The 72089-nt window shown below is 47.2% G+C and overlaps 1 protein-coding gene across 1 annotated transcript; it reads left to right on the top strand.

The window, feature by feature from the left end:
• Nucleotides 1-34687: 34687 nt before the first annotated feature.
• On the top strand, nucleotides 34688-35053 carry LOC109762825 (uncharacterized). The gene has a single exon (XM_020321701.1). The coding sequence runs from the start codon at nucleotides 34688-34690 to the stop codon at nucleotides 35051-35053; it is 366 nt and encodes a 121-aa protein (XP_020177290.1).
• The last annotated feature ends 37036 nt before the right edge of the window (nucleotides 35054-72089 follow it).

The following is a 72089-nucleotide window of genomic DNA, read 5'->3' as shown; positions in this document are numbered from 1 at the left end:
CAACCTACGCGCCTCCTTGCTCCGGTTCCAACGCGCCCAGCCACGCGAGCTCTCATCGCCGGAGATGGCCAGACGAGGAGCGCCGCCGCGTCCTGATTAGCACCGGCGGCTAAACGCCGGCTAGGTGACGTGGCAGATTAGGTTAGCCACTAACCCCGTGGTTAGTTTAACCAAGTGACACTGACACCGGGCCCCATGACGGGTCAAAGCTGAGTCAACGCGGGGTTAACCGGAGTTCAACACTGTCTCAATGACATGCGGGTCCCACCGTCAGGTTTGACCGTGGTTGACTGCTGACGTCGCTATGACACACTACTGACGTCATAAATACATTTGCTGGGATTTTCTTATTTAGTAATAAATCTGATAATTCCAGAAAATGTTTAAAACTTCAAAAACCCATAGAAATTCAACCGTAGCTCCAAATCAAATAATTTATATATGAAAAATTATCAGAAAAATCCAATCTATCCATTTATGCTACTTTGATGCATGAAAAACCAACTTATACCTGCTGTATAAGTGAAAACATTCAAATGGCATTTTAAATGCTCAAACTAGAGTTTGCATTTGAACCTTTGGTTCAAATGGACTCCCTTGCACTTGTTGCTAGCTGCATTAGCTCAAAACACATTCATATTGCCATGTCATAGCATGCATCATATTGTGCATTGCATTGATCGTGTTTCTTCTTTATTTGCCGGTATTGTCCCCTCTCGGTAGACGTTGCTTCGACGATGCGATCGATGACACCGATGAAGAACTATACTATCTTCAGAAGTGCTGGGCAAGCAAAACCCCCTTGTTCATTCCGATACAATCCCACTCTCTCGCTCCTGCTCTCTTTTTACTGCATTAGGACATCAACGCTTCAACTGTTACTTGCTGCGGTAGCTGAACCCCTTTATCCTCTGCATGACCTGTCATTGCCACAGTAAATAGATGAAACCCACTAGCATGAGTAGGAGTTGTTTGAGCCCTGATGTGCCTACTCATTCTGGCTTGTTTGTCATGCCTGCTATTGCTTAGAGTTGTGTCAGGTCTGATTCATCGGGGATGAACTGGAAAGTGGTGAACATGTCCTATTGTGTGAGAGCTAAGTGTGTGAACACGATTTGGTAAAGGTAGCGGTGAGAGGCCATGTAGGAGTACATGGTGGGTTGTCTCATTGAAACCGTCCTCAGGAACTGAGTTCTGTGTTTGTGATCCATGAACAGTTACTACCACACATTGGGCTCCGGGCGCTCCAAGCTCTCTCGACTTATTAACCGCCTCGATCTCTGTCCAGGAGTTGCAACTAGTTTCTGGTGTTTGTAGGTAGTGTTAGTAGTCTACCAAGTGGCACCCGGTACAGGTGGGCTTGGGACAGACTAGGCACACGTGGCCTGGTGTACCGAGTGGCACCCGGATGGTGGGCTCGAGAACCCTGCACACATCGTTTGGGGCCGTGAGCGACACCCCGGCCGGATCTCCTTGCGGATGGAACCCGAATAGGCGATAAACCTGGACGAGAGACTTGTGTGGTTAGTCAGGGCGTGGCCGACTCCCTCGCCAGGCTTCCGCTTGAAGGTTGCCGAGGTACACGACATGTACATGGTGGTAAGTGGCGAGAGCGTGTGTGACGAAGTACACCCCTGCAGGGTTAATATGATCTATTCGAATAGCCGTGTCCGCGGTAAAGGACTTCTGGGTTGCCTATAACAGTTCATAGACAAGTGAAAGTGGATACTCTAAAATGCGCAAGATAAGCGTGAGTGCTATGGATGGCGTTCTCGTAGGGAGACGGGAGCGGATCCATAGTGGTGTATTGATATGGTGAATATGTGGACTCGTGTGCGCCACCTCAAAAGAGTTGCTTGCAGTCGTAGTTAGGATAGCCACCGAGTCAAAGCTGGCTTGCTGCAGTTAAACTCCACCACCCCCCTTTGTTGATACCGATGCATATGTAGCTAGTTCTGATGTAAGTCTTGCTGGGTACATTTGTACTCATGTTTGCCTATTTTATGTTTTGCAGAGAGACGTTAGTCTCGCTAGTAGTTCCGTGTGGACTTTGACGTTTAGCTTGTTACCTCAGCTACGATCTTGTGCCCTCGGCAGGATCTGGTAGATAGTCAGGCTTCTCAGCCTTTTTCATTTGTAGATGTCTGTACTCAGACATGTTAAGCTTCCGCATGTGTTTTGACTTGTATGCTCTGAATGTTGGGTCATGAGACCCATGTTTGTAATATCTGGCTCTTCGGAGCCTAATGAATAAATACTCTGAGTCGTAGAGTCTTGTTGTGAAGCCATGTTGTATTTGCACATATCGAGCATATTGTGTGTATGATTGAAATGCTTGGTATGTGTGGGATCCGACAATCTAGTTGTCTATCCTTAGCAGCCTCTCTTATGGGGAAATGTAGTCTAGTGCCTCCTTGAGCCATAGTAGTCCGCTACAGCCCGGTTCACCGGAGTCCTGCTAGCCCAGCACTACTGCTCTGGACACTTGACTGGCCGGCATGTGTTTCATATCGTTCCTGTGTCTGTCCCTTCGGGGAAATGTCACGCGGTGACATCCGGAGTCCTGTTAGCCTAGTGCTACAACCCGGATTCGCATGCTGCTGACCGACATGTTCGATGTTGATTCATGTATGCCTGTCCCCATACGTTAGTGCCGCTTTGGGTTCACGACTAGCCATGTCGGCCCGGGTTCTCTGTCATATGGATGCTAGCGATATTGTCATATACGTGAGCCAAAAGGCGCAAACGGTCCCTGGCCATGGTAAGGCGACACCCGTGGGAGTACCGTGCGTGTGGCCGCAAAGTGATATGAGGTGTTACAGGCTAGATCGGTGTGACTCGGAATCGGGGTCCCGACATACGAGGCCGAAAGCAGACCTAGCCCCCTTAATACAAGCGCGAGCTTACGGTCCAATGCGGTGCGCGCCACTCAGTCGCTGACGTCAAAAAGAGCTTCGGCTGATACCACGACGTCGAGTGCCCATAACTGTTCCCGCGTAGTTGGTTAGTGTGTCTAGACCAAATGGCCAGACTCAGATCAAATACCAAGATCTCGTTAAGCGTGTTAAGTACCCGCGAACGCCGACCAGGACCAGGCCCACCTCTCTCCTTGGTGGTCTCAACCTGCCCTGTCGGTCCGCCATAAAGTAACAGTCGGGGGCCGTCAGGAACCCAGGCCCACCTCTACCGGGATGGAGCCACCTGTCCTTTCAGCCCCCTCATCAGAATCACTTGCGGGTACTCAACGAGCCGACCCGACTTTAGTCACCACATGTGTCATGTATATAATGTATATAGTATATACCCGTGATCACCTCCCGAAGTGATCACGGCCCAGTAGTATAGCATGGCAGACGGACAAGAGTGTAGGGCCACTGCTGGAACACTAGCATCCTATACTAAGCAGTAGGATAGCAGGTAAGGGTAACAACTGTAGCAACAATGACAGGCTATGCATCAGGATAGGATTAACGGAAAGCAGTAACATGCTACACTACTCTAATGCAAGCAGTATAGAGAAGAATAGGAGATATCTGGTTATCAAGGGGGGGCTTGCCTGGTTGCTCAGGCATGAAGGAGGGATCGTCAACACCGTAGTCGAACTGGGGGTCGCCGTCAGTCTCGGGGTCTACCGGAAAGAAGTAACGGAGGGGGAACACAATAAATAACAGAGCAATCAAAGCATCACAAAGCGTAGCATAGCAATACGCGGTGCAAGAGGTAACCTAACGCAATAGTAGGTGATACCCGCGAAGTGGGGAAAGTATTCCCGGTGTTTTTCGTTTTCGGACAAATGAACCGGAGGGGGAAAGTTGCGTGTTTGCTATGCTAGGGATGTGTGGCAGACGAACGGACTGCGTATTTGGATTCGTCTCGTTGTTCTGAGCAACTTTCATGTAGAAAGTATTTTCATCTGAGCTACGGTTTATTTTATATGATTTTCTAAAGTTTTAAATCATTTTAGAATTTATTTAATTAATTTAATTCAACATTATCCAGAATAGTGCACGCTGACGTCATCATGACGTCAGCATGATGTCACCAGTCAACAGAGGTGTTGGCTGGTCAAACTGACATGTGGGTCCAGTGGGACCCACCTGTCATTCTCTGTTTAGATTAATTAGGAATTAGCTAAACTAATTACTGTTTTAATTAAACTAACTAGTTAATTAGATTAATTAAACATGATTAATTAACTTAATTAATTAATTAATAATTAATTTTATTAATTAATTTTTATTTTTATTTATTAATTATTTATTCTTTTTTTAATTGACGTTCTGGGGCGTGGGCCCCCCATGTCATTGGCACAGGGGCCATAGCGTGTGCGGGCGCTGGGTGTGGGCGTGGTGCCCGTGCCCGAGGCCGAACAGGGCTGGACCCGGACGCAGCCCGCGGCGTGGGCACCGGCAGCCAGAACGCCGGCCAGTGGCGGGGCGAGTCGCGGTGGATGGGGCGAGGCCAGGGACGGCGATGGGGCGGCGGTGCCTGAGCTAGTGGCAGAGGCGGGCGACGGCGGGCGAGCCACGGCAAGCAGTGGCGAGGCGCGGGCGTGGCTGGATGCAAAGGCACGCGGAGGCGGGCGTGGTAGGCGTGGCGGGGCGCGGTCAAGGCGCGAGTGCGGGCGGAGGCCGTGGACGTCGCGGCGGAGCGCGACCGGGCGCGGGGAGGGGACGTCGTGCGCGGGCGGCAGGCGCGCTTGGAACGGCGTGGGCGCGCGCGGGACGATGCCGCGGCCGTGAGCGCGTGCGCGAGACAGAAGGAGGAGAGGAGGAGGCTGAGGCTCACAGGGGCCGTAGGGAAAGGGCAATGGAGCGCGGGGAGGAAGCCGGGGACGTCGCGACGCAGGGGAGGACGACGGCGAGGTCCTGGTAGGGGTGGCGCTCCGGCGTCGGCGATGTGGTCCAGCGGCGTCAGAGGCAGGGCGGCGTGGTCGAGTTAGCGCTCCGGGCGGCGGTGGACGGCGAAGGGCGTCGGGGGCGGAGCCGGGTTCGATCCCCCCTTCCCGATCCAGATCGGGCTCGAGAGGTGGGGGCAGACGAGGGAGAGTGGGGGGATCGTGGGGGGGGGGGTGGTTGGGCTAGGGTTACGGGTGAGGGGGTTATGGGTTAGTAGGCAGGGGGTGGGCCGGCCTGGGGTTGACCAGGTGGCCCAGTGGCCAGCTGGGCCGAGGCCCAGCGGGGGGGGGGGGGTCTTTTCCTTTCTTTCTTTTTTTGTTTCCTTTTCTTCTTTTTATTTTTATTTTTCTGTTCTGTTTTATTTTAGATACACATTGTTTTTAGCTTAGAAAAAAAATGATAACAACTCCTAAATTGATGTTTGAGAACCACCCACTGCCATAAATGTTTTACCCCGAAATAAATTAGTTTAGAATTTTATTAATCGAAAAATGTATTTACTTAATTGTTTTGCTGCAGTTCTAATCACTTTAGAGTAATTAATTATTTTATAAAAATGTTGTTTCTCCACCAATACTATCGATGATTTAATTGTCACAACAAGAACATTTTAGTTTTGAGAATTTGAAAACTTTAATTTATTGACTTGACTTTGAATTTGAAATTTGATTCGGTTTTGAACTAACACAAGATTTGCAACAGTAATCGAAGTGACGTGGCATCATTAATGTGGGATTACTGTAGCTTAATTACCCGGGCGTCACAGTGGAGAAGCTGCAACTATCGATGACACCACATCCACGACCGTACTCACTGAGGAGGTACCACGACAAGCTCGACATTACGCACCAAACTACCGTACTGTTTTCAGTTGGCAAATTTTCATGTGTGGTTCTGTGTGACATAATTCCGGTACCGATGATTTCTTGTCATATGCTGCTGGGAGAGCCATGGTACAAGAAAAATAATACTACATACGACTATCTCGCGAACACGTTCACTGTTGTACATGAAAGAAAATATGTTCTCATGGCTATGGAGAAGAAGTTGTTCAAGACTTGGAGGAAAGAACGAATGCGAAAGATGAAGGAGCAAGAAGAAGCGGAAAAGGAAAAGGAAGACGAAGTCGGTGAAATTTTGTGGCGCCCGAACAATCAATAGATGAAGATGTTGTTAAAGAAATTGATTCGAAACCGAGGACGGTTTCGCTTGAAGGGAGGGAGGATGATATGACCACGACGATAACATACACTATTGATCCAGTAGTCATTCAAGCGGTCAATGATGTTTCCATTATAGTAGATGTTATTATTACATGCATGCATACTATGGCATTGATAGAGATGCACTCACGTATGGAAGATGACAGGAGGAAGTTGGACATGCATGCATTACCCAGGGGGATGTGCATCTGCGTGCATGCAATGAAATACTCATACACTAGCACGTTTGGTCAATTTACATTTTGGCCAGAGATAAAAAGGAGCACGTGTATCTGCGGAAGAGGAGTCCTGGTCGCTGCTAACAACCAGGAAGGAGTTTTGGTTGAGTACTAGTTCGGTTGGGTTCGACCACCCGAATTAGATCATCGGAAGAAAATATTAGGAGACTATATTTTCTATTTCTGTTACATGAGGCCACCAATGCATTTTCTACATGTTTTTCTGGTGGAGACCATTATCATTAAAGACGCTTGGTTGGGGGCCACCTACAGAATTCACCCAAAGGCATATCCACCAACGAAAAAGAGTCCTACTGTTTTTGTTATTTCCTTACATTAAATTAAGCCGCCTGTTATGTTTGGGAAGGTCTAGATTGTTTTCCTTTTGAATCAAGAGATGAGATAAGTAGTGGTGCGGCCAGCCTGTTGGTCACGCCAAATATAGGACTTGGCTATAAATAAAGTCAGGAGGCATCATTGTAAAAAGGTTAGGTTATGTTAAGATGAATTAGAAACTGTTATGTGTTTCGGCCGTCGGCCATTATTGAGTTTAGAGAAACCTTGTATAAAATCTCTGTTGGCGTGTGAGTTCCTGCGACGCGACACGTGGGAGATTACAAGCTGAGCCTATACGGTTCGTCCATGTTATTCCTTCGGATCGAGGAGTTGGCGTGTTGTTTCCGTGGGATTTGCAAACATCTTCGTAAACCCGCGACTTGTTCTTGCTGCGATGGAGATTTGTGCCGTGAAAGATCGGGCCAACAATGGATCGACCCTTGTCTCAAGGTTCGCTTCACATCATTGATCCATCAAGTTTTCTTCACATGTATTAATGTATGTGCATGATGGTCGAAATGCTTTCCTTTATTGATACAAGTGCATCATTTTACTTTATCCCGGTTGTATCTGATTGTTGTTTATTCTATTTTGCAAGCACCACCTCAAGATCATCCATTGGAAGGATGACAAGGTCAAACATGAGGACAACCGTTGGTATGCAACTTGCTCCTTGTGGTTATACTGTCAGTTTTATAAAATATGTGTCTTAATATGCTAAGTGAAATGTATTGCTGCAATCTGGATAAGCTGGCTTAATTGTGCCTATGTGCTGTTAGTCTTCCTTACCCAAATAACTAGGATTAAATGATAATAAAATCTCATCACATATTGGCTGTCTGTCCATGCATTCCAACCATTCACCTAATAGTTATGTTTCCTTTATCATGCAAAGAAGAGCCTCTCACTGAGTACGAGAACGTTAGGGCTAGAAATATGATGAGGAACAATCGGATGTTCTAGTCCCTTGGCATCGATGCAATAGCGTCAATGATTAGGAAAATGAATGATGTACAAGAAGGTAGAACTGATGAGGTCCAAGAAGGTAGTGGAGTTATCAATAATGACCCAGAGTACAATCCTAAGAAGGATGAAGTTATTGATGGAGAGGAAGTGGATGATGTTGTAGTGCAGAAGACTGTTATGGTGCAAACTCTGTCTTGCTTGGAGGGTTGGGGTTCTTGTATGCTCTGTGTTTCCTTGTGCTCACATATTTCTCTTGCGATCTAATGCTTTTTTCCATCCTGTTTATACGGGGCACTAAAGGAATCTAGGGCGAAGAGGCCTGGTGTTAAGAAGACTGTCAACAAGAAGAAGAAGAGCTCAGAAACATCTGCTGCAATACCTCCAGGAAGGGTGATGGCCCCACTTCCAGGACAAACGAAGAGGATCCTGGAACCTGATGAACCTGCCCCTGATAGAGTCACAAGGCAGAAAGCAAAGATGGCGGCCGCGACAGAGCATCAAGAAAGTCTGCTGTGCATGGACTCGGAGACCTTGGTGCAAATGGGTGATGAGTTGCCGCCCATGGATAGAGAAACCACTCTCCGCATGGATGAAAGTGGCACTGTCTGCCTAGATGAAGGAGGAACTATCCACACAGACCTCAGCCCTGTTGCACCTTATGTTAACAGGAATGATGTCATCAGTGAAGAAGAACAGCAGCTTGTGCTTCAATTAGGCAAGTTGACCTTTGCAATGCTCTCTTTTACTAGTGCATTTTCCAAATGGAATGATCATGTATGCTTACCTGTTTAGCAGAACCATTACTGCATTTGTCGATTTCTCTTCTAATTTTTGATTTCAATTTCATTTCCAGCTGCAATGACTACCAAGACTAGACTTAGAAAGGGCAAAGGGCTAGAGAGAATCACCAAGTCGCTTGGTAGCAAGGTGCCTATCCAAGTTGCCGGAGGGATGAAGCGTCCAGAGAAGCCCCTGCAGGCAGCAAAGCTTGCTTCTGAGTGTGGACTCGTTGCAAGAAGCCATCTGCCGGTTCTTCCTCACTTCAAGCAATACAAAAAAATGCTAGTCTATTGGAGAACTAAATTGGGAAAGTTGTTGTAAGCTACTTGATTCGTAGTTAATTTGCTATCTATATTCTGGTACACCTATGCATGATCAATAAATAATATTGTTCCTACCTTGTTTGCTGTCTTGGTAGGCAAATTTAGAGATGAACACGGACTCGAAGACCATCAAGACTATGTGCAAAGATATTTTGCAGAAAAATTCAAAGAACATACATCATCAGATCAAGAAGAAGTATTTTGATACCGTAGCCACAAACAAAGTCAACATCAAGTCTCTGGTGCTAGATCTGACGGACGGTGAATGGCAAGCTCTGGTGGAGATGTGGTCTACCCCAAGACACAAGGTTTGTCTCTGCTTTATTTGCTGCTTTATGTTCTGCACATGATATGCTAGTGCTAGATCATGCTGACAGTATGCTTTTTTGTAGGAAATCTGTGTGTCGAACAAGATGAATCGAGAAAAAGTCGTGTACCAACAGAGAACTGGTTCCAGGCACTACACAACACACATTTTTGCCACTGTGAGAACTTTTCTCTGGAGACCTTACCGTTTGATCCTCGTTGAATAAAATTTCTGATTCTTGCTGAAGAACATTTTGATTTTTGTTGAAAAACATTTCAGAAAGAAGAGCGGAAGGGTGAGGAGCTGTCTGCGATTGACTTGTTCAAGGCCACCCACAACAGCAAGTAGCACGGGTTTTCGGAGCCAGTCAAGACAGCTATAGTAAGTCACTCCATGCTTTGTCCAGCCAGTTGAAACTTTTGTCTAGAAACCTCAGCCATGTTTGATTCACATCCATCAAGAACACACACTATGTTCCATGCTTTGATGTTGTTTGCTAGAGCCTAAGATAGTTCAACAAATATATCAGAATTTGTTGTAGCTATTTGTTGCATTTTTTATGATATGATAAAAATTGATCTGAATGTTAGTCTGATGATCGGCTCATTCGGGAAGCCAACTTATATAGAACCACCATTCAAGGCTTAATGAAGCGAACATATTGTTCCAATTTCATGTCTCCAGATCACATAAGTGTGTACACTTGCTATAACGAATATTTTATTGATAATATCTACGTCCAGATTAAAATAATGATGTCAGGTTACTAGTCATCATCTTCCTCTGTTTGAGTTTGAGTAAAATATCTATGTATAGATTTTGTGTGCTAGTTTGGTTACTTCAAATAATCCATTTCGTGTGCTGGTTTGGTTTCTCTTGCTTGGTTTGGTTTGCAAAATGTGAAATATATCTGCCACTAATGTCTATCATTTTCCTCCATATGCTAGCTTGAGATGGAAAAAATGAAGGACGCGCCGGTACCAGAAGGTGAAGAGCCAAAGTCTGCTGCTGAAACTGTTGACGAAGTGCTCAAGACCGAAGTCAAGCAAAGCACATTCCTCATGAATGTTGTGCTCCAACCATCTAGGAACAACTCTGGCAAAGCAACTGCTTCTGTGGCTGCTCATGTTCGTGATCTTGAGCAGAAGCTGGAGAGGTCGGAGCTTCAAGGTGATGTGATGCAAGAAGAATTGGCAGCAATTAAGATGAAGGCGGAAGAAGCTGAAGCTGCATGCAACAAGGAACTTGAGTTGCTGCGCAAGAAGTCTCAAGAGCAGGATGAGAAGTTAGCCACCTTGATGGCTCTCTTTGGAGCTAAAGCATCGTAGAAGCTCTATGCGATGGCTCATTTTGGTTTCTCTTGCTCTCTTTGAACCTGTGAAGTTGAACTTGTCGTAGAACCTGTCGCAGAACTGTGAAGTTATGCATTTTAGTGAAACTGTGAAGTTCTGCATTTTGTGAAGCTGTGCAGTTTGTGAACCTGTGAAGTTATGCATTTTGTGAAGCTGTGCACCTGTGAATTTATGCATTTTGTGAAGTTGTGAATTATTTGAGTTTTGTTTGGACCATTCTGTGAAGCTGGGCACCTGGTTCACATGATATTTATTGAATTGGGCTCTAAACTTAGTTGGACTGCAAAAAGGCCGAGGCCCAAACAAGAATTAGAATAAAAGGCTTGGGCCTAGAAAAAGAGTTGACTGTAAAAAAATAGTTTGTAAAAGGCTGCATCCCAGAAAATAAAAGGCCAAGGCCCGAACTAGAACTAGACTAAAAAGGTTGTGGTCCAAAACAAGAGTGGACAATAAAAAAATTGATCAGAAAAAGGCTCCATCCCAGAAAATAAAAGGCCAAATTATTGGGCCAGGCCCATGCACATAAGAGAATTATTGGGCTTGGCGCATGTAGACGGCCAAAATAGACCGGGCTGATTCTATTTTACGACCTTTTCATTTGGTCGTAATTCTGCCACATCAGCTTGCCACGGTGGATCTGACATGGTTTGGGCGGATTGCTGGTGACAAAAATAATTGGTCGTTGAATCTATGACCTCTTTTTGGTCGTAAATGTCTTCGACCATTCCAGAAGAAAGGTCGTTCATTTCAGTTTAAGACGGTCAGCTTTTGACCATCTGTTTTTGGTCACAAGAAGGTCACAAATGGAAAGCAATGAGCATTCAGTGACCAATAGTGATGGTCGCAACTTGACGTATTTCTTATAGTGGAAACGAGGTGAAATGGATATCCCTATCCGCACAAAAAGATAAAAAGAAAACAGTTACTGGCCAATTACAAGATACAAAACATACGCAAAACCAAAAGAAGCATGTTCATTATGTTCATGGCGATCACACAAGGATAGTAGAAATTTTGAAAAGGCAGCATTGCTTCATGTTACCGGAAGCATTACGATCAACAATGACATTCGTCAAATATGGCATTACTTTAATGGTGGCATTGCTTGTTTACCAGATATAGTAGATCAATAGAAGCTAAAGAGTTGGTTTAAGGGCATGGGATAGTGGGGACACCAGGACACTCAGCAGCGTAAAGAAGCAACTTACTTATCATACTTGGAAAAATAGCAGGAGTACCATTTGTAACATAGTTTAATTGCATCATATTACTGGAGGCATTAGATTAACAATAACATTGGTTAGACATGTCCTTACGGTAACAGTGTGATTGCTTGATTTTCCATGTGCCCTTACATTAACAACAGGAAAAGGTTGGCATAAGGACATGCGAAAGTGGACACATCAACACAATGTACCTACAAGGAGGCATAAAGTGGTGATGTCGAGTTCGTTCATACTCTGTGAGGGCAGCAAATCTAATCCTGGAGACCTTTTACTATGTGAGGGCAGCAAATCTAATCCTGGAGACCTTTTACTATGTGAGGGCAGCAAATCTAATCCTGGACATACTCTGTTGACTTGTCCACCAGCCGCCACTTTCTATCCCTTTTTCAACCAATAATAGATTTGTTCCTTATCCAATTTGTACTGCCTTTTCCCTTTATTTCCCTTTTCAACCGAGAGACCGGTTGGGTATCCAGTCTCTACTACTTCCCCCCTGTTATTTCCTCTTTGAATCAAGTCCAGACTCTAGCTTGAACTTTGTACTGTACTACACTACTCCTACTTACTAGTACTACTAGTAGTATTGTTCACTTGTTCTCCTTGGCCCTCCATTCATTGAGCAACCCACAGGTGAATACACATACAGTACTAGTACTATTTATATAGAACAAACAAGCTCGAACTATTTTGGCTTTGAGATATCGATGGTACAGTTTGACCACATTGCATCAATGGACTTAGTACTTTGAAGTAACCTATATGTATAAAACACATGCACGGTTTACATTCCGAATCGCTATCTAGAGCTTGAACTTTATTTGTTTACATGTACCACCTATTTGTTTTGGTTTTCTGCTTCATGGCGCAATTCATCGATACAAAATTATACTAGGAGTATTTAAAAGTTGAGGGCGGGGCTTTTCCCGGGCACTACGTGCGTCAGTTTTCGCATAGCCGGTTTGACAGAGAGGCGAGGAGGGTGAGGGACTAGCGGATTCAACTTACTGCTGGAAAGGCAGGGCTGTGTGACTTGATGGTTCATTACTACTGGAAAGATGGGGTCTTGTGATATGACTGTTGATCGTAGTCATTATTACTGCGGCGCTATGACTGGGGTGCTGACCCCCTTTCGTTCCCCACTCTAATCTTATGTATCGCACGTCGACCCGGGTGCTGGCTCTCCCACATGTCGGCGACATAAGAAAGAGCAAACACTGCTGCAGGTTGCTGCTAATGCGACACTACGATCAGAGACCCTTCGACGAAACTGTGTGCGATGCCATAATCGCAAACGGTGGTGTAAAAAACTGTCAGAAATGGTGCAAAACGTTTGCGATGGAGGATGCATCAAACACGGTTCAGATTTTAGTTGCGTGTGCGATGCAGGGCATACGGTTCAGCTCAATTCACTGTTTGCGATGAGGAGGAACAAAAGAAATGGGCAGCCAGATGAAGGTGTGTGTGATGTACAGCATACGGTTGACTCGGATGAACTGTTTGTGATTATGCAACATAAAAGAAACGGTCAGCCAGATCAAAGGTGTGTGTGATATACGGCATGTGGTTCACTCGGATGAACTGTTTGCGTTGAGACATGAGAACAGAAACAATTCAAATGAACAAGATGTGTGTGATACGAGGCAAAAGGTTTGTAATCAGAAGCGTGTGCGAAGACCGATAACAACACAGGCGATTACTGCTAACAAGCCGTGTGTGTTGTGAGCTAAACGATTGCTGGTATACAATTGTGAGTGATTGATGAAAACATCAACGACGGGTTCAATTGTTTAGTCCATGTGCGATGTGATTTCCTTTGTCCGCACAACATCTACGCTCTTTCTATAGAGCATCAACATATATACTTAAAAAGACAGCATTGCATAACCAAATTAAGCATACAACAAGTGACTACACACATAACATTTCCACACACCAAAGTAAGCAATAACATGCATACTAAAGTAGGAGAAACGAGGATCTAATCATCTACTTATTGTTAAGACGACGCTTGCCATTGCTCTACTTCTGGCTGGATCCCTGGCCATTTTGGGGAAGGAGGCACTTCCTCATGTCAATGATCCGCCTGTACATGTCGTAGCTCGTGTACGCCTCCTTGGCCGCGTACACAACATGAGCTTTGTTGACTTTCTCCATCCAGGCTGAGTGCCAGGCACGCTTGTCCTTGTTGCACGAATCCTTCATGTCTCTGTAGTAGGGGTCGATGATGGCCTCGGCGAGGTGAACTAGCGAGTCCTTCTCATGCTCCTTGCTGCCCCGGATCTTGTATTTTCCCTGGATGTCGACAAGATTCTGGCAGGCGATGCCCGAATTCTCGAGGGCCTTTACATCATTCGTGATGTCCACCATAGCGAACATGTAGTGGGGACTGTTGACAAACCTGGCAAAACGCTCGCAAGGTCTTGTGGCCAGGAAGTAGTGGTAGACGAGGACGTGGTGGCGCACATACATCTGGGCGACGACGACCTTGGGACGAGACCCGGCATGAGCGTGGGTGTACTCGAGGTCGAACTCGACCACCTTGTACTTCTCCGCGGCAAGCAACGACTCCATGATGTGGATGGAGTGCTCCACCCAGACCAGGTCCTTGGTGTACACCACCGAGAGGTCCATGAACCTTCTGTGGGTATCCACCACAGCATGCATGGTGAACTGCTGCTCGTCGTCGGCAGCCGCTCAGAGCGCCATTGGAGTCGCGCAGGATACCCTCTAAGAATTTCTCGTGGTGGGTGTTCTTCTTGCAATGGTGGGGCGCGATCGAAAGGTTGAAGAGACACAAGGGTTAAATGGCCGCTGTAATAAATGGGGGCTGGCCGGCCTGTAATCATCACGTCTTGTCACGACGTCCATAGCGGAGGATTCCAGTGCACGCTTGACAACACCACACCGCACGTGTGGGCTCGAAGAGGTGCCAAATGTATCGTCAGTGAGCCTGTTCCCGCGCTACCGCGCTGTTTACCGCGCAAGCTTCCCGCCCGGCTAGTTTGGCCACGCGTCGGCTAGAAGAGTGACAAATCGTGGACGTTTATTGGCAAAAAGCTTTGTAAAAACAAAGTGTGTGGAATGACTTCGATCATAAGTTTACCCGTGGGTGATGAGGTCAAAGTTACACAGAAGGGTGATGATGGACACTCGAGTGTGATAATTAATTCTGCGCTCTACAGTGCACACGGTGGAAGAAACCAACTGTGTGCAATAATGTCGAAGATCGCAGTCCAGTTAGCTATATAGATCGTGTGCTGTGAGATCGACAAGGTAAACTAATTCGATAATGGTTAATAAAATCTAAGACCATTGCATATTAAGGTCAAAATAGTGCTAGCAATATACGAGTCTCGTATGATGCCATTTCAATGACTATGCCACAAAAGCTCGAAATGTTACACGTTCAAATTATATGGCTCAAATTCAAAGATTACAAGGTTCAAACTGATATTAGAAATGAAATTCAGCTCATCAGCTGCAAACGCTCGCCCTGATCCGCTGAACATGGATATCAGAGAGGTTCAAACTAATATCACCGCTTCTAAGTCTGGTTTCGAAACCTCACAATTTTTGCAAAGGGGCCAGCCACTGAGTAGTCATGTATGGGGTTGACACGATGACTTCCGGTTACTCTGTCATCTGAAGTTCCAAAATGAAATTCAGCATTTTTGAGCCTACTCCATTCCGCCGCAGGCGCCGGCGCTGATCAACAAACCATTCATTTTTGCGAACTAAATGTAGGGCAAACCTGATTTCCTTCAGCACCCTTGCTCTGAGAACAAAGAACCTAGCGAATATAATCTCTGGTAAGGTCCCTCGGTAGGAGTTCAAAGTAATTTCTGAGAGATGCATATCTAGCCATTCGACATGATTGTTATATTGTATCACATTATCCACCACTGGGCCAAATCATATCTGCAAAAGAAGAAAACATGTTAGTGCCTACATGCAGTTTTGAACATTACTACAGGCCTATTTGGTTTGCAGGATTTGTAAAATGCACTAACATGCCGTCTTTGATCTGACATGATTAACATGGGCATTTGATTACATTCTAGAAAAATATAGCCTTCTTCACAATAGGTTGGGTGGATGAAAAGTTCCCTAAGAAAACTAGTACATATGAATCCAAAGGAGAAATGCTTATGGATTGTAACCATATGGATCAAGCAACCAATATGGGGGGGACATGTATGTACTGAAATCCTCCAAAAGAACCTTCAAAAATCATAGTACATTGTCATTGTAAACTTGGAAAAAGGTGTCACAAATTGAACTCCCTTATGGTTAACATTTAACAGGAAAGGAACATCACCTCGATATATAGCTTCTCCAGGCAGGGAAAGAATATCAGGAAATTGACAACTTGTTTCAGGTTGGGGCCGATACATTCTATTGCCAAGACCTTCACTGTGCGCAGTTTCGGGGTCAAGCTTGTGGGAATCATTTTCTAGATGATAGAGGAACAAACATCTTCAAAATTAGAAATAATGTTAATTTGTAGAAGGAGTGGTTGAAGGCGGCTGTTGTACCTGAACGGGTGTGGATCCAATAAGAAGTTCAGAGTATTTGTGAGACGAGTAGCCCAGAAATGACATTGATTCTTGTTGGACCTTCTTGATCAACTACAAGTAATCTCTCAAGTGCAGGTGTGTCCTCAATGACCATATCGTGGTACACATCTTGTGATGTCTTCCTGCCGCACCAGCAACACACATAAACAGTCCGGAGAGTCATGGAGGTGATGTGGAAGGTACTCAACCCATTGATCGCCTGAAGACGAAGGTACTCGAGTGCAGTACAGCCATGGAGCAGGCGCTCCATGTCACCGTTTGAGAGGCAGACGGTGATGAGCTCGAGGTGCTTTAGTCGTGGTATAATAAGAGCGGGCGCGTCATTAAGGGGGATGGCAGTTCTGAACTTGGCGACGCGCAGCGTGGGCACAAGGCGGAGTGTGGACATTGGCAGCGACCGCATATGCCCATCATCAAAAGTGAGCTCCTCGAGATGATCTAGGGCGGGGGATCTGAACCAGTCATCAAGCTTGGCTCGGTCCTTGCCATTGGAACGAAACTTGCCCATTCTAAGGCCTTTGGTTGGGCCAAGGTGACTGCCGAGGATCTTGGAGAATGCATCCAAGCTTTTGCGATAGCCATGGCAGAGCTCGTGGGTGTCGATGAGGTCGAGAGGCCGAGAAAGGATGGTTGTCCGCGCCCCATATTTGATTGGGAGGAGGGAGATGATGACTCTCAACATATCATCAGGAAGGCTGCTCATGAAGTCTAGGCCTGCTGGAGTCGCTTGCGGTTCTCACTCGCCCCGCCTCCGCTTGTTGGCAGCCCCGTTCTCCACCTCCGGATTCTCCTTGTCAGCGGCGCTTTCTGATAGAAATGGGAGTACAGGGAATATTTAGTTAAAACAGGGCAATAGAAAAGTGTATTGGTAACTACAAGTTATTAGGTAGGAATATAGTAAGAAAAGGGAATACCAACTGGTTGCTTAAATACTACATAATTCATTTGACTTTGCTGGGTAAGTCAACATGCAGATAGTTGAAAATAAAACTTACTTCGAACGAAGTCTGGACGAATGATTTTGTCGGGGAAGTTAGCATATATCCCATGACCAGGCCCTTTTATGTGTAGTGCAATTTTAGTGCCAACTTTCAGTACATAAAACTTTGCAATTTCTTTCCAAAAGCCAGTGCCAAAATAGGAGTCACCACGTTCATCAAGTCTTACAGTAGCAATGATTGTAAATCCATGGTTTGTGTGCAGTATGACACCGTGGAGCCTTGATCTATGTAAAGAGAAAAATTGTGCACTACATAATCTGTTGCATAGCAAGGGATGTTCTGCAGAAAATGGTAAGAAAATATGGTAACATGCAAATATGGGCCCAAATTGAAAGAACTGTACAACAATTGAAATCAAAGGACAAAAATCTATAATTAAACAGATAGGGTAAACATGATGTCATGGAAATATGAGAGTAATCGAAAGAACAATACATCATTAATTTGCCTAATATAGAAAGAAGAGGGGAAAGATCTCCTTTGACGTATATGGTGCATGTGGCACCTTTTATCCAAATGTAGCAATATTTAGAATATGTTCATGAAAGTAGGCCATGCCAAGTGATTTAGGGTGAGATTGAACATACCGCGCTCGTCCTCAAGTTATCTGGTACGGTGAGATGGAATCTCTAGCGGAGGTCGCAAAGTCCTGAAGTGTCGGCGCATTGTACATTCTATGAATGAAAGAAAACCCTCAAATCAGCTCGAATAAAAATGAATTCACGACGATTTTTGCCGGGTGATTAAAGGAGGCAGATGAACTGCGATAAGAGATGAGATAATATCTCGTTAAATTAGTTACCTTGTCGTCCATGAGAAAGAACCCTCAGTACGGCAGATTCCCCAACCGAGTGGAACTGGGTTGACAGCAAGCAGCATCGAGAAAGTCGATGGTGATAGGCGTTGACAAGCGGAAGTGGCGAAATGCGGTGGGCTTTACCGGCAGCCTGGCAGCGGCGGCAGGCGTCGAGCTAAGTGTTTTCCACCACGATAGGCGGTGCCATGGCATAGACACGGAGGAGCTTGTGCAGGTGTGAATGGGGAACGTACCGGAGGGGCCGAGGGGGTGGCGGGTGGGGTGAGGGTTTTTGTGATGTGGGGATGGTGAGGGTTTTCTTTTTTCTTTTTTGAATTGGGTGCTGAGGGTTTTCTGTCCCACAAAGAATTTTGGGGGCGACGGTTTGCTAGAGCGAACCGTGTGTGATTGACGCAGCAAGCAAAATGAAATTCATTGCACACGGTTCCAATTTTGGGAACCGTGTCTGATTGACGTACTACCTCCGTCCTGGTTTATTTTATTTTTTTGACTGTGAACTGTGGGGCAACCCCCCCCCCCCCCCAGCATGGCAAAAACTTTATTAATGAAGAAAAGTATAGGTTACAACAAGCTGATTACAAGAGGTAATCTAGGGGAGAGGCTAAAAAAATAAGAAAAAGGGAGACCTTACAACAGTAAGCCTTAAGGGGGTAGGTAAGAGATCCACCTGAGCAGGTCATCCTTGAAGGCAGATTTAATCCTATACTGTAAAAGAGTAATGTCATGCCTAAAAGCAGCTCTCCACTTATTAAAGCTGGCCCTCTCATTCCTGAAGACTTTTGCATTTCTAATGATCCAGATATTCCAACATGCAGTGAACACCACTTCAGTGAAAAAAGGCTTATCAAAACTTCTCCTAGCCTGTAGAACCAGATCAGACATTGAGTCTCGAGATGCCCATTCAATCTGCAGGTAATTCCAAACTCTTACACTGAAGTTGATGTTGAAGAAAAGCTGATCCCTGGTTTCTCTAGCCTGTAAGGGACATAGCCTACAGTGAACTCCATCATCCATGTGCCAATGCCTTCTTTCCACCATGTCCTTGGTATTCAATCTGTCCATGATAAGCATCCAGGCAAAAACCTTAATCTTCATAGAGCTAGAAAACTTCCAAATCCAGCAGGTGAGAGGATTAAAGGATTCAGACACAAAAGTGTGGGAGTAAAACATCTTTGGCATGTACTGCTTGGAAGAGGCTTGCCAAAACCACACATCTTTAGTGCCAGTAGTTCTATTGTGAGAACCCATCAAAGATTGAATCAAGCTCAACTCCTCAAATGCCTGTGCAGACAGGGGAAGGTGAAAATGCTATAGGATGTCCTGAGAACTAAAAATATCCTTGACTGAAATCCATGGGTCCTTAGCATATGAGAATAGCCTAGGAAATCTTGTCTGCGGAGAAGAAACCTCATGACCAAGATTCCAGTTGTCAGACCAGAAGAGTGCAGTGTCACCCTCACTTATCTGAACCCATGAGCACTCCCTGAAACTCTGCATGACCTTGCAAATGTCCCTCCACCAAAAGGAGCCACAAACAGATGTTCCTTGAGGGACCCTTCCATGGTAATATGAGTCCCAAATTAAAGACACCCAAGGAATATCGTTCCTATTGAGGAAATGACCAGCATGCTTGAGGAGCAGAGCCACATTCTCCACCCCCAAGTTGAGAATACCAAGTCCTCTCCTGTTCTTTGGCCTACAGATAAGCTCCCAAGCAGCAAGTGAGGGGGCTGGCTCACCTCTATTTTTCCTCCAAAGACATTGCCTTTGGATTCTCTCCAACTGCTTGAGAATACCAGCAGGAACAGCCAAGCTACACAGAAACAAGATAGGCATGGAGGACAAAGCAGAGTTCAGAAATTGTAGCCTTTCACCTTGATTGAGGAATGATGAACTGGCAGTCATTCTCCTTTCCATGCAGTCAACAAGTGGCATAAAATCTACCATTTTTGGCCTTGTGATTCCCACTGGCAATCCAAGATAAGTAAAGGGCATTTTCCCAATTTGGCAACCAAAAGCAACGCTAGATCATTCATAATTGCAGAATCAACATTTATGGGGATGATGAAAGATTTATGGTAGTTGACATCCAGTCCAGTGGACTGGGAGAACACTTGGAGCATATCTTTCAAAGCAAGAAGTTGGGCCCTATCAGCAGGCAAGATGATCAAGGTATCATCTGCATACTGAACACTGGGTATTCCTGATCATGACAAGGGATAGGTAGATGTAGAATTCCTCTTCTAAACATGTCATTAATCACAGTTTGTAGAAGATCGTCAGCTATAACAAACAAGAGAGGAGAGACTGGATCACCCTGCCTGACTCCCTTTTTGCAAACAAATTTCCTCCCAGGGACTCCATTAAGAAGGACTGATGAAGTACTAGTGGCTAGCAACTGTTTCATCCAAAGAATCGATTTGTCATTGAAACCTTTGTGCTTCAAAATTTGCATTATTGCTTCATGCTCCAAGGAATCAAAGGCCTTCTCAAAATCAAGTTTAAGAATTAGAATTGGCCTCTTAGACTGATGGCACTGGTGCAGGTACTCAAAAGTCCAGCAAATACAGTCCTGAATTGTTCTGCTTTTAATAAATGCATATTGATTCTTGTGAATACACTGTAAAATCACCTCTTGGAATTTGTTTGCTGCCATTTTAGAGAGAAACTTCAGCCCCATTCCAGTAAAAGAAATAGGCCTATAATCTCCCACTTCTTCAGGAGTGAGCTTTTTTGGTACCAGGGTAATGTATGACCCATTTATTTCTCCAAAACAGCAGAGTCCTCATTAAAAGCCTGGGCTAGTTCATAGAAATCCTGAGAGATTATATGCCAGCACTTTTTGAAGAATAACCCATTAAACCGATCTGGTCCTGGAGCTTTATCCACAGGCATGTGCTTGACTACATTATCCATCTCTTCCTTTTCAAATGGCTTGGTAAGAATGTCAAGGCCTTCCATAGGAGAAATAAGAGAGGAGAGATCAAATCCCATCCTAATGCCTCTAGAGGTGCCCATTCTGTTTTTAAAACAATTGTAGATAATGCCTTCCATATGAGAATGGTCAGATACCAAAGTACCATCAGACAATTTAAGACTTGTAATGGAGTTTCTCCTGTGTCTCTAAGTGGCCATGGCATGAAAAAACTTAGTGTTTTCACCTCCCACCTTGATGTATCTAATGGTGCACCTTTTTTCCAATAAAGGAATTGCAAATGTAACAACTTTTCCAAGTGCAACTTGACAATCCTTCTGAAGTTCTGTTCCTGTCTGTACAGAGGCCTCCACTCCTCCAAATCATCTAAGATGAAAATGACATGATTACATTTACTAATGAGAAGCTTCAATTTAGAAACATTCATTTGCCACCTCTTGAGACACATTCTCAATGATTTAAACTTATCTGCAATCCTAGCAGTTATGTGGCCCTTCTTGGATGGTTTTTTCCAAGATAATTCTATATAATCCATAAAGCCATCTAATTCCATCCAATAATTATCAAACCTAAAAATATTTGACTTTGGGATGGTTGTTTTAATAGAGACCACACATGGAACATGGTCAGATGTAGTCCTGGCAAGAGGAAGCACCTAAGTCATAGGATAGTCTGAAATCCAGTCCACTGAAGTGAAAAACCAGTCTAACTGCTCAAGAAGAGGGGTGTCTTGCATATTTTACTAGGTGTAATCTATGCCCTTGATGGGCAATTCAAGGAGGCCCAGGTGCCCAATTATCTCATTAAAGATAAACATATCATTGAGATCCCCACCATGTAGATTCCTGTTATCTGTAGACCTCAAGAAATTAAAATCCCCTAACATCAACCAGTTCTCTTCAACAGGTATATTGAGATTATATATCCAGGTAACAAAATTATCCCTGGCCTGACCCTGACAAGGCCCATATACAACAACAAAAGTCCATTTGTCATTATTCTGCCTTGACACAAACTCAATAACCACAGCAAATTGTTGAACCTCAATTAAAGTCCCATGAAAAACAGAGGAGTTCCAGACCACAAGGATTCCACCAGAGGTTCCCATGGAAGGAGAGCAAGCAAAACTATCAAATCTCTTAGGGCAGAAACTTTTGATTGATCTAGAGTCAAAAGAAGGGCATTTAGTTTCCTGCAGGCAGGCTATAGCACACTGGCTTTCATCAATTTTCTACCTAACTGCTCTCTGCCTAGCATCAGAGTTTAAACCTCTAACATTCCAACACATAACATTCCAGTTTCTACATTGGCTACTCATTAAAACAAAGCATAATAAGATCCATAAACCACACCGCATACAATGCCATGTGTCCAAAAGAGCACATAAAAGTCTGACCCACAAATATTACATGGAAGTTTTCATAATAGAACATCCAACAAAAGGACAAATAAAAAGCACATTTAGGGGCTTGCCAGACCCATGGAGACAAAGCCACACTAATCATCAGAGTTAGTGGCAGCAGCAGTTGGTGGGTGTAGCATCCACTGATAGAAGAGTAGCATCAATTTCCATCTCCCTTCCAATTTCTTGTAGGCAACTGACAGGTGTAGCTGGTGGGATTTCTTCATGTGTTGGATCATCTGGCATTTCAGCAGTGAAAGGCCTGGCTCTGGGCTTCTTCCTCTTGGGCCGCAAAGAGAGCTCCTGGAAGGTGGGCTTGAACCCATCCCATTGGACAGAGATCCTAGTACATCTCCTAACTGAAGTGTCAACAATAGGAGTTGGCGCCGATGTTTTGCAAGGCCTCCGGGATTTTGAAATTACTGGTGCTGTCCCAGTAGTTTCTTCAGCATCTGCAGAAAACAAGGCCCTGGCAACAGGCCTGACGGGATCCTGGTCCTTCCATGTGAGCAAAGGCAGATCCATATCCCTGAAAGCAAATCCCAAGATCTCTTTGATAAAATCACCGGAGAGATGGGCTGCAGCACAACTAACTTTGGGACATTAAAAACAACCGGAGCTTGCAGAAGATTTTCAAAAGTTCTTTTCCAAACCAATTCAGGCGGCAAAGCAGGCCCAAAAGGAACAGCAAGTGGTAACTCAACTGCAGGCACGAACACAGAAGGCTGATAGACAACTATTGCCCAATTGTTGGCCACTTCTAAAACATGAGCATCATCTACAGGAGCATCTGGGGCTTCAGGAATGTCCTCATCAACTGCAATAACTGGGATAATAGGTAGCTGCTAAACAGCATCAGAACTTGGCTGTGCAGAAAGGTCTTCCACGATGGACTCCTAATCTTGAGGTGCAGGCTGCACCATCGGCTCATTCCAATTGCCCTAGTTGTCATCCTCAACTCATTGATAGCAGGTTCCGGAGGAGGAGGGGGTACACCATTCTACCCCAGAGCTGGAAACGGGAGCAGCAGAAACGGTGTCATCTCTGGAAAAGGAACCCCAAGAACTGGGTGCGGATTGCCAGTGAGAGGCATCCAGTCTTCATCCCGCGGCATCTGTTCCGCAAAATTTGCACCCAAAATATACAAAGGCGCAGTCCAAGACACCCGAGCACCACCCCAATCAGCATAATCCATAAAAACCACATCACGTGGCACAAGAACATCTTCAGGGAATGAAGCAAAAACTAGAGATCGAACCAAATATGGATCCTCACTAATCCAGTGATGAAACTTGCCAAAAGTGTTTACTGCTGCTCTGAGACCATCGGTATTACGAAGATCTAATGGGACACCCAAGAACATAAGCAAACCCTAACGAAAACCTTGAGAACCACGGAAGGACTCACCATCATCATGTTTCATAAAGCGAACGAAGCGATCATTGCCCAAAGCTTCGGGTGGAAGTTGAAGCAGCCTGAACCTAACCGCAACATCTCTAAGCTCAAAAAGGCCCACCGAGCGTATCCAAGGCTGCGCAGACCTGACTAACACCCCATGCGCTTGCAGCCACTGAACCACGTCCTCTGTAGCAGCCCCAATCTGATCAGGCGGAGGGATAGGCATTACCTGAGCAAGCATGAACTCCTCATGACGGCGCACAATTGGGGTATGTGGCGTCACAAAAGTTCTCGACAGCCGATCGTCCCCACCGTCGATGATGTGGTGACCAGTCGGAACATACAGCAGAGGATCCAGATGGAAGTTTGCCATCAAAATAGAGCACTCCCGCTCCGCCGACGGCGAATGCAGCGGCGGCGGGGGCGTTGCAGGCGGAGGAGTCGAAGGTGTCTTAGGGCCGAGGCTGATGGAACTGGACGAGGGAGTAAAAGTGAAAGTGCAAGGGAGGTCCAAGATTGGTAAATGCGATGCCAGAGAGATATTCTCGCAATGCACCCCGGAAGTTGCAACATTACCGGGTTTTGGTTGCCAAACCAAACCCAGGATCCGAGCAAATCTGTTGCAATCTTTTTTAACGTGCCCGACCCGAAGGCAAGAAATACACCATAGTTTGGACGTGCAAGAAGTAGCAAAATGACCCTTTTCCAAGCATTTCTAACATGTATGTATTTCCTCAACCATTCCAGAAATCAAATTGTCAAAATCTTCTCTGGCTTTTTGCGAGGAAGGGATATTAGATAGCCCAGGAGAGGTGTCCTGCTCGGCCACATCCAGCGGCCCAGAAGTCGCCCGCTCCTCCCAGCCCGTGGCACGTACCGAAGATGGCCCAACATGGCCATGGGCATCCACATTCAAAGATCCATGATTCCCGCCCGAGAAGGGCGGCGTCCGATCAGCCAGGGACAGCAAATCTTGCACCGTGCTAAAAGATATTGAAGGCCTCGTCGACGTCCACCGGAGATTCGCTGGCAAGGTTGGATGAATGACTACCCTCTCATGTGATGGAACCGAATAACCCGCATCTTCAGTAGTTTGAATGCAATTTTCAGAGGCTGGATAACGATAACCACGACAAGCTGGGTAGTTTAGAAAGACTGCAAATGATAATTTCTTGCCAACTGGACGAGTAGATTTGAACGAGGACTTTGGAGGTTTATTATGCATGGCCAACAAACCAAGAGCAGCACGCCTTTTTGAGGGACTAACAAGGATCCACTCAGCATCACATTCTAATTTCCAAATCTTACACTCCCGACCCCAATTTGGGCCACCGTTACCCCAAAGATGAAAGTAACATTTGAAATGATCACAAGCAAAATATCTAAGACTTAGAATAATCATGGCTACTGCCTTGCAAGATACTTGACATCCAAATACCTTATCCTTGATCAAGAAAACCATGAACTCAGTAGCCGAACCACCAATCGCCGCCTCCAGAGCTGCCACCACTGAACCTTCATTCAAACGAAAATCATGACGCCCAAAAGAGACCACCATGGTGAAGATCTCCGAATCATCCACAGGGTGCACCGTAAAACCAGTAGATTGAAAAACCTTATCTGCAAAAACCAAACCCTTGGAGAAGTACAAGCCAAGGGTGGATCCATCATTGGAACCCATGAAAGATGGGTATGAGCGTGTAGATCCCAAAATGCCTGAGAGATCTATTGGAGAGGAACTAGAGATTGGTGGCTACATGTGGAGATCGCCGGAGGGGCTGGGTGTGTGGCCGGAGAGGGGTGGGAGAGCCATCACCTCAGAGAGAGAGTTGAATCCCCCAAAACCCGTCCAGGGCATACGCCTCTACCTGGTCGGGCCCTACGGGCAGCCGCCGCCCTTGCAGCCGGCCGCCGCTACCGGGCCAGCCGCCCTGCCCTGGTATGCGGCCACCATGGTGCCGATAGGGCCTCTACACCACACTGGCACGGTCAGCCGCCGCCCGCCATCGCCCCCACTGGCTGCAATGGCCGGCTGCGTGATCGTCGCGCCCTCGACGCCTCCCGGGTCCGGGCTACCGCAGCCCCAGCTGCCGGCCCCACCACCGCCCGCTGCCGCGCCTCAATGGCCGCAGTGGCCGGCTCCGGTGATCGCCGCGCCCCCGACGCCTCCCGGGTCCGGGCTACCGCAGCCCCAGCTCCCGGCCCAACCGCCGCCTGCTGCCGCGCCTCAATGGCCACAATGGCCGGCCCCGGCCATTGCTGCGTCCCCGTTGCCTCCCGGGTCCGGGCAGCTGCAGCCCCAGCTGCCGGCCCCACCGCTGCTCGTTGCCGCGCCTCAATGGCTGGCCCCGGCCCTCGCTACGCCCCCCACGCCACTCGGGTCCGTACCGCCGCAGCTGCCGGCCCCGCCCCCGCCCAGCACGGGGCACGGGTCACCCACGCAGGGAGGCGTACCGATCCAGCAAGTGCGCTTCCCGTCGTCACCGTCCCCAATACCGGCCTGGCTGACCGGATCATCGCCGCCACCCGTCCTGGTTTATTGGTCTCCCTTTGTAATTTTTACCAAATTTTGACAAAATATTTAACATACTCAGGCATAGATAATAAGCGTACACGTACATAAGCCTAGTTCAACCGTCATTAAGCATACTCATGCGTACATAGTTCGATCCATCCCACATCTCATCTGACATGCGGCCGGCACGATCCTGAAGCTTCTTCAGGTACTCGGCATACGCGTTGTGCGCCACCCTGCGAGAATACTTCTGCTTTAAGGAGCCAACGGCTCGTCCTCTTGCAGGCGCCAGAACACTTAGATACGCGTCATGAAGCTTCTGGTTGCAAAATGGGCATCCATAGCCGCCGTTCCATGTCCTAATACGCTTGTTATGCATTCCCGCATAAAGCTGCCTCAAGATTTGCCTCTTGTACCTCCTCTGGCCATCTTCATCCTCATTGTCCACATCGTCAGACAGCACCTGTACAAATAGTAAAACAAATTTGGCATCAAATCAATGATTACATGCCGTGAAGTAGGATTACGAATTTATGGCTATTTATTTATACATATCCAGAGATTATGGTTTGATTTTTAAGCACACTCGTATATGTACAGACCAATCTTGAGGAAAATAATGGCACAAACATATGTAGGTCATTCAAATCAACTGTCAAGCTGTGGCTCGGAATTATTACCACGAACACTAACACTAGTCGAATTACCAGCAGAAATCATTTGCACAGATGAAACAACTAATAACTTATCATCTGTACCATTCAAACAATCAATACACTACACAGATCTAACGAAACTTACTCAGATTTCACGGATTGGGAGAACATAACCATAGGATTTCTATTCCAAAAAATGGGAGGCAGGAGTAACCAGAGAAACCCTATGATCTATTTGACACATAAATGGGTATAGATGACTAACCAGCTGTCCGTCCTCGTTGGAGTCATCGCCGGACTGGTCGTCAGAGTCGGTGTGGAACTCTGCCTCCGGCTGTGGAAGCTCAACGCCGTCGTCGACGTCAGGGTGCAGCGATAATTTGCCGGCTGTGATGGCAACCTCTGTCTCCATCTCCATCTCGTGCTCTGGTGCTTTAGCAGCCCTGGCGTCGCCACTCCCTCCGATGGGGCGCTTCGGCGGCATCCTCATACACTGACGACTCTGAGGACTGAGAGCGGCATCGAGGATGCAAGCGGAGAGAGAGGATTGTCTGTGTGTAGCGAGGATGGGGGGTGCGGCCGCTCGGGCGCACCATTAATATGGAGTAGTGGGAGTTGTGGGAGAGAGGCGGGCGGCGATCAAACCGATGGCTCACCTCCCGGTGAGCCTGCACACCGGTCTGCTGTCATGCCTACCAAAGTTTCACACAGCTACTCGCACGCCTCCCGATAACACTGCGCAGCGAGCACGCCTCCATCAATTCACACACCTACATGCACGCCTCCCCATCTGCCTGCGCGGCGGACTGCTCGCATGCGTCCCGTCAACTCACGCCTGCTCGCATGGCACATGGGTTGCGCGGCGACACATATATTGTTTCTCTATTTGGATGATTAATGCTGCCGCTTTATTGCTTAACCGAAGCATGGCACGTATCCATTGTTGTTCTAACGCTCACGGTTCGAATAAATAATCCGTTTGGGATATTGGTTCCCAATTATTAATAATCTCCCGTCTATAATTAGATAAAGATTACATCAAAACTGGTCTCAAATTTGACAAAAAAAGTACAATGCCACTTTGTATTGGTGTCCATATGACAACACGATAAGTTTCATGAACTTCAAATAAGTTTTGGATGTACTAGAATTTAAAAATCAAGATTCTCAATGTTTGAAATTTGTTGCATGGGGAGTAAACATGCACCCAGTGAGACACATGTGTTTTTGCAATCCATTTAGGTGCACGGTCACGTGTGCATGTAGCTCAAATTTGATGTTTGCACATTATACCCGTCGAAAATCAATCAGTCAATGTACTAAAATGTCTTAATGATCTCTGTGATTTTTTTGAAATTAAAACATCCCTCCTTTGGTAACATGTATGTTCACCGCAGGATAATTAATTTAACATGCATCGTAGTTGCGGTGGATTCACGGTGTGTGTGTGTGGTTGTGTGCGTGTGGGGGTGGCGGGTGGCTCGCAGTACACTACGAGTTGTGAGACACCGTGTGGGTTGGCCGTTTTGTTAGGTAGGCCGGTGCCACATCAGAGTCATGAAACCCTTTCATACATAAATGTTTTGGCCACATGCAGTCGATGGTTGTCCTACACGACACTCGATACTCGCGTGTGACGCTTTCTGTGGGCCCGCGAGGACATCGTCCATCACTTTGACGAACAGCCGGCACTGAGGTTAATTTGACCAGCAAGGTAGAATCTTTTTTGTTTGTGTTATGGTGGTATATAGTACGTGTCGAAGAGGTGGGAGGGGACTAGCATATATACTATACGTACGTGTCCTTGAACAAGTACACCTCACTCAGTGTCGGGACTTTTTGGTTTCCGAGGCACGTGCCACATCAAAATTGTGAAATTGGTTATTCAAACATCACACAACGCCTTTTTGGGCCACATGCATATCCTAGCTGGGACACTCATGTGTGATGCTTCCATCAGTGGGCCCACGAGGCCATCGTCGATGCATGCATGCATCACTTTGACCTACATTGGGAGAGGTTAACTAATTTCACCATTGATGAGGATTCTTTTGGGTTGTACATATATAACGGCAGGAGCATATAGTATGCGGTGAAGAGGGGGGAAGGGGACCATCATATGTAGTACGCTTGATATGAACCTCGCTCTATGTGGGTGCATGGTTTGCGGTTTCTGAGGCATGTGGCACATCAAAGTTGTGCATTAGGTATTCAACATATATATGTTTGGCCCACATGCAAAGTGGTGGTGGTTGTCCTCTCGCACCCACTTAAGCGGTTATCAACGATATCGATGCTTTCCATCTGTGGGCCCGCTTGGTCCATCACTACTTTTTTCCTGACAAAAAGAGAGGTTAATTTGACTTAGGAGGGGATTATTATTTATGCTCTGGGATGACATGCATGATACAGTTTGAGCACACACACATGCATGTGTACGCATGAATCCCTCCCATCGAGTCGAAGTGGCTAGTACAACGACACATCGTGAACCGATCTCGCTTTGTGTGGGGAGCTAGTGTACGATTTTTGACGCACGCGCCACATCAATGTTGTACATTCAAACATGCATGCACGCATCACCTACATACATATGCATGTAGTGGTTGCCTTCGAACGGTACACTCCCTCGCGTGGTTATTGGCGACAAGCCTATATATTCATGGGCCCGCGTGGACATCCATGATCACCTTGACCAACAAAAAGATAGGTTACCATGGCGGATTCTTCATTTGGTTCGTGTTATCGTAGTATAGGTCATGGTGAGATTCAGACCCTAAGTTTGAGCGCATATACTATGAACGCATGCATGCATGAATCCCTGTCGTTGGCTTGAAGTGTGGTGTAACATACATATGCATCATCAACCTAACCCGCACTTAGTGTGGGGATTTCTAGTTCGAAATCATGGTGCCACATCAAAGTTGTTCCATTGTTACTCAAAAACACACCTCTCCATACATATGTTTGGGCCACACGCATGCAGTGGTTGTCTTCGGGGACTAGCTACTTGCGTGATTATTGGCGAGCTAGCCCATCTCCGGGGTCGCATGGACGGCCATCACTTTGACCAACAACAAGAGAGAGGTTGTACAAACAATGTGGATTATTCTTGGTCCGTTTTACGATCCATCTTGGTGAGATATGCCTCTCTGGACCGCCGACTGAAAGTGTGTGTGTGTGGCGGGGGGTTGCTACTTCGCACTTTGCTAGGTGAACCTCGGTTGGGGGGGGGCATGCATTCATAGCTTAGGATTCCCTTCGTGGCGACTCGAAGGGGGGGTGGTGGCTGCTAGCTACTTCGCACTTTGATAGGTGTACCTCGGTTGGGGGGGAGGGGGCATGCATTCATAGCTTAGGATTTCCTTCATGCCGACACAAGGGGGGGTGGGGGCAAGCAATACCGTGCGCTTTGCGAGAGAGGGTGCCACATCGAAGTTGCATTTGGTATTTGAAAATAGAACCACCCTTTTGATACATAAATTTGGTCCACATGCAAGTGTGTTCGTCTTCTGACCCTCTCCCGCGTCATTTTTCACCAAATTTATGAACATTAGACAAGTCGGATGACGCAACAGACACGGTTCACTCAAACTAACCATGTGCCACGCCGGTGCACCTGTCACGCACACATCCGCACAGTACATTGGGCTCCACGAGGCCCCCCCTCTGAAAAATATCTGCCCGCCTCGAGGGTTTTTATGTTTCATAACACGCGATTGTTATCTCCGGACCATGTGCGATGTTTCTTGTTCCCAATCATGCCTGCATCCCTAGAAAATATCTACCCGCCTCGAGGGTTTTTCTGTTTCATAACACACAGTTGTTATCTCTGGACCGTGTGCGATGTTTCTTGTTCCCAATCCCGCCTGCATCCCTAGAAAATATCTTCCCGTCTCGAGGGTTTTTCTGTTTCATAACACACAGTTGTTATCTCCGGACCGTGTGCGATGCACTATCATCAAAATTTTCAATAGCCCGGCATTTCACTCCCGCGTAGTAAAGTTTTCAGTACCCACGTCATTTCCTCAAACACCCCGCGCCCCCCTCCAGACACACACACACAACACACACACAGACACACACACACAGACACCAAAACCTCCCCGGGTGTGTGCACACACACACACCCCCTCCCTTGCTCGAATCCCTAGCAAGGTCCCCGCCGCCGCTGCCGCCACCGCCACCGCAAGGCCTCCATTGTCAACATCTGCCGGTTTGCCCGTGCAGCTTACCCACTGATCTCCATACCCGGGCCGCCCTGAGTTTCTTAGATGACGCCTGCCAAATGCCCCCTTTCCCACATATCCCCATCCCCATCCCCATCCCCCACTCCAGAGCGTCGCAGCCTAAGCCCGGCTACGCTACGCATGGAGCTCGAGGAGCGACTGGCCCAAAAGAGGTGTATAGCGGTCTCTTCGCCTGACGTCGCCGAGGAAGCTGACGACCATTACTGGCGGCACGCACTCAAGCAGCGGGCTAGAGTATGCGGGCATGTCTCGGCCGGCGGCTACGATATCGAGGTCATCGACAGCGACGGCCTGAGGCAGGCTATGTCACAGGTTAAGTGGCCCACCTCCAACCCCTCGGGTTTAGCCGCTGTCGATCTCATCCATGGCCCCGCCGCTGATCTGCTCTGGCTCGCTGTCAACAGTTTGCCATTCTACATCGCCATCGAGCCCCTTTTGTCATTTCTGAAGGACACGTTCTGCGACGCTGGCTTGGGATCCATAGCTTCCAAGTCATACCTCATCGACGGCGACCACGAGGAGGGCACCCTCTCCGGCTCTTCCAAGGGGAAAGAGCCCATCTGCTCTTCCAAGGGGAAAGCGCCCATCTGCGATATCAGGGAGGGCACCCTACAGCCGTGATGTTCCAAGGGGAAGGAGCCCATCTGCGACAACATGGAGCCCATACAGGGTCTGTGCTCTTCCCACGAGAACGAGCTCATCTATGACAAGTGAGGAAACCCATGATTTGTTTTACCGTGCCTCTTCACAGGGGGAAACCCATGATTTGTTTTGTCGAATCCCTTTTGTAGTGTAGTGAGAATATGTCCAGTTTGCTATATCTGGTTGTTTGCATTATGCCTTGTTTATTTCAGTTGTTCACAATGTGATGCTCTATATGTGCAATTATTTACTGTGCAGTACATTTCATCAATCCAGTTTTAAAAATACTGATAGGAATGCATATATTTGCTTGTTGTTAAGCCTGTTATATCTAGCATATGCCTCTTTTAAAGTTTTTTGATTGTTCGGTTGTCTGTAGTTAGCATATGTCCAGTTTCAAATGCTATCTTTGGTTGTTCGGAGTATGCCTTGTTTATTCCAGTTATTCACAACGTGATGTTCTATATGTGCAAGTATGAACTGTGCAGTTCAATTTCATCAATACCAGTTTCAACAATACCACTATGAATGACTACATTTGGTTGTTGCATCTTGTTTTTTTTGAAATCTTGGGATAGTGAGGGCACACCCACTGACTTTGTATTAAACCTCCACACAAAGAGTTACATGAGTGAGATTACATGGGGGGTAGAGGTTAAGAGAGTCCCTATACAACAAAGTATAGAGGAGTTAACTAGGTCAGGTTAGCCACCTGCCAAACAAATGGCACTAAGGCCTCTTTGACTGTATGTCTCATCATATCAAATTCACGCTTGAACCTCTGGCTCCATCCATCCACAGTGGGCACAATCCCTCTAAAGTGTTCATTGTTACGCTCCTTCCAAATGCTCCAAGCGGCTATGATGAAAATGTCCATGAACATCGGTCCGGACCACGTGTTTTCCACTGCATGCAGAAGTTGCAGCATGTTGCCATGCTCATCTTGTAGTTAACACGCCTTTCCATTTTTATTTAACAATAACCAGTGTACTTAGACTGGCACAATACCAATTTGAATGACTATGTTTGCTTGTTGTTAAATGTTAGGCATGTTGCAGTTACACACCTTTCCACTTGTTTTGCCTTACTAGCGTGCTTAAACCTGCACACTGAAGCTATCTTTTGGAGATTATTTTTTCTTCCATGTATATGTTTTGTTGATGTTTACCCTGTTTTGCTTAACATGCTTCTTGATGTACCTACACAGGACAATTTTGGGAACGAGTGCTGTTTTCCATCGAGGTTAGTTTCGTCCCATGGCTTATATCTGCTCACTGTTCAGGATATCGGTAGCTGGTACCATATAGGCCGACGGCTGATAAGGGACTAATCGGTGAATCAGACTTTTAACTGAACATATCTGTAACCCATTTATCGTTAGGTTAACTAGGGCCATATGTAATATATCTGAGGCTACATAGCAACATGCACTGTACTTAATGTCTAAATATGCAATCCTTGGCTACATAGCAACAAGGAAGAGTGTTACATTAATGTTCTAATGATGTCTACATATACGTAGAAGAGCAGCAGCAACAACAACAACACAGCCATGTTTGGATACTCAACTTAGCTAGAGGTTAGAGTTAGTTTTGTAGCTCATTACTAACCCTGAACTAACTCCATCCAAAGAGTTATTTGGATGGCAGGGTTAGATTGACAGTCAATGCACTAGGAGAACTAGGTCCAATTAGCACCTCTTGGGTTGGATAGTTTTTTTGGGTGGGTTATAGATGCAACCAGCTCAAACTAGCCCTCATGTTTAGATATACTTTAGGGCTATTTGAGCGCGAACTAGCTCAAACTAATTGTAACCCATGGATACAACACCAGTTAATCAGCCGATAATTTGTAAGAATGTACTAAACTCCTTCCGGCCCATAATATAATATGTTAATTCATCTAATATGTGAGTATATTGGATGTTATAAGATACTCCCTCCGTTCCTAAATATCTGTCTTTTTAGAGATTTCAAATGGACTACCACCTACGGATGTATATAGACATATTATAAAAGAGTGTCGTACTATATCATTGTGCAATTGCTGTTTAGCTTCTAATATTAACTTGGTGCTTTTAGGTACATATGTCATTGGTAAAGATCTGCAGTTGACCCTTTCTGCATATGGGGCAATGAGATATTGATGATCCAGCATCAAGTGAGGTAGCTGATAAAGATTGTTAGTGTAATGGGTCCAAAGATGGCAATTAAACTATTTGTTTACACTTTATCCAAGACAACAGCGAACTGCAAGATGGTAAGTAAGAACTCTGCAGCCTTCTTTTACTGCCCATAATGAGCTGTGTTAGATGACAATGTCTGAATCTTTTTCCTTTGCAGTGGTTGCCAAAGCAGTTTACTCAAGATTACCTCTCAAACTACATTGTTGAACATGTGTACATGTACGTAGGTCTAGGTTTTGTATGCCACACCTGTAGTGTCTCTCTCCCCATCTATGTACTTCTATCTTCGGAGATAAGACACCGGTCGCACCCCTTGTACCTATATATATGTGCCTAGTGCACGATCAAGCAATTATCGATGCACCAAAAATCATTCTCTACATGGTATCTATCGCAAGTCGATCCTCCCGCTTCCGCCAACCCTAGCCGCCGCCACCGCCCCACGCCACTGCTGCCACCCCTCTCCACGCGCGCCTCACCGTGCACTCTCTCCTCCCCGCTGCGCCGCCCTCCTGACGTGCGGCACCTCTCCCAACCGCCATGTTGTCCAACGCCTCCTCCTACTCCAACCCCTTCACCGTGTGGGTTCTTCACCACCATCTCCAAGGACCTGTTCCACACGGTCATGAGCGCCGGCGACGATGTCTACGCCATGTGGGTTAAGCTGAACGGCCTCTACAATGACAACAAGCTTCAGCTCTGCGTTTTTGCAGCAGGAATTTTTTGACTGTCACCAAGATGAACAGTCCATTGATGACTACTGCCGCCGCCTGAAAATGTTGGCGGATGAGCTCCGCGACATTGGCACCAAGGTTGATGACGACCTCCTCCTCAGCACGCGCACCGCCGGCCTCAATGAGGACTATGGCAACGCCGCCTCCAACCTCACCTTGATGCCGGAGCCCTCCTTCCCCAAGTTCGTGGCATACTTGCGGTTGGAGGAGCGCCGGATGAAGGGGGTTAAGAAGCGTGTGCAGCATCACGCCCTCGTCACCGGCACCTCCCGTGGCCCCCCACTACCGGCCGCCTCACCCGTGCCACGCTAGCAGCGGCCGCCCCCCGCGCCACGCCAGCAGCCGCCGCCCCCCGCGCCTCCGGCGTACTTCCCCCTGCCGCCCGCGCCACCCGCTCCTCCCGCTGCCCCCCAGCAGCCCGGTGGCGGGCGCCGCGGCAACCGCTGTGGGGGTGGCCGCAAGCAACAACAGGTGCCGGGGGCCCCTCGTCAGCAGCAGCAGGCCAACCCTCCATGGACGTACGGCACCAACCCGTGGACCGGCTTCGTCCACGCGTACTCGATGCCGGTCCCTCGGGCTCCCGCTCCAGGCATCCTTGGGCCTCGTCCGGCAAGCCACCAGGCTCTCTTAACCGCACAGAACGCCGCTCCCCTCAGCGGCTATGGTGCCGCGCCCCCGCCCGGTCCCGACTACGGGGCCGCGTCGGCCTTCGGCGCCGCCCCCGTGCCGGCTTACGGCGTTGCCCCCACTACAAAAAAAAGACACATCCATGACATTTTGGGCCGAACGAAATTTTTTTCTGTCATACTTATGACACTTCTATGACGATAATTGTGACAAAACCCAGTATCAACATAGATGTGGTGGGGTCCTACTTCTATGACAAAAAATCATGTCAGAAAATGGGCTTTTCGTCCTGGGCGGGCCGGAGACGCAGCTGCATGACATTCTTTGGGCCGTCCATGACGGAAAAAACCGTGGTAGAAGCGAGGGCAAGGAAAATATCGGGGTGTTCCCGGTTACGGTGGGTGGTCAGGGCCGAGTGATGCATGTTTCTCTCATACACGCACGCGCGTGGGTGCGAGGCGTTAGGCTCTAACTGAACCCGAGCGAGGCGTTGGGCTCTAACTGAACCCGAGCGATTGCACTGCAGGCTACGTGTTACTGAACCCGAGCGATCGATCGATGGCTGTTAACTGAACCCGATCGAGCGATTCCTTCGCTACTACTGCTAACTGAAGCCGGTCGATGCTGCCTCTGGATGAACAGAGAGCGTTGCTGGGGGGGTTTGGATGAACAGTTCCCGGTGGGGGTGGATGAACAGGACCCCGTGGTGTTGCCTCTGGATGAACAGTGAGTGTTGCTGGGGGGTTTGGATGAACAGTTCCCGGTGGGGTGGATGAACAGGACCCCGTGGTGTTGCCTCTGGATGAACAGGACCCCGATCGATTGAGCCGGTTGGGGCTGGATGAACAGGACCCCGTGGAGGGCTGGATGAAAAGGACCACCCCGTGGAGGGCAGGATGAACAGTAGACGGTGGAGGGCTGGATGAACAGTAGCCTGTGGAGGGGTGGTTGAACAGGAGCCCGTGGAGAGGGCTGGTTGAACAGTAGCCGGTGGAGTAGCGCGCGGTGGTGGCTGGATGAACAGGAGCCCGTGGATGAACAGTCGCAGGTGGAGGCTGGAGGAGGTCGACGGTGGATGAACAGTAGCCCGTGGAGGCCGGAGGGGGTCAACGATGGAGATGAACAGTATCCCGTGGAGTCCCGTTTTGCAGTACGCCACACCCCTCCTGATGAACAGGACCCCTGTTTCGACCGTTGCGCTCCAACACAAGTCCGTTTCCTCCGTTTTGCGGTACGCCACACCCCTCCCGATCAACAGGACCCCCGTTTCGACCATAGGAGGTCCGTTTCCTCCGTTTTGCGGTACGCCAGACCCCTCCTGATGAACAGGATCCCGTTTCGAACATGGTCGGTCGAACACAAGGCCATTTCCTCCGTTCTGCGGTACGCCAGGCCTCGTTTCCATCGGCTGTTCCGTCCAATCCCTCCCGATGAACACGACGACGCATTCCGTTCCGACCCAGCCGGTTGGCTCCCCATGAACACGATGACGACGCTGTTTCTCCATTCCGACCCAGCCATGTACACGAGCCCTGGCCGTACGTACGCGCGAGGCGTTCGAGACCCCGCCCATATGTACGTACGTGGTCGTATTTAATTTCTTGCACCCTGGCCGTTGTACGTACGTGTACATGCTACGTGCGCGCCTCTACTACGACACGTGCGTGCCTCTCCATCGACCAGTATGTACGTACACGTTCGCGACCAGAATGACATCGCTACGTAGGCTTCGACCAGGTGGGTCCTGACTGTCAGGCACTTCCTTGCGTGCGAAGATGTAGCTGGTGGGTCCCAGCAGTCAGGGGGTGAATCGTTTTTTTTGCCCGGACGCACTTCCTTGCGTGCGAAGATGTAGCTGGTGGGTCCCAGCAGTCAGGGGGGAACATTTTTTTTCATGAAATACGGTGGCCCGTCCGGTGGGTCCCCGCTATCAGATGGAGGAATAATTATTTTGCACGTAATAAGGAGGCACTTCCTTGCTGCGGCCGTGGACCCACCCGTCAGCCTCTCCACGTACAGTACTCTTCCGATGGAAATCGTTCCTTGACCACGTTAACCACGCCGCGCCGAGAGCACCAGGGCGGTGGACGATGGCGAGGCCTAGGAAGGGGACGACGCGGAGCCGGGGAAGACGCGGCAGTAGAAGCCCGCGCGGAGAGGAGTACGAGGGTTCACTGGTTCGGCTGCGGTGTGAGGCTGCCGTCGCCGCTGGGCCTGGCCAACAGTGGGAATAGTAGGGGGCGGTGAGGCCTCCGTGGAAGCACAGCCGGCCACGGGAGGCAGGAGCATGCGGCACGGCCGACGCTGCTTTGGGCGGCTGGAGCAAGAAGACCAGAGGTTGAAGAAGCACTACGGGCGTTGGATGGACATCGTACGGTCACTGGAGCTAGAATCATTCATATTGACTAAGTTGACAAAGCACTCCATCCCCGTCAACTTAGTAGGCCCACAAGTCAGCCACCCACCAAGGTGGGTCCCAACTAGCAGGGGGGGTATTCATTTTTTGTGCGTAATAAGGCGACACTTCCGGTGGGTCCGAGCTGACAGCGGGGGGAACATTTTTTTCACGAAATACGATGGCCCGTCCAGTGGGTCCCAGCAGTCAGGGGGAAACGTTTTTTTCGCCAAATACGGTGGCCCGTCCGGTGGATCCCTGCTGTCAGGTGGAGGAATAATTATTTCTCGCGTAATAAGGAGGCACTTCCTTGCGGCTGCCATGGACCCAGCTGTCAGCTTCTCCACGTATAGTACTCTTTCGATGGAAGTCGTTCCTTGACCACGTTGACCATGCCGTGCCGAGAGCACCAGGGTGGTGGACGACGGCGAGGCCCAGGAAGGGGAGGACGCAGAGCCGGGGAAGACGCAGGAGTGGATGCCCACGTGTAGAAGAGTATGAGGGTTAACTGGTTCGCTGCGGTGTGAGGCTGCCGTCGCCGTAGAATAACAGGGGGTGTGGGTGAATAGAGGGATGGCCTGGCCAATGGTGGGAGTAGTAGGGGCGGTGAGGCCTCCGCCGCATTGCAGCCGGCCACGGGAGGTAGGAGCATGAGGCACGACCGGCGCCGGTGTGGGCGGCTGGAGCAAGAAGACCAGAGGTTGAAGAAGCACTACGTACGGCCATTGGATGGACATCGTACGGTCACTGGAGCTAGAATCGTGCATATTGACTAAGTTGACAAAGCCCTCCATCCCCGTTAACTTAGTAGGCCCACAAGTCAGCCTGCCACTATACTGGGTCCCATCTAGCAGGGGGAGTATTCATTTTTTTGTGCGTAATAAGGACGCACTTCCTTGCGTGTGAAGATATAGCTGGTGGGTCCGAGCTGTCAGCGGCGGTAACTTTTTTTCGCGAAATACAGAGGCCCTTTCGGTGGGTCCCAGATGTCAGGTGGAGGAATCATAATTTTGCGCGTAATAAGGAGGCATTTTCTTGCGTGCGGCCGTGGACCCAGCTGTCAGCCTCTCCACGTACTGTCCACTTCAGATGCATGTCGGTCGTTGACCACGTTGACCAAGCCGCGCCGAGAGCACCAGGGCGGTGGACGACGGTGAGGCCTAGGAAGGGAACAACACGGAGGTAGGGAAGACTCGGCAGTTGTTTCCCATGCGGAGGGGAGTACGACTGTACGAGGGTTTACTGGTTCATCAGCCGTCGCCGGAGAATAACAGCAGGTGTGGGTGAGTAGAGGGATGGCTAGGCCAGCGATGGGAGTACGGTGGGGCGGTGAGGCCTGCACGGCGGCACAGCCGGCCGCGGGGAGGAGGGAGCAGGCAGTCTCGCCGGCACTTGTTTGAGCGGCTGGAGCAGGAAGAGCAGAGGTTGAAGAAGCACGACGGCCGTTGGATGGACATCCAACAGTCACTGCTTGTGCGTCAACCTTTTTTTAGGAAAGCCTCAAATCTGTGGAAAACAGCATACAACCCATCTGCCATTACTTCTAATAATTTACAGCCCATTTGCTAATTATTAAGGTTTTTTTTGGAGCCCATATTCTTTTTGTTAGCATTACAGCCCATATTGTGGCCATGGTTAAAAAATTATACGAAATTTTGCATATTTCGGTGTGGTCCGAACTGTTTTTAATCCCGAAATTTTGAGTCACATTCAAACTGATTTTAAAAATAAATGTATATCAATATAAAATCCAACAAATTGTCCATGCATAAAAATTAATGCAATTTAAAATCTAAAAATGAAAAAAAAAGAAATTTGAAACTAATTGTCGGTTTGATGTGTTTTAAAAATGTACAACACATTTCTCATTACTGATAGGCCATTTTCTCGTCCAGCCGAATGAAGCTCTCCTCGTCTTGAAAGATTTGCAGCCCAACGGGCCTGACAAAGCGACTTACTTGGAAAATCACAAAAAAACTGGGCTAGCCATTTTCAGAAAGAAAAAAAACTACTGGGCTGGTCTATGGTAAACATAAAAGAGAAGGCTGTCTAGACAGGCCAGAGTGCCCCGCACAGCCTAGTTGACACCCTGCTTCCGTCTCAAAAACAAATTAGATAAATGCCACTCCAATTATGGCGATTCATAAAAATGCCACTGCAATTTCCAAATTTTGAAAAATGCCACTGCAATTTTTGCAAACTTTGTAAAACACCACTGCAATTTGCATACTTTGAAAAACGCCACTCCAGACTTCAAAAAATGCCACTGGAAATGGCATGAAATGGCATTTTTCAAAGTTTGGAAATTGCAGTGCCATTTCTCAGAAACACCAGATTTGGAGTGGCATTTATCAAATTAACCCAAAATAAAAATAACTAGGCGAGCTGCTGGGTCCCTGGTGTCAGCCGCTCATTGTGCAATTCTCTCATTTATTGACTACGTTGACAATGGCATGGGACCCAGATGTCAGAAATCCATTAGGAGGAGCCATTTTTTATTGGCTTGAAATAAGGAGGCACTTGCTTGCGTACTGCCATGACCTTGGCGGCTCCCTGCTGTCATCCTCTCCACGTACAATCATCTCCTGATTGTGTACGCGTCAACTTGGTAGGCCCACAAGTCAGCCTCTAAACCCGTGGAGGACAAATACAACCCATTTAAAAAAATAATAGCCCATTCCATACGTTCAAACGAAAAGTTCAACATTCAGAGCAAAGTAACAGGTCTGATCCACATATAGAGTACTGAACTTCCACGTTGACAACCATCATAGCCAAGTTAACTATCTACTCCCACTAATACTCTAGTAGCGTACAAGTACTAACTTACTCTTAGCTAACTAGACTATGCCGGCCGCCATCTGCGGTACACACTAAACGCCGGCACCGGCGTCCTCCGCCTCACCTCGGACTTGCCAGAGGTGCGATAGGGCGCGTTGCTCGCGCGCGTTGGCCCTTTCCATGCCGGCGTGGTCCACCGAAGCTTCGGCTTCTAAGCGGGAAACTCACTTGACGAGCTGGTAGTAAAAATCGGCGTCGTGAACGCGTGCATGACCGGCAGCCTCCAGGGCTATTTGCTGGGTGCCGGCCTCCACGTAGTCGGCCCAGTTGCGGGCGCTCTGCTCGCGACTCCGAGCGTCGGTGCGCTGCTGCTCCATGTCCCGCTGGCGGCGCAAATCGGCGATACGCTGCTCCTCCGCCAAGCGGTCACGCTCCAACAACTCCTGCTCCTCCGCCAGGCGGCCGCGCTCCAACAAATCCTCGATCTCCGCATAGCCATCTAAAGACCGATAGAATGCCTCCTCCGTTCATCTGCCTTCCGGTGAAAAACCAAACACTAGTTCCGGCGGTGATCGCCTCCGGCCTCGCCTATTGTGGACGGGCGGGGGCATGGCGGACGTGGCGAGAGCGAGGATAAGTGGCGAGCGACGTCGGGCCGGTGGGGTCTATGAGGATAGGGCGAGTTTGGTCACGGTGCCACCATAGAAGGCCGGGAAACAGTACTTATAGGCGGAAGGTAGCGCAACGGTCATCGGAATTCAATGCATAATTAAGCAGGCATGGCTTAGAGGGCCAGCTTGCCGTGAAAAACTAGAGAAACTGAAATTCTGACTGTGCTGTCCCGTCCGTGCTGGGTCGCACACCGGCATGATGGTCAAACGAGTGCACTCGAATCACCTCCCTCCTTGTCAATAATGATTCCACGGATTTAAAAGGCCCACAACAATTAAAGCGCATCTTTTTTGCATCAGTTAGCTGCCTTAATTACGGACGGCTGCATGCAGGCACTCAAAATCGCTCGCAGCCAGTACGCGGAGCAGCATCCAACGAGTCGCAGCCGAGGGCATTAGTTGATGAACTTTAGCTGGGAGATAAGGCATTTGCGAACGTTTTCGCTGGCAGTTTCTTCAGATTCGCATGGCATTTTCTTCAGAGCAACTTGTGAGTTTCTTTAGAGGTAGGCATTTTTATTCAAAAAACTGCCACTTCGGATCTTGCGTCGCAACTAAAACTACCAGGAGCGCATTAGTAGGCTAGCTAGTGATCGATTAGTAACTTGTAAACACTGAGCGAACAGATATAAGGAACTGTTAATGCATCTCAATGATTCACAGATCATATACAAATATGTAGCTCCAAAAGCAAAGACCAGCCACAACTAAAACCAACTAGTACGATTCCCATACATAAGATCAACATGTTAATGCATCTCAATGATTCACAGATCATATACAAATATGTAGCTCCAAAAGCAAAGATCTAGAAAAAACATATGTTCTTCCTACTAACATGGATGCTTCTCTTGGCCAACATTCAGTACAGACTGAAAGACAAATTTGTTTGTGAAGTCTACAATTCCTCTTGCAAACGTAAGTGGTTTCACCAACAGTTGGAACCATGAGAATGAACCACACATGATTTAGGAACATCCACTGCAATATGATTTGGTCTTCTCTCGATCACACGGCAAGACTATTTTCGGAATACAAACTTTAACTTAGGCAAAATGATGCCCATTGTATAATCAAACCAAAGCAATGAAGCACCTAGTGTTGGCCAATAAATAGTACAATACTACTTTTCTGCAGTCCATGAAGTGACTATCCAATCTTTCTGTGTCTATTTTCGAATGGCACTGCATGTAGTGACTATACTATTCTCTTGTGATGTTCAACCAAAATTGCGGTCACTTTATGTGTTTGCCAAATAGCAATGGGCAGACATCTCTGTCTGCACAAATATCAAGCAGCTAGTAAACATATACCCCACCTTGTATTTTTGGTTTAAACATGTCTCTTCCGCTTAGCATCTGCCATTTTTTGCACTGGACAATTTGATACAGTCATGTTTTGCCCTAGAAAATTTCATACTGAATTGATTTGCTTGTCCAGAGCAGAAATATAGCGCCTATTCTTCATCAGACCAAGGATATCCATGTTCGCAGTGATGGAAGAGGTGAAATCGATACAATCAAAATTGAGCATCCAATCATTGAATCATGTCCTACACCTCCAATGTAGGTACACCCTGCCAATAGATTCACATGCAGACCACCAGTATTACTATCTAATGACAGTACAAAAAGAGTAGCAAGATAGTAGCAAACCATGTACCTTCTTAATGAACATCTCATAGTGCCACCAATTGGATATAAAGTTTTGGAAGAAAACATGCTCCTAATGTTGAACCAGTTGGACTTTTTGTGCAGTTCCAGTAAAATCGAGCATCCCTGTTTGCATAGATATTGAAAGTGTGATTACTATAAAAGGGGCACTAGTTGAAGCATAGACTCACAAATATAAGCATTCCAATTTCTTAATGGAACATAATGAACATTAATTTTAACAAAGGTGTGACTAGCTTTACCGGGATAATTTGAGTGAACTCTACACCCTCTGTTCCTTAACATAAGACGCTTTTGCGGTTCAATTTAAAGTACCCAAACGTCTAGTATTTAGAAAATTAGGTAGTAGTTTTCTTGAGCACATATCTGGGAAAGCTTGCCACACTTTATTTATGTCCATACGCTAATGCAACACCATTTTCGAATACTACAAATATACACTAATCCAGTGGCTAGTACAACAGTAGAGTAGTTATTTTATTACAGGGTACAGTATAATGGTTTTACTGAACATATTTCAATAAACTCTAGCACTGGAAGATTTCTGTAAGAATTAACAATACAAAATGTAAAGGTAACATCTTTCAGCATTGGTATACTAGCTGTGCATGAGCATTAATCCAAATACAAAAGTCTGAAGGTAACTAGCATTATTAACTAATGACAGTATAAAAAATTGCCAACCATGTACCTCCAAGGTAAATATCATTTCGAACTCGGGGGGACCTTAAAAATTGCTATCCCAATCTTGATAATCGATCAAACATAAAAACTTGATCGAACGTACCAAGAGAACAGCCGGAGGAGGAGGTGCCCACTCTTCACCTTTCCTCTTGTCTTCATATTTTTTTGTGTAGTTTAACCAAAATAAAATGACATCAGCGCCTTAGCATTTTGGTGACACCGTACAAAAAAATTAACTTATCTCATGAAAGTGAGGTATGTAATCTATAAGCATTAACAGTGCAAAAATCTTAAGGTAGTAACAAGTTTCATCATTGGTATACTGGCTGTGCAACAACATTAGAATGCCTTAGCTGAAAAATCTTTAATACATCCGCAATCAACAGCTAACCCTGAAATAATCCACTAACATTAAATGGCATTGCTTAAATTTATCGGTGGTTAACTCAAGAGGCCATCACGCAATTCATGAACCTTTGGAATGAGTTGTAGCCGATCCAACTCACTCAGGCTCAAGATTATTCACTAACCTGGAGATGGACAAACGATGGTCAGTTTTCCTCCAGCTCGGCGTACGCTGCCAATCTTACTGCCAACATTAGGCCACCTTATGTGAAGCTGGCCTGGAGCTCGGATGCCCCTCCCAAATGCCAGTTCTTTGTCTGGCTGGCTGCTCAAGATCGATGTCTAACGGCGGATAACCTTGCTAAGCGAGGGTGGCCCCATAATCCGCTGTGTCTGCTATGTCTACAAGAGCCTGAAACTGCTGCCCACCTGCTTACTTCTTGCTCTTTTGCGAAGGAAGTTTGGCACCTGACACTCTGCAAGCTGAAGATGAGCCCGTTTATGGCGGCAGTTCATGACAATTCCCTAGTTAGCTGGTGGCAGCGAACAAATGCTTCCATGGGAAAGGAAAGAGTGAAATCTTGGAGATCAATTTTGGCCCTGGTTTGGTGGAACCTCTGGAATGAAAGAAATGATAGAACATTCAGAAATATTTCTTGTCACCCCACAGAACTATTTCTGAAGATTCAGGTTGAAGCAAAGGACTGGGTTGACGCTGGGCGTAAGCGTGCAATGGCTCTTGTAGAGCGCCCCCTAGAACCAGACTGATGTACTTCTGATGTATCTCTAACCTCAATCCTCCTTGTCTAATCTTGTTTTTGTAACTGTTTATTTCTTCTATACGCAATGAAAAGCAGTGGCCCTGCCTTTTCGTCAAAAAAAATATCCGTGGAATTAGACTGAGTGCGGCATTAGTTAAATGTGGCATCACTTTAGCAGTAGCATTGCTTGACTTGACTGTTGGCGTTATACTAACAGCAAAAAAGTGACAATAAGGATGCGTTTGGTTTAAGGGACATGCTAGGCCCATTCGGACAGTGGGCGCACCAGTACGATGTACCTCCACGGAAGCATAGAGTGGTGAGGGAGGTATGGTTGCCCAGAGCAACAAATATCCAGGCAGCATATGTGGATTACGTCCCATTTTTGTTCTCTTTGGCCACCCTTTTCCTATGTGAGGACAACAAACTGATCAACCTGGTCATTCTCTATTGCGTTGTCATGCCTTTCTACCCTTCTTCAACCAAGAGACACGAGACTCGTTCCTTAGCTACTGATTTTCCCCTTTTAAACCTAGATGTGGGTTCGATGCCTACTCTCTTGGATAGTATAGTCTCCCTTCCTTTCCTTATTCAACCCAGACATGGATTAGTCTGCATGAAGTAGGGTTTCCTTTAATAGTGCAAATTAAGGTTTTCGTCTGCATGACCAGCAGAGCAGAGGACAGGAAATTGGGAAGATTGTGGAGTGGAAAAAGATCCACATGCAGTGACGTGGCAAATGGGGCAATAGAACAAGGGTATGGTTCGAAAAGAGGTAGCATACCTTAGGGTCGGCGGGAAGTGGCTTCGCTCGTGGTCATCGTCCTCTGCACGCACTACGACAGTGAGCTTGGGGACGAAGGCCATCCCGCGCGGGCGCTAGGTCTGAGAGGACGGCCTTGTCGTTAGTGCGTGACCTCGCTCGCCGACGACGAGTGCGTCAACGCGGCACATCCTTTTCTTCCCCAGCGGATCTGTGACAAACGGTGAGGAGGGAGAGAGAGGTCATCTTTTTTAGATCTGGAGAGAGGGTGATAGTGTGAGAAGCAAGTGGGCAGCCCTTAGCAAGAAAGCTCTCAAGCTCCAGCCTATATATCTTTTTTATACTACTAGTACTAGAGGTGGAGTAGTGGTAGAGTAGTTTATATTTTCTCTGCAAACAGTACCAGTTAGTCGTGCTTCAAAACTGAACGGCAAGCCATTAAAAAAATAAAGTCGAGAAATAATGCGGCACTTCGGGCCAACGCGGCCAGATCACATTTTGCACGAGAAATTACACACCATGTTTCGTTGACATGTGGTCCCGTTCCAACATGTCAGTGAGACGACGGCGAGTCCTTTTGTACAATTTCCGAAAGGACGTGTAGGCCGGGGCGCCTCTTCGTGTACCGTGGCAAACTGGCAACCGTCCACCGACTCTTCGCCTTTCCCTCTCGATTTGGAACTACTGTCGCACGCTCTTCCTCCCTCCTCCATTTGCCTTCACCCTTCCTTCTGCCATTGTTCGATCGTCTTCTCCATGGAGGGAACAAGCCGGAAACGACCCCGTTATTCTTTCCCTGATGTGAAAGATGACGTGGTGGAGGAACTCATTGATCAGTGCAACGTCAACACCTCGGCTAGCATGGCAGGTTCGTTCAAGCCCATTCTCGACTCAACTAATAACATCATTACAAAGAACCCAAGGGTCCAGGAGCGGTTTGATCTCCATTATCTTCTTCGCTATAAGCCTGTTCGCATGGGCGCGGATGACGGAGGCCTCGCCTTGTGCAAGTTGATGCCGCTTGATAATGATACGTGTGATGTCAAGATGCCATCGCTTAAGGGTAAGGCCTGGGCTGGCGCAAATGGAGATTGGGTTGTTTATATTGGGTACAATTGCGAGTGGGAACTTGTGAATGTGTACACTCGTCATCGGATTCCACTTCCAAAAATCTCAGAGTGCATTGAGGTTGAGCACACAGATGATCTACGTATGTTCAAATACGATCATGGTGACTGTCGTCTACTGAAGATAGCAATTTGTCGAGTTCCCAACCCCTGTTGGAGTTACAAGAACTATGAAGTTGTTGCTATCTTCGACAAGCTTGTTGCCATCCTTACTCATTCCACGGTACGTCGTCCATGGATATTGCTCAAAAATCAGTTTCTACACACGGATGAGTACTGTGATGTAATTGAATACGAGGATCTTGTGTTTGCTGCCACCAATCATGGCACTGTTTTTGCATGGGATCCTCGTAGTTTCGGTACGTTTGTCTTCCACCGTAATTATAATTGTTTCATCCACATGCATGCGGGTTAGCAAGTTTCCCTTTACTAATTAACCTTCTTCTTGTGTTTGCAAGGTCCTGTGAACATTCCACAACCTATAATTGAAAAATTCTATAAGAAAGGGGGAGATGACGATGGTGATGATCACGAGCATGAGGAGGAGCAGAACTTATATACTCAGTGATGTCTGGTAACTAATTCCGATGGATCACCTCTTCTTGTCTGTATACAGTGCACTTAGATTGTTACTACTGAGGAAGCAGGTGTTGTCTCCCATGGTCGCCCTCTCCGGACCTATTCCAACACCCGTTGCATGGTATTCAGGATGGATACTAGTGTGCTAGAGCCAACACCTTCTCCCTGGTTCAGTATTGATAGTCTTGGAGAAAACTCGCTCCTCCTTGGACCAAACTATCCAATGATGGTGAAAGGCGATCCAGCTGCGGTTGACACAACATTACTAACATTTATGAGAAGCAACTGTATCTATACCTTGGACATTTCGGTGGTTCCCTACCCTGGTCCTGATATATGCTGCTTCAGCCTGGATGATCGGTCCTGCGTTGCTCTCGATATTGACAATAGTTGGCCCTTCCCAGAGCACCTATGGTTCAAGGCAAGCGTTTCCAACGCCGATGATTGGTTGAGTTGAAGTTCATTTCATTGCTTGTTATTTGTTGTGTGATGAAAACTTTAGTATTTGCTAGAATGTTTTGTTGGAAATAATCTATAATCCAACATGTATCCTCGTTGTCGTTGTGTGTTGATGACTTGTTGTATGTAATGAATGGTACATTTGCAAATGCATGTCATAGACTCATTTTATGAATGGTTTTCGAGTCACTTCTTGGAGTGTGAGTACCGTAGTAGTATAGCCAACATCCGGTTAGTATATGAAGTTGCCACATCACATAGAGCCAACCTAATATTGGAGTATGCTAGCCCTCCACCGGCGCGCCGCTTCAAATGGCGGAGGAAGTGAGAGGTCGCGTCACCTTGTGTCCAGATCTGAGATGCCACGTGTACCAGATGAATGACTCCAAGTTCGACCACCGTGATGCTAGGTGCGAGCCAGGGAACAATGTTGGAGAGACCGCCCTCATAATTTTCCTACATTGGTCGTTTGATTCATAGGATAGAATGCTATAGGATTTTTTTCTATGTAATCATGTTTTAATTGGCAATTTAGCATCCACTCCAACTTTTGTTTCACTTCCTTTGTTCCTACGAAGAGAGTACTTGCTCTAAATGATGTGTCGCTGCAAGAGCCGCCTACATTAATTAACCATGCTCTATTAAGGTGGACCAACTTTGGCTATAGTAGTACTGTACTAGGTTAGTAGGTGACCTTGCGCTTGGCTCTTCTCCTCTTCCGGAAGTCGGACAATAATGATGGTACTACAGTAGTACTTCTGGCAATCTGACACCAAATGAACTATTGCACGTCCACCGCTTGTAAGCAAAAGTTTCTCCTCATGCTGCGAGCCACCGCGCACGCGTTGGCGAGGGAGAAGGCGTAGTAAGCAAGCTTCTCGTCATTCTGCGAGTTGACGGGACACATCAAAGTTATTTATTAGTACTCTCTTCAAAAAGGGCCGACCATGTCCATGGCTACCATCCCGTGCTCTGTCACTGAGTACGTGCACTATTCACGTGCCATCGAGGAGAAAAATATTGCGTAGTACTAGGTGCCATCGAAGTGCACGACTCACTTACTCACTGCATATCTCCATTTTCTTGCATGACACGCCACCTTGATGCTAGATGTCCCACGTGTCATGGAGGCATATAGTATGATTTTGTAAAATGGAGGCATATAGATGTCCCGCGTGTCGGCAAAAGGATGAACAAAGCTCATGTATTAAACGAAAGAGTGGAAGAACATAGATTCTCGACGACCGAGAAGGAGCAACAAACCTCGGGGTGGAGCGTCTGCACTCATAATATTTTATATTATTCAGCGATATAAAATTAACCAAATCTCTCCACGTTCCTATACCATTCTATAGTATGAGAATAACTTTGAACGTAAGCCATTGATTCACTCTATCCAATGGTCATAGATGGAAAATCCAAACAAAACCAAGCATTGGATCAACTATTTTTTCGAGATCAACTCTTTTAGCACTTACCGCCTACCCACCTAGCCCACCTATATATCCGCTCACGTGTGATGATCACAGGAGCTATCCACTCAGATTGTATGTTAAAAAAATAAAGGTCGATAACTAATGCGGCACCTCGGGCCAACGCGGCCAGATCGCATTTTGCATGAGAAATTACACACCATGTTTCATTGCCATGTGGTCCCGTTCCAACATGTCAGTGAGACGATGGTGAGTCCTTTTGTACAATTTCCGAATGGATGTGTAGGCCGGGGCGCCTCTTCGTGTACTGTGGCAAACTAGCAATCGTCCACCGACTCTTCACCTTTCCCTCTCGATTTGGAACTGCTGTCGCACGCTCTTCCTCCCTCTTCCATTTGCCTTCACCCTTCCTTCTGCCATTGTTCGATCGCCTTCTCCATGGAGGGAACAAGCTGGAAACGACCCCGTTATTCTTGCCCCGATCTGAAAGATGACATGGTGGGGGAACTCATTGATCGGTGCGACGTCGTCACCTCGGCTAGCATGGCAGGTTCATTCAAGAACATTCTCAACTCAACTAATAACATCATTACAAGGAACCCAAGGGTCCAGGAGCAGTTTGATCTCCCCTATCTTCTTTGCCGTGACCCTGCTGACTGGTGCGGGGACGAGGGAAGCCTCGCCTTGTGCAAGTTGATGCCACTTGATAATGATACGTATGATGTTAAGATGCCATCGCTTGAGGGCAAGGCTTGGGCAGGCGCAAATGGAGATTGGGTTGTTTATATTGGGTACAATTGCGAGTGGGAACTTGTGAATGTGTACACTCGTCAGCAGATTCCACTTCCAAAAATCTCCGAGTGCCCTGAGGTTGAGCACACAGATGATCTACGTACGTTCAAATATGATCATGGTGACTGTCGTCTATGGAAGATAGCAATTTCTCGAGTTCCCAACCGCTCTTGGAATTACAAGAACTATCAAGTTGTTGCTATCTTCGACAAGTTTGTTGCCGTCCTTTGTGGTTTGACTGGATGGATATTGCTCAAAATTCAGTTTCTATACACGGATGTGTACTGTGATGCAATTGAATACGAGGGTCTTGTGTTTGCTGCCACCACTCGTGGCACTGTTTTTGCATGGGATCCTCGTAGTTTTGGTACATTTGTCTTCCACCATAATTATAATTGTTTCATCCACATGCATGTAAGTTAGCAAGTTTCCCTTCTCTACTAATTAACCTTCTTCTTGTTTTTCCATGGTCCTGTGAACATTCCACCACCTATACTTGAAAAAATTTATAACCAAGGGGGAGATGACGATGGTGATGATCACGAGCATGAGGACGAGCAGGGCCCATATGCTCACTGGCGGCTGGAAACTAATTCCAATGGATCACCACTTCTTGTCTATATACAGCCCACTGCTGATGTTACTACTGAGGGAGCAGGTGTTGTCTCCCATGGTCGCATTCTCCGGACCTATTCCAACACCCGTTTCATGGTATTCGGGATGGATACTAGTGTGCTAGTGCCAACACCTTCTCCCTGGTACAGTATTGATAGTCTTGGAGCAAACTCTCTCTTCCTTGGAGAAAACTATCCAATGATGGTGAAAGGCGATCCAACTGCTGTTGACACAATGTTACTACCATTTATGTGAAGCAACTGTATCTATACGTCGGACATTGCGGTGGTTCCCTACCCTGGTCGTGATATAGTAGGCCGCTTCAGCCTAGATGATCAGTCCTGCGTTGGTCTCGAGATTGACAGTAGCTGGCTCTTCCCAGAGAATCGCTTGTGGTTCAAAGCAAGCGTTTCCAACGCCGAGGATTGGTTGAGTTGAAGTTCATTTCATTGCTTGTTATTTGTTGTGTGATGAAAACTTTAGTATTTATAATGTATCCTCGTTGTCGTTGTGGGTTGATGACCTATTGTATGTAATAAAATGATATGCCTGTGATAAACTTACTAAATTTATGAATGGCTTTCGAGTCGCTTCTCTGAGTGGGTGCTGCGACGAGGCAAAAAAATATTTTCCGAGTACATAATTGTACGTGCATTGCAATAGGTTATCGGATGAGGCCAATCAACAATAGTGCACTATTTGTACTAGCTTCACATGCTGCACTATCTCTACGTCTACGCACGTAATACAACAAGTTTTAAACTTGAGACCAGCCACCCATCCTCACAAAGAACACTTTTTAACCTAGCACAGACACCAGGAAATTTGGCCACAGTGTGAGGTGGGCCATATGTTAATGTGTTCGCTATACGTAACCAGCACCTCGAATCCTCGATATAAGTAGTAGTAGGAGTAGTAGGGTGGCATGGGCCAGAACAAGCATTCACGTCCAGGAGTACGGCACATGCCACCAGCACGACCTCCATCTGACACCATATTTCTTGGAGTCCGTGCTATAGCAATCTCTTCAACCTCATCGTTTCTCTAACTCAGCAATCGCGCGGCGGGCGTGGTGGGGGTTTGCCGATAGCCGGTTTCCTCAACTGTGGTCCCACTTGTAAGGCCAACTCCAACGCACGACCCCAAACGGACCTCCATTTTGCCCGGAGTCTGTCCGTTTGGGTAGGGCAATGGGGTCGTGTCCGGGCCATTTCTCGGATGTGGTGGCTGTGCGCCGAACGCGCGGACGCATCCCGGCAGCGTACATTTTTCTTTGCAAACACATATCTTTTTTTCATCATTGATTTTTTGGTAGATGGAAATACATCACAAAAATTTTGACTAGAAAAACAAGAACCACAAGAATACATTTTAGAAGATATTCAACTTCAATAACTGCTCCTGTAAGTTGGATTAGTGCCTTCTCGATACATTCATTGTTGATCTGCGGAGGCTCGATCCTGCGTGCTTCTTTCTTCTTCGAGTGTAAAGAAGTAGACGTGTCTAGCCTCTATTCTATGAACAAGTGCACTAGTCTCATCTCTAGCCTCTATGCTAGCTAAAAGTGCTAGAACATCTACTAAATTGCCCTCTATCAATATATCGTTGTACTCTTCTTCCCAATACCAAAACTTGCACCCATTCTACACAATAAAATTTTAAGTTAGCACAACTAATCTAATCCGAGAGCACAACCGAAGATTTGGTCGAGTTCTTCCTCCTTTTGCCGACACGTGGGACATCCAGCATCCAGGTCGTGTCATGCAAGAAAATAGAGTGGTAGTTGAAGCCACGTGATGTGCATCTTGGGTTAAACTGTAAATCGAATCTTACTACTCTTGAGTAACTCCAAAAGCAGCCAGCGAAGGTCTTTATTGGATTTGTTTTTCATCACCAGCACGTCGAGGTGAAAGATGTGCAGGTTCAGTGGGTCCTCTTGCGTTTTCACTGACATGTGGGACCACATATGAGCAAACAGACGATGGGCGCCGCGCGTCTGCTGGCTGGCTGAGAAGATAGATAGAGGAGGGCTGAGCACGGACTCCAGGAAATTTGTTCTACGTAACCAGCACCTCGATATAGTGGGGTGGCATGGGCCATAACTAGCATTCATGTCTAGCAGTACGGCACATGCCACCCACACGAGTCCCATCCGACACCAATTTTCTTGGAGTCCGTGCTACAGCCATCTCTTCTCCCTCCAGTTTTCTCAGCCATCGCGCGGTGGGCGGGGTGGGGGTTTGCCGATAGTCGGTTTGCTCAACTACGGTCCCACTTGTAAGTGAAAATACAACACAACACACATTCCCCCTTGAGCGGCGTGCCGGACCAACCGTGTGGGGGTGCGACGCGAACACGACAGGCTTTTCCTTTTGAATTTGTAACTTGTATAATTTGGTTCTGCTCCATGGTGCGACCGATAGATAGAATAACGATTTTCCCTAGAGTAATGAGAAGTTTGGTTCTGGCACGGTTCATGCATGGAGTACGTAGGAAAATTATGAAGTTGATGCGAAAGGTAAGATAATTACTAGTAGTACCATATACTACTACATGGATTTGACGGAAAGATAAAGATACATACAGATCCATCAACGACATCGTCACACCCTAATGCACCGGGTCACCAACCGATGTGTGAGGAGCAGCGGCGTTGGCGGCAAGCTCAACGTGCTTCTGAACAATGCCGCCCATGGTTGCCCTGCGGTCCAAGAAGGCCAGCGTCCTATCGTCCTCCTCTTGCATGTAGTAGTCCTTGTGGGCGATTTGCGCATAGACGTGGGTGATTATGTAGATGGTGTCTTGCCGCGCCAGGCACTGCGCGGCGAGCGCGACCTCGAGGTGGACATTCTCCGGCGCGACGGTGGCCAGTCGCAGGGCCACCGGTGCGTCGATGAGGTTGTCACCATAGAGGCCGTTGAGGGTGGCAGGCATCGCAGAGCCTGGGCGCGTGGGCTGGAGGTGTACGTCAAGGTCGTCCGTGAGCTTCTTGACGACGGTGAACCTGTCGAGGAAGCCGACGAGGACCTCATCGAATAAGGAAACGAAGCTGTCGTCCAAGCGGACCCTAGCCCTGGCGGCCTCAAGCACTACCTGGAGACGTTCCTCGGTGTTGGGCCGCAGGCCGGCGTCGTGGACCATCTGGCACAGCCGGCTGATGCTCGCGCTCATCGCCTCCATGGGTCTAGCTTCTAGTCAACTGATCTTGCGATTGGAGTGATCACTCTTGCCCTTGGGTGCGTAGGATTTCGTAGATTGGACTGGCGGGAGCCTTTATATGAGAAGTGCAGACTGCGTTGAATTCACGTGCATGTTGGCCATCTACTCCTCGCCCCTCTACTGCACCTGCCTTTGGTTGTATGACAGGTTGGCCAGCCACCCGTTGGGCCCATGTGTCATACACCCAAAGGCAGGTGCAGTAAGTCAATGAAGCTGTGTCCCCCTCCGTGCCCGTGCATGCTTTCAATGACTTGAGACTACCAAACATCACATGCAGTGGTTAGTTCATTGCATGTAATCCTATTAAGTAGCAAAAAGACATTAAGTTATCTCACTAATAGGAATAAAACAATACACCATGTATTTATTTACAGAGGGAGTAGTACATTTTTTGTGACATGCATTACTAGATATTGCTAGTCAAATACTAAATCCAGATGGATATGGTAGTACTACTAAATCCAGACGGTGGTGCTAGTACTAGTAGTAGTAGTACTACCAATGTAGTAGCACTGTACTACCCGTTGGTCAAATTATTACGTGCTGCTCCTCATAGTGAAGTGACAAGACCCTACGCCGGAGATGACACCTGAGTATAGGCGCCGTGCTCGGCATACCATAGTCAGCCTCACTGTCTGTAGTCACTATCATCATGGCTGTAGACCTAGCCTGCTTACAACTAGCCGTGTTCGACATAATTTCCCGTGCGTAGATGCCCGTGCATTGCACGGAACACCAAGATTGGGGGGTGGACGGCGCTGGCAGCGGCCATCGCGCCAGATTTTTCCATGGCCTTCTAGATGTGGTGGGGAGGAGATAAGGTTGATTGTGAGAGACAAGGTGTTGTTTGTAAATAGGGAACAAGTGCGGGCATCTTTTTGCAAAACTGGAGAAGTTTGGTTTGTATGCGTCAGATCTAGATCCGACGGCAATTGGTGAAAGATGGCAGGCACAACATCATCACCAACTCAGGACCTGTTTGATTCGCATGATTTTGAAAACGCACGAATAGGACATGGCAATATTACAAGTTTCAAACTGATATTACAAATGTTAGGAGTAATGTTGCACCTACGAAGAGGGAGTTACTAGGAAGTTTACGTAAGAACTTTCGTTACTTTAGGTGGATGCAGCATTATCGTACAAATTAAAATCCACCGCCCTGACAAGTCACTAATGGGCAAATAAGTTTTCGAGTCTCTGGCCACTTGATGTTTCAAACACAAATTCAGCTTCTGCGGAGACTTTGTCATTTAGGCTTAGATGCTTGCGGTGATCAGCACGCCATTCATTGTTGCGCCAGAGAAGGCCAAACCTCATTACCTTGAGCACACTTGCCTCCAGAACAAAGAACCTGGCCAATTTAATCTCAGATGTGCTGCCTCGGTAGTCGATCAAATCAATTTCTGTAAGATGGAGATCAAGGCATTCGATGAGATTGTTATAGTGCAGCACATTTTTCACTTTTGGGTCTTTTTTTATCTGCAAAAGAAGAGAACATATTAGAGCAGTTGGCTGTATAAGATTGCCGTGTCATCAAGAGGTACCAATATCATTCGCTCATACGATAGGGTTGGCTGGCTAGTGATATTTTTTCACTCTCTTTCTCTTTCCTCTCATTTACCTAGGATTACGTGAAGAGCTTGGGCATTTGTTGCCTTCCACTATGTGGCCGATGCCATAATACGCATCGATGTCAAATCAAAAGATTTTGGCACCGCTCTCGCGATGTGAGAGAGTTTGCACCGCTGTGCACACAGACCCACATGTATAAACAAATCAATCAAACCAACTACACCAGCCTCTTACTCTCCCAAACAAGTGTTTTTTTATTGCCTCAGTCCTCTCTCTCTCCCACGCAAGTGTTTTTTCATTGCGTGAGTTAATTTGGCACTGGAGCAAAGTAGGTGATCCAGATTGGGGCACCAGGTGAGCAATGGAGGGGCATCGATGCCAAATGCGTCACAAGTGAATTTGGCATGTGTTTTGGCCTACATAGTGGAGGGCCGTTATAGCCCACTTTTGTACTACCTCTTATTTAGTATAAAATTTTGACCATATATTTATGTAAGAAAATGCCAATGCATGTCACTAAAAATTACACCATTTGAAATTATGTTCAAATAAGAATCCAATGATATAGCTCTTAGTGACATGCATTAACATTTTGTCAGTTAATTCTATGGTCAAATTTTGATACTACAAAATAGGAGGTAGTACTTGCTCTTAGGGTAACCATAGAGTTACTGGAGTAGTCTAAGTTACTTTCCACTATGACTAGACTAGGCTACTATAGTAGTACAACAACAAAATGATGCAGGTGATCACGTGAGAAAAAAAAAACTAAAAACATTTCTTTCGGTGCAGTGCGTAGATGCAGTTTTGAAGACTACACTTGTCATCGTAATTTGGGAAAATTACGAAAAATTTGAGCTATGTTGTGATTACCGTTTACTAATAGGAAAGATGTTTCACCTCGATGAGTAGCTTCTCCGTGCACGGAAAGCATGTAAGGAATCCAACAACTTGATCCATATTGGGGCCCATAGATTTGATTGCCAAGATCTTCACTGTGCGCATAGACTGGGTCAAGCTTGTGGGAATCATTTTCTGGAAGACGGTCGTAAATACATCAAGAAGAAATTTAAAAATGTGAATTTCAAGAAGATGGAGAAGAAGATGAGTGCTGTACCTGAATGATTACGGATCCAATAAAGAGTTCGGAGAATTTGGCAGACGAGTGCACCAACGCTGTCAATTTCGGCGCATCAATGACCCTAATTTTTGTTGGACCTTCTAGATCCGATACAAGCAATCTCTCAAGGAAAGGCGCATTCTCAATGACCATAACGTGGAACAGCTGGAGTGATCTCTTCCCAACTGATGTCTTGTTGCGGGGCCAGCAAGACACATAAATCCATCGGAGATTCATCGAGGCGATGTGGAGGCTAATGAACCCGTGGATCTGCTCAAGACGAAGGTACTCGAGCGCAGTACAGCTGCGCAGCAGGTGCTCCATAGCCTTCTTCGAGATGACAACGTCAAAGAGGTCGAGCTGCTTGAGTTGAGGGAGAAGAAGGGCGGGCGCGACATTAATCTGGGGAAGATAGCAGGAGCTGAAGCTGGCGCGGCGCAGCGTTGGCGCGAGGCGGAGCGCGGACGACAGCAGAGAGCGACATCATCCAGCTTCAAAGCTGAGCTCCTCTAGCTGATCTAGGGTGGGGGATAAGAACCACTCATGGAACTTGGGTTGGACCTTGCAGTTGGTACTGAACATGCTGATGTCAAGACGTCTGGCTGGCCCAGGGTGCAATGAAAGGATCTTGGAGACTGCGGCCATGCGTTTGCAATCCCCGTCGGAGAGGCAGCAGTCGACGGTGAGGTTGAGGGGGACGCGGCGCCAGAGGGGGCGCCACCGCCGGGAGAGCAGGGCGGTCCACACGGCAGATTTGGTGGGGAGGAGGCCGATGATGACGAGCAGCATGTCATCGGGGAGGCTGCTGATGAAGTCAAGGCTCCCCAGATGCGGTTTTGGCTCGAGCCGCCTCTGCTTGTTGGATGCCTCGCCGTCCATCTCAACCGGCAGCGACGCCAGTGTACACGTGTGCTGGTGTGTGTTGTGTGCTGGGTGTGCGCGAGTGCATCCTTCCGTGCATGCCGCCGTGCAGTGGTAAATTGTGCGCGAGTGCGTCCTCCACGTGAAAGAAGTGTGTCCTCAATGTGCCGTCAATTTACTAGCGTGCGTGGTGCTACCCCGAGTGGTTTCAACTTTGTTTACTTCACCGCGTGTCAGATGGGCCTCTAGTTTACTTATTTTCACCCACTGCCACATGGGCCAGCACACGAAGATACAGAACACGAGCTGAGAAGGCAGCATGTGGACTGGTTGACCGGTGAACTAAGCAATATACAGAGCTATATCCTGACACAGTGAGTGTATAATCCGTCGGTATAGAGTGTTCGTGTGAGAGGGGAGGCCCGTGAGAGATAGCAGAGAGAGAGAAAGAACTACTCCCTCCGTTCGATAATGTAGTTCTAACATTTTTTTTAAAAGTCAAACTTTTGAAACTTTGACCAAGTTTATAAAGAAATTACTTATATCTACAACACCAAAGATAAATGTAGTATGAAGTAAGTACATGTTGTGATGAATCTAATGATCTTTCCAGATGTAAATGTTTTTCTCCACATATACTTGGTCAAACTTTTCTAAGGTTTGACTTTTCAAAACATCCATATGCTTATGGACGTGAGAGAGTCCCTAACTAGAGAGAGAGAGAGAGTGAAATAGAAATAGTGAGTGAAAAAAGTGTGTGTGCGTGTGTGAAGGAGACATGGACAACACTCGATAAAAGTTGAGAAAAAATGTGTGTGTATTATGCAAACATATCACACGTGCATCTTCAACAACGGAAGCAAGGTGAGGAGATAGTGGGTGGTTGTTTGCAACCGAGAGAGCAAGACCCCTAGCACGTAGCCAAGAGGGGTTTGACAAACAAGGGAGAGAGGTCGAGAGAGATGTACGGAGAAAATGCAAACATGGGGAGGAGAGAGTGTATGTTTGTCATAGAGAGATCCCCTGGAGATCATGATGGCACTACATGGGTGGGAGATCGGGTGACAAGGTGTGTGCGCGATAGAAGATACCCCGAGAGATATCGAGATAGACGTATGGATGGAAGGAGACAATACGTGTGTTCCTGATGGCTAGTGAGAGATAATCATACTTAGGGGGGGAGTGCTTGCGCCTATGATGGAGTGAGAGATTATGGTACTTATTAGGGGGGTGCGTGTCACATAGAGAGAGAACAAGGGCGGAGAGTGTTGGATGGGTCTACATGTATAGCGCGAGGGAGACATGTGTATGTGTGAACCAGGGAGATATAAAGTTTGAGAGAGATTGAGGAGCCCCGATAAGGCTGAGTGGTGCGTCAGATAGCTGAGAGGGGGAAGAGATATTCCATCCGCTCGATAATGCAGTGCATGTAATTTTTTAGAACTCAAACTTTGGAAACTTTGATCAGGTTTACACATATGTTATCTATATCTTCAATACCAAAGATACATCATACGAAACTACATCTCATGGTGAATCTAATGGTATATGTTTGCCATTCCAGATGTAATTGTTTTTCTCCACGTACATGGTCAAACTTTGTGATGTTTGACTTTTCAATAAATCAATATGCTATGGACCGAGGAGAGTGCCTAAGTCAAGAGGGATCAGGTGCGTGTGAAGGAGAATGAGTAAGTGTGCAAAAAGAGTATGTGTGTGAAAGAGAAAGTGACAACAAACGATAAATTAGAGAGAGAGTGTGCTTTTTCGTTTCTTAGGCGAACATATCACACATGCATCTCTGAGATAGAAAAGCGAGGCGAGGAGATACACAAAGATAGCTAGTGTGTGATTGTTTGCAACGGAGAGAGACGCCCCTATAGCACATGTCCAATAGAGGTCTGGCCAACAAGGAACAAAGGTCGAGAGGGACACATGGAGAACATGGACGCACGGGGAGGGCGAGAGGGTGTGTTTGTGATAGAGAGACCCCCTCGAGATCGTGAGGGGACTATATGGGTGGGAGATCGAGGGAGGTGCATGCGCGATAGAAAGATGCCCCGAGAGAAATCGAGATAGACCATGCACATGTTTGTGATGGAGACTAAGATTAGCTAGTCATATACATATAGGGGGACTGCGTGTGCCTACAATTGAGTGAGAGACCATCATACTTGGCTAGATAGGCATGAGATTGTGTGTGTGTGTGTGTGCGTGTGAGATGGAGAGAGAACGAGGGAGAGAGATAGAGTTTTAGATGGGCCTATCGAGTGCGAGTGAGATATGCATGTGTATGTGTGACCCAGGTAGATGGAGAGTTTGAGAGAGAGGGGAAGAGCTCTGAGATGACAGAGTGGTGCGTGAGAGAGTTACGGGCAACAAGCCAAGTAATTTGTGTGCGTATGATGAGTGCACCCAAGATATCTAGCTTGGACTAGACAATCATACATAGTGTGCGAGAGAGACCTATAGATGGAGTATATATGCATGCGAACTAGAAAGACCCCCCCCCCCACGCACACACACAAAGAGAGAGAGAGATGGAGAGAAAGAGAGAAGACCAACAAGGTTTGTGTGTTGGATGCGTGCGACAGAATTGAAGATTGTCGGAGAGAGAGAGAGAGAGAGAGAAAGAGAGAGAGAGAGAGTGTGTGTGAGAGAGAGCAGGAGTCCGGGAGAGGGGGAGGTCGCGTTTTATGCATCAAAGACTGATATAAACCATGTTTCGATATAAAATTGCATTCAAATATTTAAATTGGAGAACATGTTGTCTGCAATCCACACATGAACGGATATATGCGTATATCAAACAAGTTCATTAATTTGACTTTCAACATGTTCATGGAGTACTATAATACTGTACAACATGCTATTCGATTGAGGTGTTCAATTTTGGATTTAGTTCACTATTTTGACCTGGTGAACGAGCTATTTCATTGAATCAAGATATTTCATTTTGAGTTTGATTCCTGTTTTTGAGTGGGTCAACTATTTGTCATATAGTAAATCGCTAGCAACGAGCATGTAAAAACACATTACTCCCGAGCATCATCTCTCCATCTAAAAAAGAAGTGGCAAGCTAATATTTCTAAATTTGATTTGAATCGACTTGGTAAGGTAGACGTGGATGCTCGTTCTCCCAAATTTTGAACGAACTGTTAAACATCCTCTACTCGGTGGAATTCGCCTGAGCAAATCAATGGGAGACGCGAAATTACCGTCCTATGTGGAAGACGCATTAATTGGCCCGTTGTGCATCGAGGTTAGGTTCGTAACTTCATCCAAGCGCGCCTTCTCCTCGGCCGAAATGACATGTGCCGAATAATTCATAAACCATGGTCGGCAAAACACGCTCTCCTCGCCCGAAATAGCTCGCGCCCACTATATTTCAAAACACGCCCTCCTCGCCCGAAATCGCTCCCGCCCACTATTTGGGGAGAAGCAAAGTTACTCTACTATCCCAGACCCTCAGTACACAGACCCAAGCCGAGAAGCCTAAAGGCAGGGCTAGAAATGTAACTCCCCCTCACATTTCAGACAAATGCGTCTGTAAAACATGGTTCCACTCCCCTCCCAATTCCCCCCCCCCCACTCATACCTCGTGGGCGCCAAATCACCTTCTCCCCGCTCCCTTCTCCCGAGCCGCAAAACCTCAGCCCCTCCTCCATGGCGCCCCCACCGCACCAATTTCATAGCCGCCCTCCTCCCTAATGCCGGAGATGCTATCCATTTGCCGTCGTGCACTGGGCCGCATGCCTCTTACTCCGTGCTACTGGAGTTGCCTCGACGACGGCCGCGTGAACCGTACCGGAGCCGATTCACCCCCGCCGTTGTTCACAGCGCCGGAGCAACTCCAACTTCGGATCCGTCCAGAGTCCCGGCGCTGCTTCCCCGTAGCCCTCGACCGTCGCAACATCTCTATTTCCCTGCCGCCGGTGGCCACCGCAACCGTGCCAGCCTCACCGACTCGGCAGCTGGACCTGCCTACTTCACCATGCCGCCAGATAGGTCGCACCCTCATCTCAAATCACTTTATTTAGGCGTTAGTTGTCTAAATTTTTATCCTGGGCCAATCGATTCCCAATGGGAAGTAGCACCCCTCGAGGAGGCAGAGCTCCTAGGCTGCCGGTTGGCTTGTGTCTAACGTAAGGGTGCGGGGCCGCATGTTCGTCGTGGAAGCAGTGCTTAGATGGCTATCTTAGAGTTGCGTGGGGTTCAAGGTACTGCCGCCGCCGGATCTGGATGACGGGAAGTCCTTGTGGATTGGCCCGGGGGCGGCGCAACCCCGGCAGTGCGGTGGGGCGGGGAGAGGGGTTTTGGCCGGGGCCACGGACGGCGGAGGCAAGCTGCTCTGCCATTGGTCGCTGGCTCTTCGGGGAAGATTCCTAACAGTGTCAGCCGGGAGGCACAAGACAGCCATCAAGCCATCCGGCGTAGATTGGGTAGTACCAAAATAAAATAAAATCGTGTGACCCCAATTTAGTCTCAGTCAACAGACGTGTGACCACTCTCGTACCTTGTTGTTGATCTCTTAGTGTATTTCTTCAGATCAAAGAGATGTGTCGTTCTTAACATTATGCGTTATCTGCATCTTCAGCCACACCGTCTTTCGACTCACCGCAGCTGCTCCAACAAGGGAAGCATACACCAGAAGGGAGCTATAGTCCCCACTCAACAGTTCCCTGCATCGAATGCGCGTGCCCGACATGGACAACCACAACAACTGCAGGGCCATCGACAAGTCAGCACATGATGCTCACTCCTATGGATGGCGACCAGATAGGTTGTACCCTCATCTTACTTTTGTGCAACATTTATGTCTTTGTTATTCATCTAAGCATGGAAAATAGATTATCACATTTCACTGTACATTCATGCTGATCTCTTACGGGTCTTGTTCAGGAGTTAACGCTGTTCCATAGTTCAGCTAAGATACTTGTTCTTTAGGTAACGCTGTTCCATAGTTATATATCATCCATCAGCCAATGCTATCCCACAGGCTGGTGATTATAGTATTATACCACTTCTAGTATTACCTATGTTGTTCTTTAATACTTTTGTGTGCCATCTAGTTAATCTCGAGTACAAACGATACATATTCTGTAGCTTTCATCTGTGTTCTCCCTTTAGTTTTTGAGACCTGTTGCTGCTAGTTAACCCCAGTCCTACTATTTATGTCGTCTCCTATAGGCACTCATTACATAAATCTAACGACTAGTTTCTTCCATGCATGTCAGATTTAATTGCACACACTGATATATCCACAAGAACCTCATGGAGCAATGTAAAGGCCAATAAACTTGATGTCAATGATACCTAATATGATGGAACATGTAAAGGCAGTTCTTCAGAAGACTTGCAGAAAGATGTTGAATCCTCTTCACCCCACAAGGTCCTTGCTCTATCGCAATGCCATCTGCTTAATTTGGACATCATGCTTCTGAATATCTGATACATTGTTATTCATCAGTATGTACTTCATCTGTCTACCATACCATGTTTTTTTACATTGAAGTGTTGTTCTAGTGCTCTATTGCAATGCCATCTTAGTTTCCCAATCATACACGTGTATCTTGCCTTAGTTTTTTCTATACGTATTCCGCTAGCATACAGTTTTACATTCAACTAGTGTTTTTTTACTGTGTTGTCTCATCGTATCCCTAGCTCTTACACCATACTCCCTCCTTCCGGATTACATGTTGCCGAATTGGATAAAAAAGGATGTATCTAGAACTGAAATACGCCTAGACCCATCCTTTTTTTTCCGGATGGGGGGAATACATGTCAATATGTCATGCCTTTCTATTCTTCAGTACCTATTCCATCTCTCTGCTGTAGCATGTTTTATAATTGACGCACCATTCTTCTATACAAGGCATGCAAGGGGAAGACGACTATGTTAGAATCTTAAGGGTTACAAACCAGGTCTTTGCAAAAGATCCAAACGCCAGGAGATAATAAACCAACTCCAGTTTTTATAGATACTGCTCTAGCACAGAGAAACCCAACTCCTACTGATAATAAGCAGATTCCAGTGGCCAAAGAACTAGTCCGCTCCAGTCCAGCAAAAATATGTCAACTCCATTCTAAGAAGCGTGTGCGTATCCTTGCATCATGAAATTTTATAGCATGCTGATCATATTTTCTACATGTTCCTTACCCATCTCTCTTTCAGAAAATAAGCTTAACAGATAGAAGAATTTCTGCACTGGTATCGTCTGTGAGGAAAGATTCTTGCAGGAATTATCTGTACTCCAATGCAGATGTAAGTACCTGTTGTATATAACTATATTTTTACATCAACATGTATTTTGTTAATCGGCGTGAATCCAACCTTTATCTGATCTAAATTTACTTGTAGCAAAATGTATGATTAAAGGCCACAATGTTGATTTTTGTAAGGAAAACTGCCTGGTAGTTTTGCATCCTGAGCTGCATGAGTGTACTATCTCATATCCGTGGGTTTGATTACTTTGGTTCTGCAGTGGGTTTTCACTGTTTTTTTTACTATGTTGTCCTGTCGTATCCCTAGCTCTTACATCATACTCCCTCCGTCCGGATTACATGTCGCAGAAATGGATAAAACTAGATGTATCTAGAACTGAAATACGCCTAGACCCATCCATTTATTTACGGATGGAGGGAATACATGTCAATATGTCATGCCTTTCTATTCTTCAGTACCTATTCCATCTCTGTTGTAGCATGTTTTATAATTGAAGCACCATTCTTCTATATAAGGCATGCAAGGGGAAGACGGCTATGTTAGAATCTGAAGGGTTACAAACCGGGTCTTTGCAAAAGATCCAAATGCCAGGAGATAATAAACCAACTCCATTTTTCATAGATACTGCTCCAGCACAGAGAAACCCAACTCCCACTGATAATAAGCAGATTCCAGTGGCCAAAGAACTAGTCCGCTCCAGTCCAGCAAAAGAATGTCAACTCCATTCTAAGAAGCGTGTGCGTATCCTCGCATCATGAAATTTTATAGCATTCTGATCATATTTTCTACATGTTTCTTACCCATCTCTCTTTTAGAAAATAAGGTTAAATGATAGAAGATTTCCTTCATTGGCATTGTATCTGAGGAAAATATCTTGCGGGAATTCTCTGTGCTCCAATGCTGATGTAAGTACCTGTTGTATATCACTATATATTTACATCAGCATGTATTTTGTTAATCGGCGTGAATCCAAACTTTGTCTGATCTAAAATTAGTTGTAGCAAAATGTTAAAGGCGCCAATATTGATTTTTGTAAAGAAAACTGCCTGGTAGTTTTGCATACTGAGTTGCATGAGTGTACTATCTCATATCATGCACATTACTGAATTGTAGTGCTGCTCTAGTTGCCCATTCATTCATTGTGTCAATGTTGCTTTCGTATTACCTTACCTGGCTGATGATAGTTGTGCCATATTGTGTTAATTTGGTGTTGGCTAATTGCCCAAACGTTCGTTGTGCCAGTGTTGCTTTCCTATTATCTGACTTGGCCAATGATAGCAATGCTAGTGTCTTAATTTGGTGCTGGCTGCTGAAGGTAAGAAGACAAACTCTGAAAACAGCAAGGCAGCCCCATTGTTTCTTTCCAATAAATCTAGGCCAGGTAATATGCCAATAACTCATGATTAATCTGTTTGGTTCCCCTCCTAATTGATGTTATGATGCAGTGGTCGAGACACTCTCCACTATCAATAATACAAGCCTGCCAAAATCGCCATCTGAATCTGTTTAGTATCCTCTATCTCGAATGCAACGGAAAAAATGTATGTTTGTGAACCAATGAATGGCTGAAGGAATGATGGAAATGGTGGAGGGATCAGAGGTGCAGAGTCGTGCGACACAACAACTGATCAATGTTTTCAGAGATAGTGTAGCAAAGCAGCAAGAACTTGCCCACATGCTTATGGGCATCATCTGTGCTGAGGTTGTAGATTGTGACGTTGTAGATCGTTAGGTTCTGTTCATTTATTTGCACTGGCATCAATCATTGATTGCCGAGTGAATGTAATTTCCTGTAATATATGCTGGATGTGCAACGTTTTCCCTGTATGCCGTACCTTTGCTTGACCGGTTTTGGTCTTGTGCATAATTGCCCGTCGTAATGGGCTCAAATTATCTAATTTGGCCTAAAGACATGTACGAACTTTAGTGGGCCCATTAAGTTAATGGGCCGTTACCAGGCCGAAAGTTAATGGTCGGCCCTCTTAACACCCGCGTCGTTAACAGGCTGACATCGAAGCGGGCAACAGGTGGGCCCAATTGATTTCACGGGCCGTTACTAAGTTCGGGCTACATATGGCCCAACTATACTGTGGGCCTTTAGCAGGCCGAAAGAGACAGCGGGCTTGTACTGGACCATGAAGAGCATGGGCTGCTAAGAGGCCGAAAGTCAGGTCGTATTGTAAATGGCCCAACTGTGTTGTGGGCCTTTAGTAGGCCGAAAGAGAAACCGGGCTGGTATAGGACCATGAAGGGCATGGGCCTTTAAAAGGCCAAAACTCAGGTCCGACTACAAATGGCCCAACTCATTTATGGTCCGTTAACAGGCTGAAAGGCACACAGGGCCGAAAATTGGCCCAATACTTAAATGGGTCGCTAAAAGGCCAAAACTCAGGTCCGACTACAAATGGCCCAATAGATATATGGGCTGTCACCAGGCTGAAAGACACACCGAGCCAGAAATTGGCCCAACACTTAAATGGGTCCCTAAAAGGCCGAAACTCAGGTCCGACTACAAATGGCCCAACTGATTTATGGGCCGTCAACAGGCTGAAAGACAAACCGGGCCGGAAATTAGCCCACTATTTAAATGGGTCGCTAAAAGGCCAAAAGATGTACATCGTGAAAATTGGCCCATCCACTGAATGGGCAGTTAACAGGCCGAAATCTCATCGGGCCGATATTGAGCCCAAATATATAGCGGGCTGTTAACGGGCTCGAACTGACGATGGGCTGCAATGGTGTCAAATCTTTAACGGGCCGTTGACGGGCCGAATTGGCACATCTCGTATGGGCCGTGGGCTTAAATGGACCTGACACAAGTAGCCCTTATATGGGCAGACCTGCTATTTTTTACTGGGCCAGCCTTTTTCACCGGAATGGGCCACTGTTGGGCCGTGGCATGTGTCGACCTATCATAGGCGCCTCCTGTCTAATGAGTGGATGACATCTGTCCCAACGGTGAGGTAACACGTGTTTCCTCCGGCCAATGATGATTTTTCACGTGGAAAATCCCCATTGGTCCAGGCTGTTAACGGGTTATCGGATCCAAAACCAGACCCAATAGCTTAACGGCGTTCCGTTACGGTGGATGCAAGTGTCGGTCACCCTTGACGAAAGCACTTCTGTGACGCGCGATTTATCGTCATGGAAGTGGACACTTCCGTGATGATAATTTTGGTAATGTCATGGAACACTTCTACGACAGCACATGTATGACTATCTTGATTCTGTCATAAATTTGTCATGGATGTACATGCATGACAGAAAACGTGACCTACTGTGACAAACAGGTATCATCACGGAAGTGTATTTTTTTTGTAGTGCCCCATGCCGGCCTACGGAGGGATTTACCCTCCTCAGGTGCCGCCGCCGTGGGACCCGACCCTTCTCCCTGCACTACGCTCCACCCCGTCACCGAGTTCCTATGGTGGCGGCGGTGACTGGTACATGGACTCGGGCGACACCGCTCACATGACTGCTCATCCCGGTACCCTCACGTCTGCCACTCCTATTCATACTCCCACTCGCATCACCGTTGGTAACGGTTCCTCCCTACCCATTACACATGTCGTTCATATGTCATTTCCTTCCACTACTAGAGAAAACCTTACTAGTGGCGCTGGTTTTTTACATAGTAGTAGCGCGGCCACCCGCGCTACTGCTAGGGCCCTACAGCTATTACTTAACAGTGGTGCGTTTCTAAACAAGCGCTACAGCTAAGATACTTAGTAGTAGCGCCTCTTTCTCTATCAACGCTACTACTATCATCACGTAGTAGTAGCGCCCTATTTTCTCCCCACACTACAACTAGGTAAATAGAAATAAAAAATAAAAAAGAAGTCAGATGCAATATTCATGGAAATCAAGACAAGTCCAGTGCAAATAAACTAAGTTCACAGAACCATCTCACAAGCATTAACGACAATACCACATTTAATATAACCACACAATCTCACAAACTTATATATAGTAGTCAACAATGCATGGATAGATCATAGTTGATTAGTCTACTAGGTAGTCATAATAGCATATATATGGTTCAGCAGCCACACGCATGCATATGTAGTTCTAGATGATATCGATAACGACCATCATCCTCAAGCCTGGGCGGTGGGTGTTCCTCATTGTAATTAGGATTGCCTGTCCAACATGAATATTCTTGCCAACGAGGAAGCTCTTCCACCCAACCGAGTTGAAGTGTGTGCGACCGTCCGTGTCCATGCCGTACGCACAAGTGGTGGCGGAGCCCCTCGCGGTAAGGCGTATTCCAGCAGAGCCTTCTTCATCAGGCTTGATACCACAACTCTCAGATAGGCTCTTTGGCAATTTCTGAATAAGAAAACATATCAATTAATAAGTAGCCTCACACATTCTACACTATCAAAAGACAGTACTACATTTCTGCTAAGCATGAATTCTACTAATAAGTATATATGGATTCTACACTATTAACAGTTCTTTGGATTCTACACGAAGCATATATATCATCGGATTCACTAAGCATATAGATCATCGGATTAATTAAGCATATATATCATCAGACTCTACACTAAGTATAACAATAAAGCATATATATCATCGGATTCACTAAGCATATAAGATTCACTAAGCATATATATCATCGGACTCTACACTAAGTATAACAATAAAGCATATATATCATCGGATTCACTAAGCATATAGATCATCGGATTTACTAAGCATATAAGATTCACTAAGTATATATATCATCGGACTCTACACTAAGTATTACAATAAAGCATATATATCATCGGACTCTACACTAAGTATAACAATAAAGCATATAAGATTCACTAAGCATATATATCATTGGACTCTACACTAAGTATAACAATAAAGCATATCATCAAATTACTACAGTAAATGCAACATACCATGATATGCCGATCAACCATGGTACTTGTCAGGCGGGTCACGAATGGCACCCCGACGAAGTCAGCACGTGGCAGAATGATATCCCATAGGTTGCACACCTCCTCGCTCAACCTCATTCTTTGAGCTACGATGGCTTCACCAAGTGGGTCGTCATCATCCTCATCATCCTCATCATCTTCTGCTTTGTTGACATAAATCACGGCCAACTTGGGTCTTTCTGCTCTAAAGGAGAAGCTGATCAACTCACCACCGGTGATACGCATGTGGGTGATGAAACAGACCCATCCATCTCCTCCCACCTGTGTCATATTTCGTCCTTTCTCGACCTCCATAGTGTAGGGGCCCCTGGGAGCCTCAAAGGTCACAGAGTCTCCGGTCAGCTTGTTGAATTCTGACCTCACATTGCATGGGACGATCTGTGTACAAAAAGCAAAATGATATATATACGATGCATTAATGCCAATAACACTAAAAAAATAGTGGTTACTAGTTTCATATAATTTATTACCGCCGCATGAAGAAAACTAGACTCGAAGTAGATGCTGAACAGCGTGCCAGTTGCAAGGCTGCTGGCGCACCTTAACTTGCACCGTCGACATAGTGGTGGTGGTGGCGCCATTTCCCTAAAGCAATATGATTAAAGGATTAATGATCCAAAAAGTAAACATAAAGTTTTCAATACACATCAGGTTTTGAGTAATATACACATCAGGTTCACATCAATGGCATATTGCCATTATTGCGCAAGCAGAGAAGCAAAAGTAGTTCAATCAAGAGAGAGAACCCATCTCTAAACCCTAGAACACTAGGCACCGCCGCCGCCACTAAACAAAAGCCAAGGCAGGACGAGAGAGAGAACCCCTCTCTAAACCCTAGAACACTAGGCACCGCCGCCGCCACTGCTCCAGGGACAGCAGCCAAGGAAGAAGAAACCAAGCCTCCGCCCTTCTGCTGCCCTTAATCCCCCCTCGCTCAGGTCAGTCCACTCGCTCCCTTCTGCTGCCCTCAATCCCCCCCTCCCGCCTATACCCGCTTCCTTTTCTGTCTCCTGGATTCGACCAAGTTTGGCTGACCAAACTTGTGCATCTGGATTAGTTCCTCACCTAACCCCTCTCTCTACTCTCACCTAACCCCTCTCTCGCATCACTGAGGCTCGGCTCCCCGGGCTGCTCTTGCCGGGCGGCCCAGCTGCTCTTCTGGGCCGTGCTCGGTGGCACCGACGCCGACTACGTGCTCTACAAGGACGCCACCAAACCATCAACACACGCTGCCTCTCCAGTCCTGTGCTAAAAATGGACAGAACCTGCATCAGCTTCACCGACGAGCAGAGCCGTACTAATAACTACACCTTCACCGCTTTAATCTCCAATGACAAGGGTCAGCGTCAGGGATGAACAGTCACAGTTCCTTCAGCAAGGGCAGCACAGTTCATTCGATTTGGGTCAATTTGGATCCAACAGATACCCTGGCGAATTGCTGGCCTAATTAACTTGTCGCCCTCTCCGCCATTCTCCTGCTCCTTCCCCTTCCCCTTCTCCCTGGCCCTCTGCTTGCCCGCCGCTGCCATGGCGGTGGCTGCCGCCGACTCCCTGCTCTCTCGCTGCTGCTCCTCCCACGGCGTGCTGTCCAGCAGCTCCCGCCGCCTCCTGTACTTCTCCTGCAGCGCGCCCGCCGCCCAACAAAAAGCATATACTTCTCTCTCACCTAACCCCTCTCTCTACTCTCTCCCCAATCACGTGAGGAAACAAGTCTAGAACACATCGCATCGAAGCGTGTAGCCACCGTGCAATCCCTAAATCCCTTTCCCCCACGCAAAATCCCAAAACATGGCAAGCCGCTGCGGCAAATCGATCGGAGCTTAGCTAGCTAGTGGTGGCGTGCGCAGGGAGGAGGAGATCGAGGGGGACATACGGGGCTGGAGCGTCGGAGGAGGCGAGAGGCGACCGCGCGTGGTGGTGGCGCCCGGCGCCATCGACGGGGGTGAGGCGGCCGGGGAGGAACCCTAACCGCGGCGGCATCGTCGGGCGGAGGTGATCGATAATGTGAGAGTGAGGGGGTGGGGGGTGCTCGGGCCAGTTTTCGTTTCCTCTAGTAGTAGCGCTGGGTAGAGGCCGGCGCTACTACTAAGCCCACCAGCTGTAGCGCCCGTTCGAAACAAACGCTACAGGTAAGTGGGCTACAATTTTTGCCCTGCGGCCCATGTAACAGCAGCGCGGCCCAAGCTAACAAGCGCTGCTGTTATTTAGTAGTAGTAGCGTGTTTTCTACCCAGCACTACTGGTAAATACCAGTAACGTGGGGTCAAAACAGGCGCTACTGGTAAACTTCTATCTATAAGCACTTTCCTAGTAGTGTTCTACTTCTACTCCAGTTAACATGTCTAATGTTCTTGTGTCTCTTGACTTAGTCACTAATATAGTTTCTGTTCGTCGCCTTGCTCATGAGAATCCTATCACCGTTGAATTTGACGATATCGGCTTTTTTGTGAAGGACACCCATACACGGATGGCACTCCACCGATGTGACAGCCTGGACGAGCTTTACCCGGTGCATCCCTCCGGCGCCACCGCCACCCGTCATCTCGCCGCCTTCACCGCTAGTGTCGATCTTTGGCACGCCCGCCTCGGTCATCCCAACTCCACTGTTATGCATCAGATTCTTCAGAGTTTTTCTTTCTCATGTAATAAGGTTGATGACCACACTTGTGAGGCTTGCCGTCTTGGCAAGCACGTTCGTCTTCCCTTTAGCGAGTCTAGAAACATTTCCACCTTTCCGTTTCAGTTATTGCATAATGTTTCGACGTCCCCTGTTTCGAGCAACATGAGCTACTTATACTATTTGGTGATATTGGATGATTTTTCTCATTATGTGTGGACATTCCCTTTCCGTCGCAAGTCCTACGCTCTTGCCACACTCACCGCTTTTTATTCATATGTCACCACACAGTTCGGTCGTCCTATTCTCGCCTTGCAAACTGACAACGGCAAGGAGTTTACAACGTAGCCGTCCGCAATCTTCTTGTGTCCCACGGCACCATCTTTCGCCTCACTTGTCCCTACACGTCACAGCAGAATGGTCGCGCCGAGCGCGTCCTTCGCACTCTTAATGAATGTGTCCGCACGTTGCTCTTCCACTCCTACGTGCCTCCTCGGTTCTGGCCGGACGCGCTCGCGACCGCCAGCCTCCTTATTAACATTCGCCCGTGTCGTTCGCACTGGAACTACACTCCTCACCAGCTCCTCTTCGGTGCGGTTCCATCTTATGATGGTTTTCGCATCTTCGGGTGTCTCTGTTATCCTAGCACCGCGTCCACTACTCCTCACAAACTCGCTCCCTGGTCGCTTCCTTGCATTTTCCTTGGCTATCCTCCCAACACCAAAGGTTACCGGTGCTATGATCCATTGTCCCACCGCGTTTTCACTTTGCGGCATGTGTACTTTGATGAGCCGGTGTTCCCGTTTCAGCAGGTACCGTCACCCTCGGCGTCTCCCGTGGCGCGCTTCGCCCCTGCCTCCACCTCTGGCGAATCGCCCAGCCGCGCACTGGGCTCGGCCCTGCCCTCGCTCCCCGCGCCGGCGGTCCCTGTCGTCATGGCCCCCAGCACGACCCCCGTCGCCGCGGCCCCCTCGGCCGCCCCCGCCGTGGCCACCGTCGCCGCGGCCCCGCCCGACGTGGCCCCCCGGCCGCCCCTGTCGCGGCCCCCTCCGCGTCTCCCATCACCGTGGGCCCCTCCGCGGCCCCGTCGCC

Source organism: Aegilops tauschii, chromosome 4 (assembly GCF_002575655.3).
Source record: "Aegilops tauschii subsp. strangulata cultivar AL8/78 chromosome 4, Aet v6.0, whole genome shotgun sequence".
In the NCBI taxonomy this organism is placed as follows: domain Eukaryota; kingdom Viridiplantae; phylum Streptophyta; class Magnoliopsida; order Poales; family Poaceae; genus Aegilops; species Aegilops tauschii.
This window is presented reverse-complemented; position numbering and strand designations above follow the sequence as displayed.

Excerpts from the sequence above, each read along its gene's own strand:
- LOC109762825 (XM_020321701.1), top strand. The coding sequence starts at position 34,688 with ATGACAACAAGCTTCAGCTCTGCGTTTTTGCAGCAGGAATTTTTTGAC.